Genomic DNA, 72,089 nt, shown 5'->3' with positions numbered 1-72,089 from the left:
TGGTAAAGGTAACTGTACATTTCTATTAAATTTTATATTCCACACTTAACTTACTAGTAGGCTCTTTTTTATTATTATTATGGAGTTTCACTATTGTTGCCCATGCTGGAGTGCAAATGGCGCGATCTCACCTCACTGCAACCTCCGCCTCCCAGGTTTAAGTGATTCTACTGCCTCAACCTACCGAGTAGCTGGAATTACAGGCATGCACCACCATGCCCCGCTAATTTTTGTATTTTTAGTAGAGACGGGGTTTCACCATGTTGGCCAGGCTGGTCTTGAACACCTGAACTCAGGTGATCTGCCTGCCCTGGTCTCCCAAAGTGCTGGGATTACAGGCATGAGATACCATGCCCAGCCGGCTCTCTCTCTCACACACATACACACACACACGCATGCACACACACACAGACACACACACAGACACACAGGACAATATGATCCAGAGTGAGAGAAGTTCGTAGAGAGATTCCCAACAGGTGGAATCAATATCAGTGGTGCTTTGTCACTTAACATTTCTTAATCAGTTTTCAAGGTGAAGAGAGGTAATAAAAAGTGATATTTTGTATGTGTATGCATGCTCGCATCTGTGCATGTATGTGCATATTTCACTGAGGAATGTACTGGCAATAAGTAGTAATAATATATAGATAATAATCTTTGTTGTCCAAAATATCACCTAGAATTTGTCAGGAATCCTGTGGATAAGGGAAGACTGAATGATTTGTAATCAGTTCTCTTCTCCACTATGATGATGCAATTTTTATTTTATAGCTTAGAGGAATGGAAAAGCTTTTCCTTGCCAAGACTCATGTCATCCAATTCAAAGCATTTACATTTCATGTTCAAGCATTAAACTTGCATACTCTTACTATAACATAGTGTTTGTAGAACATTTCAGCATTATGTTCTTAATAGAGTGAGTTTGGACAGGGGTGCTTATCTCCATTCTTCAGATGAGAAATCTGAGATGTAGGCATTGTAACTTGCCAGTATCATCCAACTAATAAAAGAGAACTCAGCTGTGATCTTACTGCTTGTGCTCTTTTCACCATACTATGCTGCCTTCTGTGAAACTGAATGATGCTGCTAGTTTGCTTAATATTTAAAAATCCCTCTATGATTATTAAAACTGCCCAAGGCCAGGTGCGGTGGCTCACACCTGTAATCCCAGCACTTTGGGAGGCCGAGAAAGGTGGATCACCTGAGGTCGGGAGTTCGAGATCAGCTTGACCAACATGAAGAAACCCCATCTCTACTAAAAATACAAAAATTAGCCAGGCGTGGTGGCGCATGCTTGTAGTCCCAGCTACTTGGGAGGCTGAGCCAGGAAAATCACTTGAAACCAGGAGGCAGAGGTTGCAGTGAGCCGAGATTGTGCCATAGCACTCCTGCCTGGGCAACAAGAGTGAAACTCCATCTCAAAAAAGGAAAAAAAAACTGCCCAAAACTAGCACAGGAATGGATATTAACTTATACTCCTTTGTCAGGTTTATTATCTCATAGACTTAGAACTTTTAACAGCCTAGCTGAAGCTTTTTAATAAAACAACCCAATACAGCTTTAAAATATGAAAACCTTACAGGAATTAATTAAATCTCATTTTATCTAAGATATTCTCTAACTTAGACTTTGCTAAAGTGGCCTATTTTTTCTCACATAATCATATATTTAATTTAAGTTATTTGCCTTTATAAAACATCAATTTTTTTCTGGATGATTGTCTCTCTGTGAAACTTGTATATTATGTGACCTGGAACAAACTAATAAATCCCATTTTTCAGCAGTTTCCTCATCTGTACAAGGGAGATAATTAGTAGTGCCTACATATATAACATATATATGTATACATATGTGTGTGTATATATATATATACTATATGATTCTTTTGATGATTTGTTGTAATAATGACTGTCAAGCACTTAGCACAATGCCTGGTACTTAGTAATCCCTAAAACACTATGTGATTGTGACTGTAATTACCGTAATCACTTCTTAGGATTGTTATGAGAATAAAATTGTAATATGATGTGATACACAGTAGGAACTTAACAAATTATAGCTACTCTTTTATAGGTTTATACCGCTGAAGTGATCACAAGCAGAAAGGAATGTGAGATGATTGTCACTTTATGTTTTTTAATTTTTTATTTGGAATAATTATAGACTCAGCAGGAGATGAAAAAATAGAACATAGAATCCCATTAGCTTTGTAGGTTTATGCTTTCTGACAAATTTTGAAAATGTTCAGCCTTTTTTTCATTGAATTATATTTGCTATTCAACTTTCTTTTTGTAACTCTGATGACATAAATGTTAGATCTTTTGTTATTGTCACAGCTCTTATGATTCTTTTCATTTTTTTCAGTCTGTTTTCCTTTGTTGTTCAATTAGGACAATCTATTTATCTGTTTTCAAGTTCACTGATTCTGTCCTGCCATCTACATTTTCCTGTGGAACCAATCCAGTGAGATTTTTGTGTTAGTTATTTTATTTTTTTCAATTTTGTAATTTTCATTTTGTTTATTTTTACAACTTCTATTTCTTTGCAGAGATGTTATATTATTCATATGTTTCAAGAGTGTTCATAATCACTTGTTGAAGCATCTAATGATGTCTGCTTTAACATCCTTGTCAGATAATTTCAACAGCTGAGTCATCTTGGTGTTGGCATCTGTTGGTTGTCTTTGCTCATTCAAGATGTGGTTTTCTGATATTTCATATGATGAGTTATATTCATTATATCCTGGACATTTTGAGTATTGTTATGAGACACTGGATCCCATTTAAATTTTATATTTTAGCAAGAAGTCACTCAGTTTAGGTTTAGTGTCTCTGTATTGGTTTACTTGTTTTTGATGACCTTGTGATTTTAAAGAGAAGTAGTTAGGCCCTTTGCAGAATGTCCCTCAATTCAGATTTGTCTAATGTTTGTCTCATAGAGCAGGTTTATGTGTTTTAGGAAGATTACAGAGATGACATGTCTTCTGCATCATGTCATATTGAGGGAAAATCTTATCAATATGACATAACTGATTATGTTAACTCTAATCACCTAATTGAGGTCGTGTTTGCCAGTTCTCTCCACTGTAAAGTTACATTCATCCCCACCTCCACTTTCCATAATGTTACTCTTTAGGAGCCTGTTACCAAATGTAATCTACACTTAAGGGGTAAGGATTTGTGCCACATCTCCTAGAAGGGTGTCCACATAAATTAGTTGGAATTATTATTTACAGAAAATTGTCCCTTTTTCACTATTTAAGCATTTTTTTAAATATCAGGATGGACACATGGATATGTATTTTATGATTTATTTCTTTTTTACACGAAGTATTTCAGCTTTGGCCATTGGTGGGAGCTCGTGTTCTTAGGTATATCCTTATTTGTGTGTGTGTGTGTCTGTGTCTGTGTGTGTGTATGTGTTACCCACATTTTTACTTTCTGGCATTACAAGATGCTTCAGGCTTATCTTCTATATTTTCTATCCCAGTCCTAGAATCAGCCATTTCCTCAAGGAGCCCTTGATCCTTTTATTGGAGAATGGAATCAGAAACCAACTACTATTTATTATTCTTAGACAATAATTAAAAAATATGTAATAATATTTAATTATTTAAGGATGAGTAATAGTTAATTATACAAACCATAACTTGCTTATCTATTAATCAATGAATGGACATTTGGGTTTTCTCCCCACCTTTTACCTATTGTGAATAATGCTGCTACAATCATGGGTGTACAACTATATGTTTGAGCTCTGCTTTGAAATTTTGGGGCATATATCCAGCAGTGGAATTGCTGAATCATATAATAATTATTTTTAACTTTTTGAGGAACTGCTGTACTGTTTTCTACTGAGGCTGCACCATTTCACATTTCCATCAGTAAATTACAAGGCTTCCAATTTCTTTATATCCTTGCCAACACATGTCATTTTCTGCTTTTAATGGCCATTGTAATGGTTATAAAGTTGTTTTTCATTGTAGTTTTTGTTCAATTTTTCAGACTTGTTAGTGATGCTGAGAATGTTTTCATGTGCTTCTTGCTAATTTGTGTATCATCTTTGGAGAAGTGTCTTTTCAAGTCCTTTGCCTCTTTCTATTTTAGAATTTTTTTCCTTGTTGATGATGACTTGTAGGAATTCTTGGTTATGTTCTGAATACTAATTCCTTATCACATATATGGTCTCAAATACACTCATACCTGGAAGATATTGTGGGTTCAGTTTCAGACCACTGCAGTAAAGCAAGTAACACAATTTATTTTTGGTTTCCCAGTGAATATGAATTATGCTTATAATATAATATAATCTATTAAATGTGCAATAGCATATGTATAAAAAACAATGTACATACCTGAATTAAAAATACTTTACTGCTAAAAAACGCTAACAATCATCTGAGCCTTCAACGAGTTATAATCTTTTGGTGGTGAAAGGTGTTACCTTGATGTTGATGGCTGCTGACTGATCAAGGTGGTGATTTCCAAAGGTTGGGGTGCCTGTGGCAATATCTTAAAATAAGACAATGGTGAAGTTTGCTCCATCAAATGACATTTCCTTTCATAAAAGATTTCTCCATAGTATGTCATGATATTTGATAGCATTTTACCCTCAGAACTTCTTTCAAAATTGGAGTCAATTCTCTTCAACCCTGCTGCTGCTTTATCAACTAAATTTGTGTAACATTCTAAATCCTTTGTTGTCATTTCCACGATTTTCACAGTGTCTTCAGCAGGAGTAGATTCTATCTCAGAAACCACATTTTTTGTTCACCCATCAGAAGCCACTCCTCATTCATTCAAGTTTTTATCATGCAATTTCAGCAATTCAGACACATCTTCAGGCTCCACTTCTAATTCTAGTTCTCTTTTGACTTTCCTCACATCTGCAGTGACTTTCTCCATTAAAATCTTGAACCCCTCAAAGTCATTCATGAGGACTGGAATCACTTTTTTCCAAACTCCTGTTAATGTTGATATTTTGACCTCCTCCCATGAATCACACATTTTCTTAATGGTAAATCCTTTCCAAATGGCATCTAGAGTGATGAATCCTTTCCAGAAGGCTTTCAGTGTACTTCTCCCAGATACATTAGCAGAATCACTATCTGATATGGTTTGGCTGTGTCCCCACCCAAATCTCATTTTGAATTATAGCTCCCATAATTCCCACGTGTTGTGGGAGGGGGCCAGTGGGATCTAATTGAATCATGGGGGCAGTTTCCCACATGCTGTTCTCATGGTAATAAATAAGTCTCACAAGACCTGATGGTTTTATAAGGGGTTTCCCTTTTCACTTGGTTCTCATTCTCTCTCTTGTCTGCCACCATGTAAGAAGTGCCTCTCACTTTCTGCCATGATTGTGCAGCCTCCCCAGCCACATGGAACTGCAATTCCATTAAACCTCTTTTTCTTTATACCAGTATCAGGTATGTCTTTATCAGCAGTGTGAAAACGGACTAATACAGTAAATTAGTACTGGTAGAGTGGGGTGCTGCTGGAAAGATACCCTAGAATGTGGAAGTGACTTTGGAACTGAGTAATAGGCAGAGGTTGGAACAGTTTAGAGAGCTCAGAAGAAGACAGAAAGATGTGGGAAAGTCTAGAACTTCCTAGACACTTGTTGAATGGCTTTAACAAAAATGCTGATAATGATATGAACAGTGAAATCCAGGCTGAGGTGGTCTCAGATGGAGATGAGGAACTTGTTGGGAACTGGAGTAAAGGTGACTCTTGCTCTGTTTTAGCAAAGAGACTGCCAGCATTTTGCTCCTGCTCTAGAGATTTGTGGAACTTTGAACTTGAGGGAGATGATTTAGGGTATCTGGCAGAAAAAAATTTCTAAGCAGCAAAGCATTCAAGATGTAACTTGGGTGCTGTTAAAAGCATTCAGTTTTAAAAGGGAAATGGAACATAAAAGTTCAGAAAATTTGCAGCCTGACAATGTGATAGAAAAGAAAATCCCATTTTCTGAGGAGAAATTCATGCTGGCTGCAAAAATTTGCATAAATAACAAGGAGCCAAAGGTTAATCACCTAAACAATAGGGGAAATGTCTCCAGAGCATGTCAGAGACCTTCGTGGCAGCAACTTCCATCACAGGCCTGGATGCCTAGGAGGAAAAAATGGTTTCTTGGGATGGGCCCAGGGACCCCTGCTCTGTACAGCCTAGGGACTTGGTGCCCTGTGTCCCAGCTGTTCTAGCCATGGCTAAAAGGGGCCAAGGTACAGCTCAGGCCATGGCTTCACAGGGTGCAAGCCCCAAGTCTTAGCAACTTCCATGTGGTGTTGAGCCTGCGGGTGCATACAAGTCAAGAATTGAGGTCTAGGAACCTCTCCCTTGATTTCACAGGATGTATGGAAATGCCTGGATGTCCCAGCAGAGGTGCTTTAGGGGCAGAGCCCTCATAGAGAACCTCTGCTAGGGCAATGCAGAAGGGAAATGGGTGCAAGCCCCCACACAGAGTCCCCACTGGGGCACTGCCTAGTGGAGCTGTGAGAAGAAAGCCCCCATCCTCCAGACCCCAGAATGGTAGATCTACCAACAGTTTTCACCGTGTGCTTGGAAAAGCCACAGACACTTAATGCCAGCCCATGAAAGCAGCTTGGAGGGGAGCTGTACCCTGCAAAGCCACAGAGGTGGAGCTGCTCAAGACCATGGGAACCCAACTCTTGCATCAGCATGACCTGGATGTGAAACATGAAGTCAAAGGAGACCATTTTGGAACTTTAATGTTGAATGGCTGCCCTATTGGATATCGGACTTACATGATGTCTGTAGCCCTTTTGTTTTGGACAATTTCTCCTATTTGGAACAGGTGTATCTATACAATGCTTGTATCCCCATTGTATCTAGGAAGTAACTAACTTGCTTTGGTTTTACAGGCTCATAGGTGGAAGGGACATCTCTTGTCTCAGATGAGACTTTGGACTGTGGACTTTTGAGTTAATCTTGAAATGAGTTAAGACTTTAGGAGACTGTTGGGAAGACATAATTGGTTTTAAAATGTGAGGACATGAGATTTGGACAGGGCCAGGGGTGGAATGATATGGTTTGGCTCTGTCCCCATCCAAATCCCATCTTTCTCCCATAATTCTCCCATGTTGTGGGAGGGACACTGTGGGAGATAATTGAATTATGGTGACATTTTCCCCCATACTGTTCTCAAGGTAATGAATAAGTCTCATGAGATCTGATGGTTTCATAAGGGGTTTTCTTTTTCACTTGGTTCACATTCTCTCTTTTGACTGCCACCATGTAAAGCATGCCTTTCACCTTCAACCATGATTGTGAGAACACATGGAACTGTGAGTCCATTAAACCTCTTTTACTTTATAAATTACCCATTCTTGGGTATGTCCTTATCAACAGTGTGAAAATGGACTAATACACTATGGTAGTTTTGTTTTATATAATGTATTTCTTAAATAATAAGACTTGAAAGTCAAAATTACTTCTTGATCCATGGGCTGTAGAATGGTGTTGTGTTAGCAGGCTTGAAAACATTACTCTCCTGGCATATGTCAATCAGAGTTCTTGAGTCACCAGGTACATTGTCAATGAGTAATAATATTTTCAAAGTAATCTTTTTCTCTGAGAAGTAAGGCTCTACAATGGGCTTAAAATATTCAGTATACCATGCTGTAAACAAATGTGCTGTCATCCAGGCTTTGTTGTTGCATTTAGTCCGCACAGACAGACTAGATTTACTATAATTCTTAAAGGCCCTAGGATTTTCAGGATGGTAAATGAGCATTGGTTTCAACCTAAAGCCACCAGCTGCATTAGCTCTTAACAAGAGGGTGAACCTGTTTTTTTTTTTGAAGCTTTGAAGCCAGGCATTGACTTCTTCCTATCTATGAAAGTTCTAGATGGCATCTTCTTCCAATATAAGGCTGTTTTATCTACACAGAAAATCTGTAGCTTAGTTAGCTACCTTCATCAGTATCTTAGCTAGATCTTCTGGGTAACATGCTGCAGCTTCTACATCAGCACTTGCTGCTTCACTTTGCACTTCATGTTGTTTCTTTCCTTAAACCTCATGAACCAAGCTCTGCTCATTTCTAGCTTTTCTTCTGTGGCTTTCTTACCTCTGTCAGCTTCATAGAATTAAAGAGAGTTAGGGCCTTGCTCTGGATGAGCCTTTGGGTTAAGGGAATATTATGACTCATTTTATCTTCCATCCAGATTACTAAGCTTTCTCCATATTAATAATAATAATGTTTATTATTATTATGATTCATGTTAGCTTGTGTGAAGTTCACTGAAGTAGCACATTTAATTTCCTTCAAGAACTCTGTCTTTGCATTCACAACTTGACTGTTTGGCACACGATGCTGAGCTTTGTCCTCTCTTAGCTTTAGAAATGCCCTTCTCACCAAGCTTAATCATTTCTCGCTATTGATTTAAGTGAAAGATGTACCACTTTCTTTCACCTGTACAGCTAGAGGCCATTGTAGGGTTATTAACTGACATAATTTCAATATTATCATGTCACCTGAAATAGGCAGGCCTTAAGAAAGGGAGAAAAATGAAGGAATAGCCAGTTGGTGGAGCAGTCAGAGCACCCTCAATATTTATTGATTAAGTTTGTGGTGCTCAAAACAATTACAACAGTAACATCAAAGAGCACTGATTGCAGCTTATCATAACAGATATAATGGTAATTATATTACTATTATATTAATTGTATTACTGAAAATGTTTGAAATGTTATGAGAATTACTGAAATGTGCCACAAAGACACAAAATGAGCACATTCTACTGGAAATATAGAACCAATTGACTTTCTTGCTACAGGGTTGCTACAAACTTTTAATCTGTAAAAATCTCAATATCTGCAGAGCTCAATAAAGCAAAGTGAAATAAAACAAGATTTTTTTCCTCCCATTCTGTAGATATCCTTCTATGTGTTGAGCTACTATAATCTTGAGATACATAAACATAAGCAGGTTGTTAAAACCATTTAAACTAAGGAATTTATAGACTTTGTTGTGCTGTCCTAAGGTGGCTAATTTAAGAAAATGTATATATTTATCTGCATAAACCTCATAGCTGGGAACACTATACTCAGAAGGCTTTATCACTAGGTATTTGGATATCTTCTTGGTCGATTTATTTTAATTCTATGGGAAGCAGAAAATTTTTATAGTTGAGATGAATGGAAAGGGGTCAGGGGCAAAGTCTGTTGAATGGATGGTAAAGACCCAGGGGGTAAAGCTCCTTATTTTTCCAGCTTTTTAGGAATTTGTTTGCCCATCCTTGATTTGGAGGATCTGAATTAATTCTATCTCTCAAAATCAGCCATTATAATCTGACACACCCACCTCTTCTGTGATAGTCCCTGGACCTAGAGAGAAAGGTGCTGATATAATTTAGGCACCAGGGGTTTAGCAATGAAAATACCTTGGGTTTAGTGGGATTTGAAGTAATTTTAAAATTTTGAACCTATCAGATACAGATGCAGTTATTTCCACTCTTTCCTCCACTTTCCAAAGGCAGAGATGCCTCTCCCCATGGCCACCACCACCACAGTTCCTGGGGTGTACTGACAGACTACCACCAATGTTTCCTTAAGGCCAAAAGCCTCTTCAGTTAGTTTGCCTGAATGCTACCTGGTGCTCTTCAGGGCAGCAGGTTCCCCTCTGGCACAAGGCAGATCCAGAAATCCCATCCAAGAGCCAATTCCAGGAATTAGAGACTCCAAGAGCCTGCTTGGTCCTCTACCGCCCTGTAGTCAAAACTTGAGTTCCTGCAAGCTTTGCCATTATGGGCTACATGCTCTGGGGCCTCTACGGTGCTCTTGTACCTTGCGTGGTGCCAAAAGTGCAAGACAAATTTCCCTTTCCCTTTCCTTCTGCTTTTCTCATGTGGAAGGAGTCTTGTTCCATAGCCACCACAGCTGGAAATGTGCTGATTCTCACCAGAAACCAGCAAATCCCAAGGCTCAACCAAGGCTCTCACTGTAATACCTGGGTATTGCTTCTGATTATTCAGGGCTCAAGAGCTCTTCAGTTAGCAAGTGGTGAATCCTGCCGAGACTGGGTCTTTCCCTTCAAAGCAGCATGTGTCCTTCTTACCCGGGGTGTGTCTAGAAATATTGTCCAGGATCTAGTGCTTGGAAAGGTGGCCCTATGACTCTGACTGTTACCCTTTTCTACTGTGGCTGAGCAGGTATCCAAGATGCGAAACCAAGTTCTTCCCACTCTTCTGTCTCCTCAAGCAGAGGGAAGGGGTCTCTTTTGTAGCCATGAGTTCTATGGCCTGGGGTTAGGGAGGGGTGATGTCAGCACTCCCTTATTGCCCCAGCTGGTGTTATATTTGGTCATGTGTATCCCAAGTCTACTGGCTCTGGGCCCAATTCGGCACTAGGACTCATCTAGTGGTCACAGCCCTTGTGGCCTAAACTGCCTTTTAAGTTTATTTGGGGCCCCAGAGAACTGTACCCCATAATGGCAAAGCTTGCAAGAACTCAAATTCTGACCACTGGGATGAGCAATTCACCTCTGCCTAGGGCTGGTTTAAGTGCTCCCTCCATGGCTGGGTGTCAGCTGAGTTTGGTCCAGTTTTGTTTTCTGTTATAACAGAGAATCACTGAGTTCAATGCCTCACAAATTCTGGATTATCTCCCCAGCCTATAGAAATGCTTACATACCATGCCACTGCTGCCACGTATGGAGGAGGCATGGCATCTGTGACTCAAGATTCTTTTTCCTACTTCCTCAGTGCCTCTTTCAGTGATATGATGTTAAAACCAGGTACTATACATACTCAACTGATTTTTGGTTCTTATGAAGGAGATAGTGTGTGTGTGTGTGTATGTGTGTGTGTGTGTGTGTGTGTATTTGTTAAATTGGTGTCCTTGTGGGTCAGAAAATTGGTGGAGCCTTCTATTCAGACTCCATGCTCTTCCCTGTCCCAGGGTTCCTCTATCATATTTTAGCTGGGACAAATAGATAATATTTTAAAGGTAATACAGATACTAAACCAGAGAGGATTTGATTTAGAAGCCATACACAGGCTGTCATTGTAAAAAGGGTAAAGTCTTAGCTAGTGAACTACAGCAGGAGACAGTTGCCATTGCTCTTTCTAGAAGAAAAACTAGAGGCAGTTTAGTCTTGGCTAGCAAAATATGGCTTGTTATATAGATAAAACCCCTGAAGTAGTCAAAAATAATTAACTTTTTTTTTGCTGGCCTTTTTTAATTTTTATTTTTCATTTTGCAGCTGCTGAAGTTTTAACCAATTCACAGGTCTTGTTTTTCATAATTTGGAATTCTCCTTTGGATTTAACCAAATAGGATACAGTTGGTCAAACCCAATGTGAAAAAGAAAACAACAACAACAAGAAAATACAAATAATGAAATCAGAAACAAATGAACAAACACAAAACAGTTAAGCAAAACAAACAAATGATTATACAATTTATACTAGAACTTAGCACTCTAATGATAAGGAGAAATCAAGACCAGCTTATTGTAAATCATAACTTTTAGTTACTAAGGAGAATTTTTAATACAAAACTCCAGCTCAGGTACTTACCTAGGAATGGGGCCCAGGATGAAAACTGCTCTCTACCATCTTAAAAGCTGGAAAAACAAATCTTCCTTTTTGGAAGTGAGTAAAACTCCAGAAAAAGAATTGTACAGCAAAATAAACATTAGTTATTTCCCAAATTTTGGGAGATTGGTGATCCTCTGGGAGGGGAAAGCTTCCACATGTCAGCAAATTTTCCTATTGGTTTGAATAATCAAAATAGCCAAAGCCTAAGCAATGTTTGATTCGTATGTATATATAAGCATGTATGTATATATAATTATATATATATATATATATTCATATGTATATATAAGCATCATGGAGTCCTGTCTGTTGGTCACTAATTTGTAAGCCAAAAAGTATCTGAGACAGGTCTCAACAAATTTAGAGTATATTTTTCATTCTTATGAAGGAGCTTTTCTGTTGGCTCTTGACACAGCCTCAGGAGTTTCTGAAAACTTGTGCTTGATTTTACTGCTGGATTTTATACATTTTAGGGAGACAGAAATTATAGGCAATATATGTAAGTTTTACATTGATTGGCCCAGAAAGCAGGACACCTCAAAATGGGGGTTCCCAGATGATATGTGTATTCAGAGATTTTCTGATTGGCAATTGGTTGTAAGAATTAAGCTTTGTCTGAAGAGTTGAAGTCAAATTGGGTTAAGGTAAGGGGGTGTTGTGGAAGCCAAGGTTCTTATCATGTAAATGAACCCTACAGATATCAAGCTTCAGAGTGAATAGTTGTGAATGTCTCTTATGAGACCTTAAAGGGTGTCAGACTCTCATGAAAAGACCTAGTAAGGGATGGAGATTCTCTACAGAATATAAATTTCCCACATAAGCGGTAACTTTTCAGGACCATTTCAAAATACGTCAAGGCAATACATTTTAGGGTAACATACTTTGATTTCCCTCAGGGCCTGCTATTTGTCATGTGATGTTATAGCAGAGTTAGGTTGGAATTTGGTGTTTTATTGCAACAAAGCATCTATTTTGTCAGTCTTAAGATCTCTGCTTTAATGTTAATTCTTGTCAGTTGTGTCTAAACTCTAAAGGGAGGAGGGTATAATAAAACATGTCTGATCCTCCCTTCCCATCATGGCCTGAACTAGCTTTTCAGGCTTTTTGGAGATCATCTTGGCTAAGAAGAGGGTCTATTCTGTTGGTTGGTAGGCTTAGAATTTCATTTTTTGGTTTACGCTATCCATTATTAAAAATAAAGTTTTAAAATTTCAGTATTATTGTAAAGTTGTCTGGTTCTCCCTTCAATTCCATCAATGTTTGCTTCATATGTATATATAGGCTGTGATACTTGGTGCATATATTTTTATAATTTTTTTTTCTTTTTGTTGAATTATTTTATCAATATATAAAATCCTTCTTTTCTTGTGAAACAATTTTTGACTTAAAATTTATTGTATCTGATATTACTATAACAACCCTGATCTCCATTGTTTACTATTTGCATGTAATATCTTTTTACATTATTTTTAAATTTCAACCTAAGCTTGTCTTTATATTTGGAAAATCTTTTGTAGTCTGCATATAGTAGGGTAACTTTTTCAATTGATTCTGCCAATCTGTGCTTTATTATTAGGGAGTTTCCCCTATTTACATGAAACAATTACTTGCTGCAAAGAACTATTTCTAATTTTCTGTATCTTATAGTGCTTTCATCCCTCATTTTTTTCCCTACAGTCTTCCTCTGCACTTAGTTGATTTTTTTGTGAAGATATATTAAAAAAAAATTTTGTGTGTGTATTCTATACATATATTTTGTGGTTACCCAAGGGAGTCACATATAACAAAATAAACTAATAACAGTCAATTTTGAACTGATATAAACTTAACTTTAATCACATGCAAAGACAACTCCTTTACAGCTCTATCCCCTATCACCACCCACCATGCCTTATTATACTGATGTCACAAATTACATCTTTATATATTGTGTAGCTATTAACATAGATTTATAATTATTTTTATACATTTGTTTTTTAAATCAAGTAGAATAATTAAAATTATAGTTACTAGCCAAAATTACAATACTGTTTTTTTGTGTTTTTTTTCCACTTGACCCAGCAATCCCATCATTGGGTATATACCCAAATGAACATAAATCATTCTATTATAAAGACATACACACATGCATGTTAATTGTAGCACTATTCACAATAGCAAAGACATGGAATTAACCTAAATGTCCATCAACAGTAGACTGGCTAAAGAAAATATGGTACACCATGGAATAGTACACAGCCATAAAAAAGAGTGTGATAATGTCCTATGCATCAACATAGATGCAACTGGAGGCCATCTATTTTAAACAAAGCAGGAACAGAAATCCAAATACAGCATGTTCTCACTTATAAGTGGGAGCTACATATTAAGTACACATGAACACAAAGAAGGGAGCAATTGGCACAAGGGCCTATTTGAGGATAGAGAGTGGAAAGAGGGTGAGGATTAAAAAACTACCTATTGGTTACTATGCTTATTACCTGGGTGACAATCTGTATAGCAAACCCTCGTGAAACATAATTTACCTATACAAAAAAATTTGCACATGTACCCCTGAACCTAAAATAGAAATTTTAATAACTCAGTAATACTGTTTTCATATATTTGCTCCTGTATTTACCTTTATCAGATATTTTTATATCTTCATATGGCTTCAAGTTACTGTTTAGTATCCTTTTATTTCATCTTAAATAACTGGCATGCTTTTCCATTTCTTGTAGGCCAGGTTGAGTCATAAAATGTATAAAATGTATCTTCATAAAATGTATAAAATCAAGCTGTAACCAAAACACCTTGTGTACATGTTCTTACGATCTCTTGAGGCTGTGTCATGGGTCATTGTCCTAACTTTTGGCTCAGAGGAAACCTCCTCAAATATTTTACAGAATTTGGCTTTTATTTTTGTCAACACATCCCACTGCCCAATAGCTTCCATGATTTCTACTGATAAATCTTTTGAAAGTCTTATTGAGATTCCCTTGTATGTGACAAGTAGCTTTTATCTTGCTGCTTTAAAGATACTCTCTTTGTCTTTGAATTTTGACAGTTTGATTATAATGTGTTTCTGTCTGGGTCTCTTTGGGTTTATACTACTTGAAATTTGTTGACTTCCTTTTATTTGTATTTATATCTTTTCTCAAATATGAGAAATATTTAGCCAATTATTTATTCAAATAAGCCCTCTGCCCCATTCTCTCACTCATCTCTCTGGAAATTCTATAATATATATATTTGTCCTTTTGATAGTGTCTCGTGTTCCTTAGGTTTTGCCCACTTTTCTTCATTTTTTTCTCCTCATAATAATTTTAATTGTTCTATTTTTGAATTCAATGATTCTTTTTTCTGTGTGCTTGAGTCATTTGTTGAAGTTCTCTAATGAATTTTTAAATCCAATTATTGAATTTTTAAGCTCCCAAATTTGTTTGGTCTCATTTTATAATTTCTGTTTGTAAACAATCTAGTTTTTATTTTGAGACAGTTTCTCACTCTGTTGCCCAGGCTGGAGTGCAGTGGCATGATCTCAGCTCACTGCAACCTCCACCTGCCAGGTTCAAGAAATTCTTGTGCCTCAGCCTCTCCAGCAGCTGGGACTACAGGTGCATGCCACCACACCCAGCTAATTTTTTGTATTTTGGTAGAGACGGGGTTTCACTGTGTTGCCCAGGCTAGTCTCAAACTCCTGAGCTCAGGCAATCCATCCACCTCAGCCTCCCAAAGTGCTGGGATTACAGGCATGAGCCACTGTGCCCTGCCTAATATTCTAATTTTTATATATAATTTCTCTGATATCCTTTAGTTTTTTGTCTGTATATTTTGACAATTTGAGCATATTTAAGTCTGTTGTTTTAATTACTTTGTCTAGTTATTCTCATGCCTGTGTTTCTTTTCTTTTCTTTTTGAGACAGAGTCTAACTCTGTTGCCCAGGCTGCAGTGCAGTGGCATGATCTCAGCTCATTGCAGCCTCCACCTCCCAGGTTCAAGTGATTCTCCTGCTTCAGGCTTCCCAAGTAGCTGGGACTACAAGTGCTTGTCAACACACCCAGCTAATTTTTGTAATTTTGGTAGAGATGGGGTTTCACTATGTTGGGCAGGTTGGTGCTGAACTCCTGATCTCAAGAGATCCACCCACCTCAGCCTCCCAAATGCTGGGATTACAAGCATGAGCTACCACACCCAGCCTGTCTGTGTTTCCTGAGTGTTGATTTTCACCACTTTAATTTATTTATTTCAATATGCCATGTTTTCCTGTTTCTATGAATGCCGTGTGAGTTTTTGTTGTTGTTTTTGCAGTTGCTATTGAAAATTTAACATTTGGAAAAAAGCCACCTCTTCCAATCTTTGCAGACTGCTTGTGCCTGGGAAATCTATCACTAATTAGCAGGGCAGGTTCTGACCCTAGGGATCAGCCTGAGTAGAAAGATTAATATCTCTTCACTTCTTTTCTGAGCATACATATTGCCTGGGCTTATATGTTGCTTTTTCAATTCTCTCACATGCATGGCTGTTCCAGGAAGTCAGGGACCCCGAATGGAGGGACCAGTTGGAGCCGTGGCAGAGGGACATAAATTGTGAAGATTTCATGGACATTTATCACTTCCCTAATAATACTCATAATTTCTTGCACCTGTCTTTACTTCAGTCTCTGAACATAAATTGTGAAGATTTCATGGACATTTATCAGTTCCCAAAATTAATACTTTTATAATTTCTTAGGCCTGTTTTACTTTAATCTCTTAATCCTATTGTCTTCATAAGCTGAGGATGTACGTCACCTCAGGACCACTATAATTGTATCTAATTGTAAAAATTGATTGTAAAACGTGTGTTTGAAAAATATGAAAGCAGTGCACCTTGAAAAAGAACAGAATAACAGTTATTTTAGGGAACAAGGGAAGACAACCACAAGGTCTGACTGCCTGTGGGCTCGGGCAGAATAGAGTCATATTTTTCTTCTTGCAGAGAGCCTATAAATGGATGTGCATGTAGGAGAGATATTGCTAAATTCTTCTCCTAGCAAGGAATATTAAATATTAAGACCCTAGGAAAAGAATTGCTTTCCTGGGTGGAGGTCTATAAACGGCCACCCTGGGAGTGTCTGTCTTATGTGGTTGAGATAAGGACTGAAATACGCCCTGGTCTCCTGCATTAGCCTGAGGCTTATTAGGGTGGGGAAAAAATCCCACCTTGGTGAATTTGAGGTCAGACTGGTTCTCTGCTCTTGAACCCTGTTTTCTGTTGTTTAAGATGTTTATCAAGACAATAAGTGCACAGCCGACCATAGACCATCATCGGTAATTCTAATTTTGCCTTTGCCTTGTGATCTTGCCTTGCCCTTTGCCTTATGATCTTTATTGGCCTCAGAAGCATGTGATCTTTGTGACCTACTCCCTGTTCATACACCCCCTCCCCTTTTGAAATCCATAAAGAAAACTTGCTGGTTTTGAGGCTCAGGAGAAATCACAGACCTACTGGTTTGTGATGTTACCCCTGGAGGCCCAGCTGTAAAATTCCTCTATTTGTACTCTTTCTCTCTATTTGTCAGACCAGCCTACACTTAGGGAAAGTAGAAAAACCCATGTTGAAACATTGGGGGCTGGTTCCCCCGATACATGGCTGCTTTAAATATTGTAATTTTCCAAACACTCTCACCTCAGCTTTTCCTCATGGCCTTCAATGGTTGAGTGTACATCTCCACTTGTAACATCTTGGCCCAGACATTTGTGGATGCTTTGATTAGTCAGGGTTCTCTAGAGGGACAGAACTAATAGGATATATGAATATACAACAAGGAGTTTAATAAGAATAATTGACTCACACAATTGCAAGTTGAGGTTCCACGATAGGCCACCTGCAAGTTGAGAAGCAAGAAAACCAGTGGTGGCTCAGTCCAAGTCCCAAAACCTCAAAAGTAAGTAAGCCAATAGTGCAGCATTTGGTCTGTGGCCAAAGGCCTGAGAGCACCTGGCAAGACACTGATGTAAGTCCACGAGCCCGAAAAGCTGAAGAACTTGTAGTCTGATGTTCAAGTGCAGGAAGCATCCAGCATGGGAGAAAGATGAAGGCCAGAAGACTCAGCAAGTCAGCTTCATCCATATTCTTCTGCCTGCTTTTTCTAGCTATGCTGGCAGCCAATTGGATGGTGCCCTTTGAGTTTTCCTGAGGATGGGTCTTCCTCTCCCAATCCACTGACTCAAATGTTAATCTCTTCTGGTAACACCCAGAAACACCCAGACACACCCAGAAACAATACTTTACATCCTTTAATACAATCAAGTTGACACTGAATATTAACCATCACAATCCTCGTCCTTCTACAGATTTTATAAGCCCTGTTTGCTGCTTTCTGCTGCTTTTTCTGACATGAGCTGTAAGATAGATACAACAGAGGCTTGTTCTTCAGGCAGCTCTCAGACAGTTTAGGACATGCAAATATTGTCCTCTTTTCTTCCTCCAGTTGGAAGGTGGAAATTAAGAACTGGGCTACTGCCTCCTCCAGAGCAAGACTATGTCACTCTGGGGAAGGTAGATGGAGTGAGAAAAACACCAAAAAATGTTTTACTATTTGGTGTGTGTTTTTTTCTTTATTGTCCTTTCACTTAGTTGTTGACTCTTTTTCAGGGTTCCCAGAAGATTGCTTTAGCCAAATTTTGGTTGCTTTTCAATATTTCCTTGGGGGAACAATGTATTGGAGCTTCCTAGTCCACAATTCTACCAACATCACTCCTACACAGCTGCATTCACATGTCTTAATTTTCAAAACAGTCTCACTCCAGCTCCTCCTCAGAGTATTAGATGCCCTATTGTGTATCTCACCTATAATCATTCTTTTATTATTCTACTTTAAGTTCTGGGATACATAGTTATAAATGTGCCATGGTGGTTTGCTGCACCCATCAACCAGTCATCTACATTAGGCATTTCTCCTAATGATATCCCTCCCCTATCCCCCACCTCCCAACAGGCCCCAGTGTGTGATGTTCCCCTTCCTGTATCCATCTGTTCTCATTGTTCAACTCCCACTTATGAGTGAGAACATGCGATGTTGGTTTTCTGTTCCTGTGTTAGTTTGCTGAGAATAATGGTTTCCAGCTTCATCTATGTCCCTGCAAAGGACATCAACTCATCCTTTTTTATCACTGTCTTGTAATCAGTGGTGCGTATGTGCCACATTTGCTTTATCCAATCTATCATTGATGGACATTTGGGTTGATTCCAAGCCTTTGCTATTGTAAATAGTGCTGCAATAAACACGTGTGAATGTGTCTTTATAGTATAATAATTTATAATCCTTTGGGTATATACCCAGTAATGGGATTGCTGGCTCAAATGGTATTTCTGGTTCTAGATCCTTGAGGAATCACCATACTGTCTTCCACAATGGTTGAACTAGTTTACACTGCCACCAACAGTGTAAAAGCTTTCCTATTTCTCAACATCCACTCCAGAATCTGTTGTTTCCTGACTTTTTGAGGATCACCATTCTAACTGACATGAGATGGTATCTCATTGTGGTTTTGACTTGCATTTCTCTGATGACCAGTGATAATGAGCTTTTTTCATATGTTTGTTGGCTGTACAAATGTCTTCTCTTGAGAAGTGTCTGTTCATATCCTTTGTCTACCGATTGATAGGGTTGTTTGTTTTCTTCTTGTAAATTTGTTTAAGTTCCTTGTAGATTCTGGATATAAGCCCTTTGTCAGATGGATAGATTGCAAAAATTTGCTCCCATTCTGTAGGTTGCATGTTCACTCTGATGATAGTTCCTTTTGCTGTGCAGAAGTTCTTTAGTTTAATTAGATCCTATTTCTCAATTTTGGCTTTTGTTGCCATTGCTTTTTGTGTTTTAGTCATGAAGTCTTTTCCCATGCCTATGTCCTGAATGGTATCACCTAGGTTTTCTTCTAGGGTTTTTATGGTTTTAGATCTTCAGTTTAAGTCTTTAGTCCACCTTGAGTTAATTTTTGCATAACGTGTAAGGAAGGGGTCCAGCTTCAGTTTTCTGCATATGCCTAGCCAGTTTTTCCAACACCATTTATTAAATAGAGAATCTTTCCCCATTGCTTGTTTTTGTCAGGTTTGTCAAAGATCAGATGGTTGTAGATGGGTGACATTATTTCTGAGGCCTCGGTTCTGTTCAATTGGTCTATATGTCTGTTTTGGTACAAGTACCATGCTGTTTTGGTTACTGTAGTCTTGTAGTATAGTTTCAAGTCAGGTAGCATGATGCCTACAGCTTTGTTCTTTTTGCTTAGGATTGTCTTGGCTATACAGGATCTTTTTTGGTTCCATATAAAGTTTAAAGTAATTTTTTCTAATACTGTGAAGAAGCTCAGTGGTAGCTTGATGGGAACAGCATTGAATTTATAAATTATTTTAGACAGTATGGCCATTTTCATGATATTGATTCTTCCTATCCATGAGCATGGAATGTTCTTCCATTTGCTTGTGTCCTCCCTTATTTATTTGAGGAGTGGATTGTAGTTCTCCTTGAAGAGGTCCTTCACATCCCCTCTGAGTTGTATTTTTAAGCATTTTATTCTCTTTGTAGCAGTTGTGAATTGGAGTTCACTCATGATTTGGCTCTCTGCTAGTCTATTATCAGTGTATAAGAATGCTTGTGATTTTTGCATATTGATTTTATATCCTTCCAGTTTTTGCCCATTCAGTATGATATTGGCTGTGGGTTTGTCATAAATCACTCTTATTATTTTAAGATACGTCCCATCAATACCTAATTTATTGAGAGTTTTTAGCACGAAGCATTGTTGAATTTTATCAAAGACCTTTTCTGTATCTATTGAGAAAATCATGTGGTTTTTGTCTTTGGTTCTGTTCATATGTTGGATTATGTTTATTGATTTGAGTATGTTGAACCATCCTTGCATCCCAGGGATGAAGCCCACTTGATCATGGTGGATAAGCTGTTTCACGTGCTGCTGGATTTGGTTAGCCAGTAATTTATTGAGGATTTTTGCATTGATGTTCATCAGGGATATTGGTCTAAAATTCTCTTTTTTTGTTGTGTCTCTGCCAGGCTTTGGTATCAGGATGATGCTGGCCTCATAAAATGAGTTAGGGAGGATTCCCTCTTTTTCTATTGACTGGAATAGTTTTTGAAGGAATGGTACCAGCTCCTCCTTGTACCTCTGGTAGAATTCAGCTGTGAATCCATCTGGTCCTGGACTTTTTTGGTTGGTAAGCTATTAATTATTGCCTCAATTTCAGAGCCTGTTATTGGTCTATTCAGAGATTCAACTTCTTCCTGGTTTAGTCTTGGGAGGGTGTATGTGTTCAGGAATTTATCCATTTCTTCCAGATTTTCTAGTTTGTTTGCGTAGAGGTGTTTATAGTATTCTCTGATGTTCGTTTGTATTTCTGTGGGATTGGTGGTGATATCCCCTTTATCATTTTTTATTGCATCTATTTGATTCTTCTCTCTTTTCTTCTTTATTAGTCTTGCTAGCAGTCTATCAATTTTGCCAGTCTTTTCAAAAAACCAGCTCCTGGATTCATTGATTTTTTGAAGGGTTTTTTATGTCTCTATTTCCTTCAGTTCTGCTCTGATCTTAGTTATTTCTTGCCTTCTGCTAGCTTTTGAATGTGTTTGCTCTTGCTTCTCTGGTTCTTTTAATTGCGATGTTAGGGTGTCAATTTTAGATCTTCCCTGCTTTCTCTTGTAGGCATTTAGTGCTGTAAATTTCCCTCTACACACTACTTTAAATGTGTCCCAGAGATTCTGGTACATTGTGTCTTTGTTCTCATTGGTTTCAAAGAACATCTTTATTCTTTATATCTGCCTTCATTTCGTTATGTACCCAGTAGTCATTCAGGAGCAGGTTGTTCAGTTTCCATGTTGTTGAGCAGTTTTAAGTGAGTTTCTTAATCCTGAGTTCTAGTTTGATTGCACTGTGGTCTGAGAGACAGTTTTTTATAATTTCTGTTCTTTTACGTTTGCTGAGGAGTACTTTACTTCCAACTATGTAGTCAATTTTGGAATAAGTGTGATGTGGTGCTGAGAAGAATGTATATTCTGTTGATGTGGGGTGGAGAGTTCTGTAGATGTCTATTAGGTCCGCTTGGTGCAAAGCTGAGTTCAATTCCTGGATATCCTTGTTAACTTTCTGTCTCATTGATCTGTTTAATGTTGACAGTGGGGTGTTAAAGTCTCCCATTATTATTTTGTGGGAGTCTAAGTCTCTTTCTAGGTCTCTAAGGACTTGCTTTATGAATCTGGGTGCTCCTGTATTGGATGCATATATATTTAGGATAGTTAGCTCTTCCTGTTGAATTGATCCCTTTACCATTATGTAATGGCCTTCTTTGTCTCTTTTGATCTTTGTTGGACTAAAGTCTGTTTTATCAGAGACTAGGATTGCAACCCCTGCCTTTTTTTGTTTTCCATTTGCTTGGTAGATCTTCCTCCATCCCTTTATTTTGAGCCTATGTGTGTCTCTGCATGTGAAATGGGTCTCCTGAATACAGCACACTGATGAATCTTGACTCTTTATCCAATTTGCCAGTCTGTGTCTTTTAATTGGAGCATTTAGCCCATTTACATTTAAGGTTAATATTGTTATGTGTGAATTTGATCATCTCATTATGGTGTTAGCTGGTTATTTTGTTCTTTAATTGATGCAGTTTCTTCCTAGCCTCGATGGTCTTTACAATTTGGCATGCTTTTGCAGTGGCTGGTACCAGTTATTCCTTTCCATGTTTAGTGTTTCCTTCAGGAACTCTTTTAGGGCAGGCCTGGTGGTGACAAACTCTCAGCATTTGCTTGTCTGTAAAGGATTTTATTTCTCCTTCACTTTTGAAGCTTAGTTTGGCTGGATACGAAATTATGGGTTGAAAATTCTTTTCTTTAAGAATGTTGTATATTGGCCCCCACTCTCTTCCGGCTTGTAGAGTTTCTGCCGAGAGATCAGCTGTTAGTCTGATGGGCTTCCCTTTGTGGGTAACCCGACCTTTCTCTCTGGCTGCCCTTTACATTTTTTCCTTCATTTCAACTTTAGTGAATGTGAATAATTATGTGTCTTGGAGTTTCTCTTCTCGAGGAGTATCTTTGTGGCATTCTCTGTATTTCCTGAATTTGAATGTTGGCCTGCCTTGCTAGGTTGGGGAAATTCTCCTGGAGAGTGCTTTCCAGCTTGGTTCCATTCTCCCCGTCACTTTCAGGTACACCAATGAGACATAGATTTGGTCTTTTCACATAGTCCCATGTTTCTTGGAGGCTTTGTTCATTTCTTTTTACCTTTTTTCTCTGAACTTCTCTTCTCACTTCATTTCATTCATTTGATCTTCCATCACTGATACCCTTTCTTCCAGTTGATCAAATCAGCTACTGAAGCTTGTGCATTCATCACGTAGTTCTAGTGCCATGGTTTTCAGCTCCATCAGGTCATTTAAGGACTTCTCTACACTGGTTATTCTAGTTAGCCATTCATTTAATCTTTTTTCAAGGTTTTTACCTTCTTTGCAATGGGTTCAAACTTCCTCCTTTAGCTCAGAGAAGTTCAATAATCTGAAGCCTTCTTCTCTCAACTTGTCAAAGTCATTCTCCATCCAGCTTTGTTCCATTGATGGTGAGGAGCTGCATTCCTTTGAAGGGGGAGAGGTGCTCTGACTTTTAGAATTTTCAGCTTTTCTTCTCTGTTTTTTCCCTACCTTTGTGGTTTTATCTACCTTTGGTCTTTGAAGATGGTGATGTACAGATGGGGTTTTGGCGTGGATGTCCTTTCTGTTTGTTAGTTTTCCTTCTAACAGTCAGGACACTCAGCTGCAGGTCTGTTGAAGTTTGCTGAAGGTCCACTCCAGACCCTGTTTTCCTGGGTATCAGCAGTGGAGGCTGCAGAACAGCGAATATTGCTGAACAGCAAATGTTGCTGCCTCATCATTTCTCTGGAAGTTTCATCTCAGAGAGGTACCCAGCTTTGTAAGGTGTCAGTCTGCCCCTACTGGGAGACACCTCCCAGTTAAGCTACTCAGGGGTCAGGGACCCACTTGAGGAGGCAGTCTGTCCGTTCTCAGATCTCAAACTCCATGCTGGGAGAACCACTACTCCCTTCAAAGCTGTCAGACAGGGACATTTAAGTCTGAAGAAGTTTCTGCTGCCTTTTGTTTGGCTATGCTCTGCCCCCAGAGGTGGAGTCTACAGAGGCAGGCAGGCCTCCTTGAACTGCAGTGGGCTCCACCAAGTTCGAGATTCCCGGCCACTTTGTTTACCTACTCAAGCCTCAGCAAATGTGGGTGCCCCTCCCCCAGCCTCACTGCTGCCTTGCAGTTGATCTCAGACTGCTGTGCTAGCAATGAGAGAGGCTCCATGGGCATGGGACCCTCTGAGCCAGGTGTGGCATATAATCTCCTGGTGTGCCGTTTGCTAAGGCCATTGGAAAAGTGCAGTATTAGGTGGGAGTGACCCGATTTTCCAGGTGCCGTCTGTCACAGCTTCACTTGGCTAGGAAAGGGAATTCCCTGACCCCTTGCACTTTTCAGGTGAGGTGATGCCTCACCCTTCTTCAGCTCATGCTCAGTGCACTGCATCCACTGTCCTGCACCCACTGTCTGACAAGCCCCAGGAGATGAACCTGGTACCTCAGTTGGAAATGCAGAAATCACCTGCCTTCTGCATCACTCGTGCTCCATTCTGTGTCTTTTAATTGGGGCATTTAGCCCATTTACATTTCAGGTTAATATTATTGTGTGTGAATTTGATCCTGTCATTATGATGCTAGCTGGTTATTTTGCCCATTAGTGGATGTAGTTTCTTCATCCTATAGATGGTCTTTACAATTTGGTATGTTTTTGCAGTGGCTTGCACTAGTTTTTATTTTTTATATTTAGTGATTTTTTTTCAGGAACTCTTGTAAGGCATGCCTGGTGGTCACAAAATCTCTCAGCATTTGCCTGTCTGTAAGGGATTTTATTTCTCCTTTGCTTATGAAGCTTAGTTTGGCTGGATATGAAATTCTGGGTTGAAAATTATTTTCTTTAAGAATGTTAAATATGGGCTGGGTGCAGTGGCACATGCCTGTAATCCCAGCACTTTCAAAAGTTGAGAAGGGTGGATCACCTGAGGTCAGGAGTTCCACACCAGCCTCACCAACATGGTGAAACTCTGTCTCTACTAAATACAAAAAATTAGCCAGTTGTGGTGGTGCATGCCTATAATCCCAGCTACTATGGAGGCTGAAGCAGAAGAATCACTTGAACCCAGGAGGCATAGTTTGCAGTGAGCTGAGATCGTGCTATTGCACTCCAGCCTGGGCAACAAGAGTGAAACTCCATCTAAGAAAAGAGAATGTTGGATATTGGCCCCTACTCTCTTCTGGCTTGTAGCGTTTCTGCAAAGAGACCTGCTTTTAGTCTGATGGGCTTCCCTTTGTGAGGAACCTGACCTTTCTCTCTGGCTGCCCTTAACATTTTTTCCTTCATTTCAATCTTGGTGAATCTGACAATTATGTGTCTTGTGGTTGCTCTTCTTTAGGAGTATCTTTGTGGTGTTCTCTGTATTTCCTGAATTTGTATGTTGGTCTGTCTTGCTAGGTTGGGGAAGTTCTCCTGGATGATCCTGGATGATATCTTGAAGAGTGTTTTCCAACTTGGTTCCATTCTCCCTGTCACTTTCAGGTACACCAATCAAATGTAGGTTTGATCTTTTCATATAGTCTCATATTTCTTGGAGACTTTATTCATTCCTTTTCATTCTTTTTTCTCTAATCTTGTCTTCATGCTTTATTTCATTAAGTTGATCTTCAATGTATGATATCTTTTCTTCTACTTGATTGATTTGGCTATTGATACTTGTGTATGCATCAAGAAGCTCTCGTGTTGTGTTTTTCAGCTCCATCAGATCATTTATGTTCTTCTCTATACTGGTTATTCTAGTTAGCAATTAGTCTAACCTTTTTTCTTTTTTTATTATTATTATTTTACTTTAAGTTTTAGGGTACATGTTCACAATGTGCAGGTTAGTTACATATGTATACATTTACCATGCTGGTGTGCTGCACCCATTAACTCACCATTTAGCATTAGGTATATATCCTAATGCTATCCCTCCCCCCTCCCCCCAACCCACAACAGTCCCCAGAGTGTGAAGTTCCCCTTCCTGTGTCCATGTGTTCTCATTGTTCAATTCCCATCTATGTAGTCTAACCTTTTTTCAAGGTTCTTAGCTTCCTTGCATTGGGTTAGAACATGCTCCTTTAGCTTGGAGGAGTTTGTTATTACCCACTTTCTGAAGCGTACTTCTGTCAATTTGTCAAATTCATTCTCCATCCAGTTTTGTTCCATTGCTGGTGAGGAGTTGTGATTCTTTGGATGACAGGCATTCTGGTTTTAAAAATTTTCCACTTTTTGCACTGGTTTTTCCTCATGTTTGTGAATTTATCTACCTTTGGATCTTTGATGTTGGTTACTTTCGGATGGGGTTTTTTGTGTGAACATGCTTTTTGTTGATGTTGAGGCTATTCCTTTCTGTTTGTTAGTTTTCTTTCTAACAGTCAGGCCCCTCAGCTGCAGGTATGCTGGAGTTTGCTGGAGGTCCACTCCTGACCCTGTTCACCTGGATATCACCAGTGGAGGCTGCAGAACAGCAAATGATTGCTTCCTCTGGAAGCTTCATCTGAGAGAGGCACCCGTCAGATGCCAGCCAGAGCTCTCCTGTATGTGGTGTCCATCATCCCCTGCTGGGAAGTGTCTCCCAGTCAGGTGGCATGGGGGTCAGGGACTCACTTGAGGAGGCAGTCTGTCCCTTAGCAGAGCTCAAGCACTGTGCTGGGAAATCCACTGCTCTCTTCAGAGCTGGCAGGTAGGAACGTTTAAGTCTGCTGAAGCTGCGCCCACAGCTGCCAGTTTTCCCACGTGCTCTGTCCCAGGGAGATGGGAGTTTTATCTATAAGCCCCTGAGTGGAGTTGCTGCTTTTCTTTCAGAGATGCCCTGCCAAGAGAGGAGGAATCTAGAAAGGCAGTCTGGCTACAGCGGGTTTGCCAAGCTGCAGAGGGCTTTGCCCAGTTTGAAATTCCCATTGGCTTTGTTTACACTGTGAGTGGAAAACTGCCTACTCAAGCTTCAGTAATGGTGGACTCCCCTTCCCCCACCAAGCTCAGGCATCCCAGGTCAACTTCAGAGTGCTGTGCTGTCAGTGAGCATTTCAAGCCAGTGAATCATAGCTAGCTGGGCTCCATGGGGGTGGGATCCACTGAGCTAGACCATTTGGCTCCCTGGCTTCAGCCCCCTTTCCAGGGAAGTGAATGGTTCTGTCTCACTGGCATTCCAGGCACCACTGGGGTATGAAAAGAAACCCCTGCAGCTAGCTCGGTGTCTGCCCAAATGGCCACCCAGTTTTGTGCTTGAAACCCAGGGCCCTGGTGGTGTTGGCACTTGTGGGAATCTCCTGGATTGTGGATTGTGAAGACCATGGGAAAAGTGTAGTATGTGGGCCAGAATGCACCATTCCTCATGGCACAGTCCCTCACGGCTTCCCTTGGTTAGAGGAAGAAGTTCCCCAACCCCTTGTGCTTCCTGGGTGAGGCAACACCCTACCCTGCTTTGGCTCACCCTCCATGGGCTGCACCCACTGTCTAACCAGTGTCAATGAGATGAGCTGGGTGCTTCAGTTGAAAATGCAGAAATCACCTGCCTTCTGCATTGATCTCGCTGGGAGCTGCAGACCAGAGCTCTTCCTATTCATCCATCTTGCCAGCCATTCTCACCTATAATCTGCACCAGGTGTGTGCAGCTCAATAGACACCCAGCAGCTTTTAAAAGCAGTGCCACTGTTTTCTGCTGAACTTATTCTGAGTTACGATGCTTTTCCTTGACTGATATCAGAGTTAAGCAGAGCAGAAACTAGTCCTTTGTGTTGGATTAGATGAATTAGAACATTACAAGTACAATCTGTTTTGCTCCCTTGAATTTGAGGGAGTGAATTTGGAACTGGGTTGCCACCTCTTCCAGGCTCAAACTAAATACTGTGCCAGGGAAAGAGTTGGGTCAGGGCTTGTAAAAATGCAATCAAATGTCCTGTCAGTTTGAATATGGCTTTATGTTGATGGGATATTTGCTTGGTTGCTGTAGACTTTTGAATGTTTTCCAAAGCTTAATTTAGCCATTTTTGGTGGTTATTGGTGTGTGTGTGTGTGTGTGTGTGCACGCACGTGTGTGTTTGTGTGTCACCTGGGAAAAGGTTTTGGAGCTTATTGTTTTTCTGTCCTCTATTATTAACATCTTACATTGGCATGGTGCATCTGTTACAATTTATGAACAATGTTAATATATCATGATCAACTAAAGTCTATAGTTTACTCAGAGTTCCTTCATTTTTACCTAATGTCCTTTTTCTGTTCCAGAATCTCATCCAATGTACTATATTACATTTAGTTGTTATGTCTACTTAGGACGTTTCAGCTATGAACGTTTTTCTCGATTTTGATGTCCTTGAAAGTTCTGAGGAGTACTCATTAGTTATGCCCTGCCACTATAATTTAATGTTTTTTTTTCTAATTATACTGGGATTTTGGGTTTTTGGAAGCAAGATCACAGAGGTAAAATCACATTGATATAATGTCATACAGAGGTAAAATTTATCACATTACATCAAGGACACACTGTGTCCACATGATTTATATCTATTGATGTCAATCTTGATCAGCTAGTAGAAGTAGTGTGTCAGGCTTCTTCATTGTAAAATTTTACGTTTCTTCCCTAAGTTCATACTATATCCTTTCAAAGCAAGTTAGTATGTGCAGTATGCATTTAAAGAGTGGGTATGTCTGCTCCCCCTCCTTTAGGGTATAGTATCTACATAATTTATTTGGAATTCTTCTGCACAAGAGATTTTTCTCCTCTGTTTTTAATTTATTCAATCATTTATTTATATCACTATGGATTCATGAATATCTATTTTACTTTTTGGGTTATAATTCAATACTATTTTATTTATTCATCTTGTTGCTCAAACTTTTTCAGCTTATGCTATGGCTCTATCTTTCAGATAGCTTCTATCCTTTTGACATACCCACTCAATGTGACGTTTTGTTTAAATATTTCCTTACTTTTGGCAATATAACCTCTTGGATCATTTTCTATGTTTCCTGCCTCAGTCCTAGAGGAAGCTGTTTCTCCACAGAGCTCTAGTTCCTTATTGGAGAATAATATTGGAGATTAAGATCTGAGGGTTAAGTGTGCTTGTTGCTACTGGAATGTAATTTCTTTCAGGCACTCCTAGTTGGTGGAGCAAAGCAATACTTGTATGCACACTAGCCTGTGTATATGCATATATATATACACATCTGCATTTTTATTGATTTAACATGAGATCTTACTGAAGTCTTCAACTCTAATCCATTCCTATATGGATTATTCCAGCCTTCTCCTTTGCTAAGTTGTAAATGTCCATTCCAATTGTTAAAAAAAAAAAAACTGGCTCTCTCAATTTGCTGTCCATTTACTTAATTATTAATTTCAGTATACTTTCATAGCAGTATCAGAATTATTCCCCATACCCTCATGGGACAAATTTATTTAGTAGAGTATATTACTTGTGTACAGTTTATTCTGTCTTTAAACTGACATATTTTATACATTCATAGTTACTTAGGTGAGAAATTTTTCCCCACTCCTTTTAGTGAGTTATTTCATACATTTGTAATACAGTTTGATTCTTTTGTTGCAGTATAAATTTATTCCTAATATAATGCAATCAACTAAATGATTTATTAAAATCTGCATATATTAAGTTTCACATGTATCATAAAGTTCTGGATGCCTTGACAGATGCATAAGTTCATATATCCACCCATGCAGTATGATACAAAATAGTCTTGCCAGTCTGAAAATTTCCTGCACTTCACCATTCATCCTAATCCTTTCCCCACTCCTTCTATACACGCTTACCCTCTGGCACCCACCGAAATTTTTACAGTTGCTGTAGTTTGGTCTTTTCCCAAATGTATATAACATGAATCACAAAATGTTTAGCCTTATCAGACTGACTCCTTTACTGCACCATATACACTTAAGACTCCTGTATATCTTTTCATGACTTCATGGCTAATTATTCATTTATTTATTTTCTCATTCATTTATTTTGGTGAATAAAATGTCATCATATTGATGTCCTACCGTTTGTGTGTCCATTTATGAAAACTCTTGATTCCTTCCAGTTTGGGGACATAATGAATAAAGTGGCTATAAACATTCATGCACAATTTTTGTGTCAATATAAATTTTCAACTCAATCTGAGAGAGCATGATTGTTGGATTGTATAGTAAGACTATGTTTAGTTTGCAAAGAATTTGCCAAACTTTCGTTATGTACCCAGTAGTCATTCAGGAGCAGGTTGTTCAGTTTCCACGTAGTTGAGCGGTTTTGAGTGAGATTCTTAATCCTATAACGAAATGAAGGCAGAAATAAAGATGTTCTTTGAAACCAACGAGAACCAAGACACAACATACCAGAATCTCTGGGATGCATTCAAAGCAGTGTGTAGAGGGAAATTTATAGCACTAAATGCCCACAAGAGAAAGCAGGAAAGATCCAAAATTGACACCCTAACATCACAATTAAAAGAACTAGAAAAGCAAGAGCAAACACATTCAAAAGCTAGCAGAAGGCAAGAAATAACTAAAATCAGAGCAGAACTGAAGGAAACAGAGACACAAAAAACCCTTCAAAAAATAAATGAATCCAGGAGCTGGTTTTTTGAAAGGATCAACAAAATTGATAGACCGCTAGCAAGATTAATAAAGAAAAAAAGAGAGAAGAATCAAATAGATGCAATAAAAAATGATAAAGGGGATATCACCACCGATCCCACAGAAATACAAACTACCATCAGAGAATATTACAAACACCTCTATGCAAATAAACTAGAAAATCTAGAAGAAATGGATAAATTCCTCAACACATACACCCTCCCAAGACTAAACCAAGAAGAAGTTCAATCTCTGAATAGACCAATAACAGGAGCTGAAATTATGGCAATAATCAATAGCTTACCAACCAAAAAAAGTCCAGGACCAGATGGGTTCACAGCCGAATTCTACCAGAGGTACAAGGAGGAGCTGGTACCATTCCTTCTGAAACTATTCCAATCAATAGAAAAAGAGGGAATCCTCCCTAACTCATTTTATGAGGCCAGCATCATCCTGATACCAAAGCCTGGCAGAGACACAACAAAAAAAGAGAATTTTAGACCAATATCCTTGATGAACATTGATGCAAAAATCCTCAATAAAATACTGGCAAACAGAATCCAGCAGCACATCAAAAAGCTTGTCCACCATGATCAAGTGGGCTTCATCCCTGGGATGCAAGGCTGGTTCAATATACGCAAATCAATAAATGTAATCCAGCATATAAACAGAACCAAAGACAAAAACCACATGATTATCTCAATAGATGCAGAAAAGGCCTTTGACAAAATTCAACAACCCTTCATGCTAAAAACTCTCAATAAATTAGGAATTGATGGGACGTATCTCAAAATAATAAGAGCTATTTATGACAAACCCACAGCCAATATCATAGTGAATGGGCAAAAACTGAAAGCATTCCCTTTGAAAACTGGCACAAGACAGGGATGCCCTCTCTCGCCACTTCTATTCAACATAGTGTTGGAAGTTCTGGCCAGGGCAATTAGGCAGGAGAAGGAAATCAAGGGTATTCAATTAGGAAAAGAGGAAGTCAAATTGTCCCTGTTTGCAGATGACATGATAGTATATCTAGAAAACCCCATTGTCTCAGCCCAAAATCTCCTTAATCTGATAAGCAACTTCAGCAAAGTCTCAGGATACAAAATCAATGTGCAAAAATCACAAGCATTCTTATACATCAATAACAGACAAACAGAGAGCCAAATCATGAGTGAACTCCCATTCACAATTGCTTCAAAGAGAATAAAATACCTAGGAATCCAACTTACAAGGGATGTCAAAGACCTCTTCAAGGAGAACTACAAACCACTGCTCAAGGAAATAAAAGAGGATACAAACAAATGGAAGAACATTCCATGCTCATGGGTAGGAAGAATCAATATCATGAAAATGGCCATCCTTCCCAAGGTAATTTACAGATTCAATGCCATCCCCATCAAGCTACCAATGACTTTCTTCACAGAATTGGAAAAAACTACTTTAAAGTTCATATGGAACCAAAAAAGAGCCCGCATCGCCAAGTCAATCCTAAGCCAAAAGAACAAAGCTGGAGGCATCACGCTACCTGACTTCAAACTATACTACAAGGCTACAGTAACCAAAACAGCATGGTACTGGTACCAAAACAGAGATATAGATCAATGGAACAGAACAGAGCCGTCAGAAATAATGCCACATATCTACAAGTATCTGATCTTTGACAAACCTGACAAAAACAAGAAATGGGGAAAGGATTCCCTATTTAATAAATGGTACTGGGAAAACTGGCTAGCCATATGTAGAAAGCTGAAACTGGATCCCTTCCTTACACCTTATACAAAAATCAATTCAAGATGGATTAAAGACTTAAATGTTAGACCTAAAACCATAAAAACCCTAGAAGAAAACCTAGGCAATACCATTCAGGACATAGGCATGGGCAAGGACTTCATGTCTAAAACACCAAAAGCAATGGCAACAAAAGCCAAAATTGACAAATGGGATCTAATTAAACTAAAGAGCTTCTGCACAGCAAAGGAAACTACCATCAGAGTGAACAGGCAACCTACAAAATGGGAGAAAATTTTCGCAACCTACTCATCTGACAAAGGGCTAATATCCAGAATCTACAATGAACTCCAACAAATTTACAAGAAAAAAACAAACAACCCCATCAAAAAGTGGGCGAAGGACATGAACAGACACTTCTCAAAAGAAGACATTTATGCAGCCAAAAGACACATGAAAAAATGCTCACCATCACTGGCCATCAGAGAAATGCAAATCAAAACCACAATGAGATACCATCTCACACCAGTTAGAATGGCGATCATTAAAAAGTCAGGAAACAGCAGGTGCTGGAGAGGATGTGGAGAAATAGGAACACTTTTACACTGTTGGTGGGACTGTAAACTAGTTCAACCCTTGTGGAAGTCAGTGTGGCGATTCCTCAGGGATCTAGAACTAGAAATTCCATTTGACCCAGCCATCCCATTACTGGGTATATACCCAAAGGACTATAAATCATGCTGCTATAAAGACACATGCACACGTATGTTTATTGCGGCATTATTCACAATAGCAAAGACTTGGAACCAACCCAAATGTCCAACAATGATAGACTGGATTAAGAAAATGTGGCACATCTACACCATGGAATACTATGCAGCCATAAGAAATGATGAGTTCATGTCCTTTGTAGGGACATGGATGAAATTGGAAATCATCATTCTCAGTAAACTATCGCAAGAACAAAAAACCAAACACCGCATATTCTCACTCATAGGTGAGAATTGAACAATGAGAACACATGGACACAGGAAGGGGAACATCACACTTCAGGGACTGTTGTGGGTTGGGGGGAGGGGGGAGGGATAACATTGGGAGATATACCTAATGCTAGATGACGAGTTGGTGGGTGCAGTGCACCAGCATGGCACATGTATACATATGTAACTTACTGCACATTGGGCACATGTACCATAAAACCTAAAGTATAATAATAATAATAATAATAATAATTACAATAAAAGAAAAAAAAAGAAAATAATAATGAAAAATTTGAAGAACTATGGTAAAAAAAAAAAAAAAAAAAACAACCTACAGCTAATATATCATCAAATCAATTTTTAAAAGACAAGAGCACAATTAAATGTCAAGATAGATGGACTCCAAAGAACAGAGCAATCATTTAAGAAGATAACAGTTATGCTGAAACTTTTCAATAAAACAAATACCTTTGTATATAACTTTGAAATAACTAGAGATTGTGAAGGGAATTAGATAGAGCTGCTGAATTCCTCCACAATAAAGAGGCCCACTTTCATACGATAAAAAAAAAAAAAAAAAAAAGAATTTGCCAAACTTTCTTCCAGAGTGGCTGTAACATTTTGCAGTCTCATCAGGAAAAAATGAGAGTTCCTGTTAATCCTTGCCTATGTCTGATATTGTCAAGATTTTTTCTTATTTTAGTCATTTTAATAGGTGTGTAGTGGTATCTCATTTCTACTTTAATTTGCAATTCTATCAGAATATATAATGATAAGCGTTTTTTCACATGCTCACTTGCACTATATATGTCCTTTTGGTAGATTCTACGTTGAGATTTTTTGGTCCACTTTTTTATTGAGTTGTTTATTTTCTTGTGGTTAAGTTTTAAGTGTCCTTTTTATGTTTAGGATACAATTTATCAAATATGTGTTTTATAAATATTTTCTCCAAGTTTGTGGCTTGCCTTTTTTTCTCTTAATGTGTCTTGCAGAGCGGAAGTTTTATGTGATAATAAAATCTAACTTGTGTTTTTCATGGATTGTGCTTAGAGCATGTAAAATGTTGTATCTGAATTCTCATGATCAAATTCAAGGTAACCTAGATTCTATCTAATTATCTTCTAGAGGTTTCACAGTTTTCTGTCTTACATTTAGGTCTACAATTCATTTGGAGTTAATTTTTGTGAAAGATGTAAGGTCTGTGTCTATATTGCTTTTACACATGAACATCCAATTGTACTAGCACCATTTATTACAACAGTAATGGTTCTTCAACTTTGTCTTTCTTTAATATTTTGGTGGCTATTTTTCCATTCCATATCAACATTAGAATAATTTTGTCAATATCTACAAATAGTTTGCTGGGATTCTGATTCAGATTACATTTACCATATAGAGCAACATAGAATTGGCATCTTAAAAATATTGAGTGTTCTAATTCATGAACTAGATTATTTCACTGTTTATTTAGATCATTAATAATTTTACTATAATTTTATAATTTTGCATATATAGATTCTGTACATGTTTTGTTACACTTATACCTAATTACTTTATTTTCTTGATGTTAAATGGTGTTATGAATTTGAAATTAATTTCAAATTTTCATTTTCACTCACTGTTATAAAGGAAAAAATGGATTTTGTACTTTAGTCTTGTTTCCTGTGACCTTACAATAGTACCACATTACATCCAGGAGTTTTTGTTGTTGTTGATTCTTTGTCATTTTCTACATAGATACTTATGTTATCTGTGCTCAATGATAGCTTTATTTTTTCCTTTCCAATCTGCATATATTGTATTTCCCTTTCTTGTCTTACTGCATTAGCTAGAACTTCCAGTATGTTATTGAACAGAAATGGTGAGAGGGAACATCCTTACCTTGCTGTCATCTTAGGGGAAAAAACATACAGTATCTCATCATTAAGTGACATTAGCTATAGATTTTTTTTTAATTTTTTGTTGAGTTGAGGTATTTGCTCTCTATTTCTAGTTCACTGAGAGTTTTTATCATTAATGGGTATTAGATTTGGTCAAACAATTTTTCTGCATTAATGATTATAAGCATGTGATTTTTTTTTCTTTCACATGTTGATGTGGTGGATTAAATTACTTGAATTTCAAAAATTGAACCAATATATGTGGAATAAACCCCACTTAGTAGTATTGCAGAAGAGGGGGAAATGGTGGATAGGAGGCAGGACTAACTTGCAACTCCCAGTAAGTCAGACAGAGCAGCGTATAGAGACCCACATCATGAACTTTTGCTCCAAAAACTACCACAAGAACATACCAGGAAAACCAAGAGAATCCACAGACCCTTTGAAGGAGGTGGACTGCCACTGCAGTCTTCATGGAACAGCCAAGGAATGGAGAGTTTGCTTGTTTTCTTTCTTCTTTTTTATTTTTATTGTACCTTAAGCTCCAGGGTACATGTGCAAAACGTGCAGATTTGTTACATCTGTATACATGTGCCATGTTGGTGTGCTGCACCCATTAACTCCTCATTTAACCTTAGGTATATCTCCTAATGCTATCCCTCCCCACTCCCCCCACCCCACAACAGGCCCCGGTGTGTGATGTTCCCCTTCCTGTGTCCACATGTTCTTATTGTTCAATTCCCACCTATGAGTGAGAACATGTGGTGTTTGGTTTTTTGTCCCTGAGATAGTTTGCTGAGAATGATGGTTTCCAGCTTCATCCATGTCCCTACAAAGGATATGAACTCATCATTTTTTATGGCTGCATAGTATTCCATGGTGTATATGTGCCACATTTTCTTAATCCAGTTTATCATTGTTGGACATTTGGGTTGGTTCCAAGTCTTTGCTATTGTGAATAGTGCCACATGTGTCTTTATAGCAGCATGATTTATAATCCTTTGGGTATATACCCAGTAATGGGATGGCTGGGTCAAATGGTATTTCCAGTTCTAGATCCTTGAGGAATTGCCACACTGTCTTCCACAATGGTTGAACTAGTTTACAGTCCCACCAACAGTGTAAAAGTGTTCCTATTTCTCCACATCCTCTACAGTACCTATTGTTTCCTGACTTTTTGATGATTGTCATTCTAACTGGTGTGAGATGGTATCTCTTTGTGGTTTCGATTTGCATTTCTCTGACGGCCAGTGATGATGAGCATTTTTTCATTTGTCTGTTAGCTGCATAAATGTCTTCTTTTGAGAAGTATCTGTTCACATCCTTCGCCCACTTTTTGATGGGGTTGTTTGATTTTTTCTTGTAAATTTGTTTGAGTTCTTTGTAGATTCTGGATATTAGCCCTTTGTCAGAGAAGAAAATTGCAAAAATTTTCTCTCATTCTGTAGGTTGCCTGTTCACTATGATGGTAGTTTCTTTTGCTGTGCAGAAGCTCTTGAGTTTAATTAGATCCCATTTGTCAATTTTGGCTTTTGCTGCCATTGCTTTTGGTGTTTTAGACATGAAGTCCTTGCCCATGCCTATGTACTGAATGGTATTGCCTAAGTTTTCTTCTAGGATTTTTATGGTTTTAGGTTTAACGTGTAAGTCTTTAATCCATCTTGAATTAATTTTTGTATAAGGTATAAGGAAGGGATCCAGTTTCAGCTTTCTACATCTGGCTAGCCAGTTTTCCCAGCAGCTTTATTAAATAGGGAATCCTTTCCCCATTTCTTGTTTTTGTCAGGTTTGTCAAAGATCAGATGGTTGTAGATGTGTGGTATTATTTCTGAGGGCTCTGTTCAATTCCATTGGTCTATATCTCTGTTTTGGTACCAGTACCATGCTGTTCTGGTTATTGTAGCCTTATCGTATAGTTTGAAGTCAGGTAGCGTGATGCGTCCATCTTTGTTCATTTGGCTTAAGATTGTCTTGGCAATGTGGGCTCTTTTTTGCTTCCATATGAAGTTTAAAGTGGTTTTTTCCAATTCTGTGAAGAAAGTCATTGATATCTTGATGGGGATGACATTAAATCTACAAATTGTTTTCTTAGCTGGGCAGCTTGTAACCTGGGGCAAGTTCTCAGCCCTACTGACTGGCTGCATGAAAATAAAGAGTGCTGTTGTGAAGGGCATGGTGAGAGTGAGACTGGGCCTTCAGGCTGTGGGCTGCATGGGAGCTGGGTGAGGCAGGTGGCTGCTGGATTCCCCCATTTCCCTGGCAACCTGTGTGACACAGCAGAAGCAACCACAATCCCCCTGGGAACATAACTCCATTTGGCTGGGAACCACAATCTCATCCCCCACAGCAGCCACAGCAAGCCCTGCCCAAGGAGAGTCTCAGCTCAGACAGGTCTAACCCCACCCCCACTTGATGGTCTTTCTCTACCTGCCTTGGTAGCCAAAGACAAAGGACATAATCTCTTGGGAGATCTATGGCCCTGCCCACTGCCTAATCCTTCCTATGCTACCACAGCTGATGCACTCTTGAAAACGCCGCTTCCTGGCTGGAGGCCAACCATCACAAAACCATAGCACTTAACAAAAACACAACCAAGGACCCTCACAGAGTCCACTTTGCTCCCCTACTACCTCCTCCAGAGCAGGTGCTGGTATGCATGGCCGAGACCTGAAGATGAATCACATCACAGGACTCTGAAGACACCCCCCAGTACCAGCCCAGAACTTGGTAGTTCTGGCTAAATCCAGAAGAGAAGAAAATCACTGCAGTTCAGCCCTCAGGAAGCCCTAACCCTAGGGGAAGGGGAAAGCACCACATCAAGGGATTGCCTCATGGGACAAAAGAACCAGAACAGAAGCCCTTGAGTCCCAGATCTTCCCTCTGACATAATTTACCCAAATGGCAAGGAATCAGATAAACAGTTCTGGTAATATGACAAAACAACATTCTTTAACACTCCCAAAATATCACACTAGCTCATCAGGAATAGATCCAAACCAAAAAGAAATACCTGAATTGCAAGAAACGGGACTCACTTATCAGGGATGCACCACAGAAAGGTGAAGTCCCAACCTAAATAAATTTTAAAAAATACAAGATATAAATGGAAAAATGTCCAGTGAAATAGCATAAATAAAAAACAATTACAACTTCTGGAAAAGAAGGACACACTTAGAGAATTGCAAATGCACTGGAAAATCTCAGCAACAGAATCAAACAAGTAGAAGAAAGAATGACAGAGCTCAAAGACAAGGCTTTTGAGTTAACCCAATCCAACAAAGAGAAAAAACAGAATAAAAAAAATGAGCAAAGCTTCCAAGAAGTTTGGGATTATGTTAAACAACAAAACCTAAAAATAATTGGCATTGCTGAGGAAGAAGAGGAATCTAAAAGTTTGGAAATTATATTTGAGGGAATAATCAAGAAAAACTTCCATGGAATGCTAGAGATCTAGACATCCAAATACAAGAAGCTCAAAGAACACCTGGGAAATTCATTGCAAAATATCGTCACCTAGGTGCATAGTCATCAGGTTATCTAAAGTCAAGATGAAGGAAATAATCTTAAGGGTTGTAAGGCAAAATCATCAGGTAACCTATAAAGGAAAACCTATCAGATTAAACAGCAGATTCCTCAGCAGAAACTCTACTGGCTAGAAGGGTTTGGGATCCTATTTTTAGCCTCCTTAAAAAAAACAATTATTAGCAAATAATTTTGTATGCAGCAAAACTAAGCTCCATAAATGAAGGAAAGTTAGCCTTTTTCAGTCAAATGCTGAGAGAATTTGCCACTACCAAGCCAGCACTACAAGAACTGTTAGAAGCAGCTCTAAATTTTGAAACAAATTTGTGAAATACACTAAAATATAAGTTCTTTAAAGCATAAATCTCACAGGGCCTGTAAAACAATAACTCAATGAAAAAAGCCAAGATATTCAGACAATAAATAGCATAATTAACGGAATCATAGCTAACATCTCGATACTAACATTGAATGTAAATGGCCTAAATTCTCCACTTAAAAGCTACAAAATGGCAGAATGAATAAGCAGTCACCAGCCAAGGATCTGCTGTCTTCCAGAGATGCACCAGACACATAAGGACTTATATACACTTAAGGTAAAGGGGTGGAAAAATATATGCCATGCAAATAAACACTAAAAAAGAGCAGGAGTGGCTATTCTTATATCAGACAAAGAGAGACATAATATAATGATAAAAGGAGTAGTCTAACAGGAAATATTGCAATTCTAAATATATATCCACCTAACATTGGAGAACTCAAATTAATAAAACAATTACTACTAGACCTAAGAAATGTGGTAGACAGCAACACAGTAATAGTGGGGGACTTTAATACTCCACTGACAGCACTAGACAGGTCATCAAGACAGGAAGTCAATAAAGAAACAATACACTTTAACTGTACCCTAGAATAAATGAACTTAACAGACATTTGCAGGACATTATATCCAACAACTGCAGAATATGCATTCTATTCATTAGCACATGGAACATTCTCCAAGACAGATCATACGATAGACCATGAAACAAGTCTCAACAAACTTAGGAAAATTGAAATTATAGCAAGTACTCTCTCAGACCACCTTAGTATAAAACTGGAAATCAACTCCAAAAGGAACCCTCAAAACCATGCAAATACATGGAAATTAAATAACATACTCCTAAATGATCATTGAGTCAACAAGAAAATCAAGACAGAAATTAAAAATTCTTTGAACTGAACAATAATAGTGACACAGCCTATCAAAACCTCTGGAACACAACAAAGGCAGAGCTAAAAGGAAAGTTTATAACTTTAAATGCCTACAACAAAAAGTCTGAAAGAGCACAAATAGACAATCTAAGGTCACACCTCAAGGAGCTAGAGAAACAAGAACAAACCAAACCCAAATTCAGCAGAAGAAAAGAGATAACCAAAATCAGAGCAGAACTAAATAAAATTTAAACAAACGAACAGAAAATACAAAAGATAAATGAAAGAGAAGCTGGTTCTTTGAAAAGATAAAATTGATAGACCATTAGCTATATTAACCAAGAAAAGAAGAGAGAATCCAAATAAGTTTAATTAGAAACAAAATGGGTGATATTAAAACTGATACCACAGAAATAGAAAAGCTCATTCAAGGCTGCTATGACCACTTTTATGTGCATAAACTAGAAAATCTAGAGGAGATGAATAAGTTCGGGAAATACACAACCCTCCTAGTTTAAATCAGAAAGAAATAGAAACTCTGAACAGACCAATAAGAAGCAGTGAGATTGAAATGGTAATTAAAAAGTTACCAATACAAAAAAGCCCAGGAGCAGATGGTTTCACAGCTGAATTCTACCAGAATTCAAAGAAGAATTGGTACCAATCCTATTGACACTATTCCAAAAGATAAAGAGGGAATCCTCCATAAATCATTCTATGTAGCCAGTATCATCCTACTACCAAAACCAGGAAAGGACATAACAAAAAAAGAGAACTACAGATCAATATCCTTGATGAATATAGATGCAAAAAAACTCAACAAAATACTGCCTAACAGAAGCCAACAGCACATCGAAAAGATAATCCTCCATGATCAAGTGTGTTTCATACCAGGGATGCAGAAATGGTTTAACAAATGCAAGTCAAAATTGTGATATACCACATAAACAGAATTAAACATAAAAATCACATGATCAATAGATGCAGAAAAAGCACTTGACAAAAATCCAGCATTCTATTATGATTAAAACCCTCAGCAAAATTGACATAGAAGGGACACACCTTAATGTAATAAAAGCCATCTATTACAAACCCACAGCCAACATTATAATGAACAGGGGAAAGTTGAAAGCATTCCTCCTGTGAACTGGAAAGAGACAAGGGTGCTGCTATGGTTAATACTGAGTGTCAACTTGATTGGATTGAATCATACAAAGTATTGATCCTGGGTGTATCTGTGAGAGTGCTGCTAAAGGAGATTAACATTTGAGTAAGTGGGTTGGGAAAGGCAGACCCACCTTTAATCTGAGTGGGCACAATCTAATCAGCTGCCAGCATGGCTAGAATATAAGCAGGCAGAAAAATGTGAAAAAGAGAGACTGCTCTTACCTTCCACCCTACATCTTTCTCCCATGCTGAATGCTTCCTGCCCTCGAACATCGAACTCCAAGTTCTTCAGTTTGGAATCTGGACTGGCTCTCCTTGCTTCTCAGCCTTCAGACAGCCTATTGTGGGACCTTGTGCTTGTGTGAGTTAATACTTAATAAATTCCCCTTTATATATGTATATCTATTCCATTAGTTCTGTCTGTCTAGAGAACCTCGACTAATATAGATTTTGGTACCAGGAGTGGTTCTAGAGGAACAGAATATTAAGGATAGAGTTCTTTCATTGGTTTTGGGGTTTCTGGAGTTGACTGCTTAATACGATTACACCTAAAAATGCTAAGGACTCTACTTCTAATAGTATGGAGAACACTGATAGTCCTTGGATTGAACTGTTCAGAGATTTACAAAAAAGAAATGCATTTGACACTCCTGATTTATCGCTCACGAGAGGCAAAGAGTTTAGTGACTCCATAAATAATACCTTTGACAATATGTGGAGAACCAAGGAATATAATGAAGCTGGTTGGTTGGTCCTAAGTTCAGTGGACAAAGTGGTGAAAGAAAATGGTGAACTCAGGGTTTCTATCTCCTGGCTTCAGAAGCAGATACTGAGCCACAAATCTGCTAAGACTGCCCTGAATGAGAGTCTTATCTCCTATAGAGAAAGAGCTGAAATTGTGGAAAAGCAGACACAAGCTCTTATCATGTAAGTGGCTGACCTGCAATGAAAGGTGCATGCCAGGTGTCTACTGCTAAACTGAGGGCATTGATTGGAAAAGAATGGGACCTTGCTACTTAGAATGGGGACATATGAAAGGACCCCAGTGAAGCTAGGGACACTGAGTTTGTAAATGCTAATGAACCTTTTTTTGCCCAGAGGAAACAGCTTCCCCATCTCCAGTAGTGACTACACCCCGTCTCTGACCCATGCTGCCATCAGCCTTTCCACCTTTGCCTGGGGAGATAAACCCTGTGTTCCCTGAAGCAATAGTAATGACCTCCCATGAGGCAGTTGCCAGGCAAAATAATGTTGATTCTCCTCAGGTGTTACCCTCAACTCCCCTGTTTGCTTCTAGACCTATAAATAGACTGAAGTCCTGGCAGGCCCCTTGAGGTGAGGTTGACAGTGTGACCCATGAGGAGGTGCACTACACTCGAAAAGGGAGGCCACAGCAGGCGGATCATGAGGTCAAGAGATTGAGACCATCCTGGTCAACGTGGTGAAACCCCATCCCTACTAAAAATTCAAAAATTTGCTGAGCATGCTGGCGCACGCCTGTAGCCCCAGCTACTTGGGAGATTGAGGCAGGGAAATGGCTTGAACCCGGGATTGGGTGTTACACTGAGCCAAGGTCATGCCGCTGCACTCCAGCCTGGTGACAGAGTGAGACTCTGTCAAAAAAAAAAAAAAACCAGCCTGAATTTTCTAATTTATATAAACAGAAATCTGGAGAACAGGCATGGAAATGGATATTAAGGGTGTGGGATAATGGTGGAAGAAACAGAGTTGGATCAGGCTGAATTTATTGATTTGGGCCCACTAAGTAGGAACTCTGCATTTAATGTTGCAGTTCAGGGAGTTAAAAAGGGTTCTAACGTTTATTTGCTTGGTTAACTGAAATATGGATTAAAAGATGGCCCACTGTAAGGAGATGATCTTCCTTGTTTTAATGTAGAGAAAGAGATCCAAAGACTTAGGGAGATTGGGATTGTGGAATGGATTAGTCACTTTAGACCTACTCATCCCAGCTGGGAGGGTCCAGAAGATATACCCTTGACTAATGTCTTGCAAAATAGATTTGTGAGGGCAGCATCTGCATCTTTGAAGAGCCCTGTAATTGCTCTTCTCTGTATGTCAGATCTAACAGTAGGAACCAGAGTCACTCAACTACAAAATTTAAATACAATAAAAGTAATTAGATCCTGAGGTGGCAGGGGCCAAGGGGTGGCCCCCAACCTTCAAAGGTAAGATGTGCATAGCTACTGTAATGGACAGAAGACACAAAGCAGTAATCAGAACAGTCTGACTCTTGTAGACCCCTGGCACTGGCTAATTAATCACTGTGTTCCTGGAAGTGAAATTGATAGGAAGTCTACTGCATTCCTACTTAATTTATACAAGCAGAGAACTTCCAGGTCAAATGGACAAAAGACTAATTTGAATTACAAAAACAGAGAATCATGGCCCCTCAATCAATTTCCAGACTTGAGCCAGTTTACAGACCCAGAACCCCTTGAATGAAAGGGAGGCCGAGTCCCCGGACTCATCCTGTGGTCATTTCCCCAGTGCCAGAATGCACAATTGGCATAGACATACTTAGTAGCTGGCAGAAACCCCACATTGGCTTCTGGATTGGCAAGGTGAGGGTTATTGTGGTGGAAAAAGCCAAATGTAATCCATTAGAGCTGCCTCTACCTAGAAAAATGTAAGTCAAAAACAATATTGCATCCCTGGAGAGATTGTGGTGATTAGTGCCACCACCAAGGACTTGAAAGATACAGGGATGATGATTCCCACCACGTCCCCACTCAACTCTCCCATTTGGCCTGTGCAAAAGACAGATGAATCTTGGAAAATGAAAGTGGATTATTCTAAGCTTAGCCAAGTAGTGACACCAATTGCAGCTGCTGTACCAGATATAGTTTCATTGCTTGTGCAAATTAACACACCTCCTGGTGCCTGCTATGCAGCCATTGACTTGGCAAATGCCTTTTTCTCCATTCCTGTACATAAGGCCTACCAGAAGCAATTTGCCTGTAGTTGGCAAGGCTAGCGATATACCTTTACTGTCCTACCTCAGGGGTATATCAACTGCCAGCTTTGTGTTATAATCTTATTCAAAGAGACCTTGATTGCTTTTTGCTTCTGCAAGATACCACACTGGTCCATTACATTGAAGACGTTATGCTGATTGGATCCAGTGAGCAAGAATTAGCAAACACACAGGACTTATTTGTGAGACAATTGCATGCCAGAAGATGAGAAATAAACCCAACTAAAATTCAGGGACCTTCTACCTCAGTAAAATTCCCAGGGGTCCAGTGGTCTGGAGTCTGTCAAGATATTCCTTCTAAAGTGAAGGATAAGTTGCTGCATTTGGCCCCTCCTACAACCAGGAAAGAGGCACAATGCCTAGTGGGCCTATTTCAATATTGGAGGCAATACACTCCTCATTTGGGTGTGTTACTCCAGCCCATTTATTGAGTGACCTGAAAGGCTGCCAGTTTTGAATGGGGTCCAGAACAGGAGAAGGCTCTGCAATAGGTCCAGGCTGCTGTGCAAGCTGCTCTGCCACTTGGGCCATATGACCCAGCAGATCCAATGGTGCTTGAGTTGTCATTGGCAGATAAGGATGCTGTTTGGAGTCTTTGGAAGGCCCCCATAGGTGAATCAGAGTGGAGGCATCTAGGATTTCAGACCAAGGCCCTGCCATCTTCTGCAGGTAACTATTCTTCTTTTGAGAGACAGCTCTTGGCCTGTTACTGAGCATTGGTAGAAACTGAATGTTTGACTATAAGTCATGAAGTCACCATGTGACCTGAACTCCCTATCATGAACTGGGTGCTTTCTGACCAATCTAGCCATAAAGTGGGTAGTGCACAGCAGCATTCCATCATCAAATGGAAGTGGCATATACATGATCGGGCTCCAGCAGGTCCTGAAGTCACAAGTAAGTTACATGAGGAAGTGGCTCAAATGCCCATCGTCTCCACTCCTGCCATCCTGCCTTCTCTCCCCCAACCTGCACTGATGGCCTAATGTGGAGTTCCCTATGATCAGTTGACAGAGGAAGGAAAGACTAGGGCCTAGTTCATAGAGGGTTCTGCACCATACGCAGGCACTGTCCAAAAGTTGACAGCTGCAGCACTACAGCCCCTTTCTAGGATATTCCTGAGGGACAGTGGTGAAGGGAAATCTTCCCAGTGGGCAGAACTTTGAACAGTGCACCTGGTTGTGCACTTTGCATGGAAGGAGATATTTCCAGATGTCTTATTATACACTGATTCATGGACTATAGCAAATGGTTGCACTGGATGTTTAGGGACTTCGAAGAAGCATGATTGGAAAATTGGAGACAAAGAAATTTGGGAAAGAGGAATATGGATGGACCTTCTCTTTGTCAAAAACTGTAAAGATATTTGTATCTCATGTGAGTGCCCACCAATGGGTGACCTCAACGGAGGAAGATTTTAAGGATTTTAATAATCAAGTGGGTAGGATGACCCATTCTGTGGACCCCACTCAGCCTCCTTTCCCAGACACCCCTACCATCACCCAATGGTCCAATGAACAAAGTGGACAAGGTGGCAGGGATGGAGGTTACACATAGGCTCAGCAACATGGAAATCCACTCACCAAGGCTGACCTGGCTACTGCCACTGCTGAGTGTCCAATTTGCCAGCAGCAGAGAACAACACTGAACCTTCAATATGGCACCAGTCCTTGGGGTGATCTGCCAGCTGCCTGGTGGCAGGTTGATTATATTGAACCTCTTCCATTATGGAAAGGGCAGAGGCTTGTTCTCACTGGATTTGACACTTACTTTGGATATAGACTTGCCTATCCTACCCGCAATGCTTCTGCCAATACTACCATCCATGGACTCACAGAATGCCTTATCCACCGTCGTGGTAAACAACACAGCATTGCCTCTGACCAAGGCACTCACTTTATGGCTAAATAAGTGTGACAGTGGGCTCATGCTCATGGAATTCACTGGTCTTACCATGTTTCCCATCATCCTGAAGCAGCTGAATTGATAGAATGGTGGAATGGCCTTTTGAAGTCACAATTGTAACACCAACTAGGTGACAATACTTTGCGGGCCTGGGGCAAAGTTTTCCAGAATGTCATGTATGTTCTAAATCAGCGTCCAATATGTAATACTGTTTCTCCCATACCCAGGATTCACAGGTCCAGGAATCAAAAGGTGGAAGTGGAAGTGACAGCACTCGCCAGCCCTCTAGTGATCCATTAGCAAAATTTTTGCTTCCTGTTCCTGCTACATTTCACTGTGCTGGCCTAGAGGTCTTAGTTCCAGAGGGAAGAATGACACCACCAGGAGACACAACAATGATTCCATTGAGCTGGAAGTGAAGATTGCCACCTGGACACTTTGGGCTCCTCCTGCCTTTGAGTCAACAGGCTAAAAAGGGAGTTACAGTGTTGGCTAGGGTGATTGACCAGGACTATCAAAATGAAATTAGTCTACTACTCCACAATGGAGGTAAGGAAGAGTATGCATGGAATACAGGAGATCCATGAGGGCATCTCTTAGCATTACCATGCCCTGTGGTTAAGTTCAATGGGAAGCTACAAGAGCCCAATCCAGGCAGGCCTACAAATGACCCAGACTCTTCAGGAATGAAGATTTCGATCACTCCACCAGGAAAAAAAACCACAACCTGCCAAGATGCTTGCTGAAGGTGAAGGGAATACAGAATAAGTAGTAGAAGATGGTAGTCATCAATACCAGCTATGATCATGTGACCACCTGCAGAAATAAGGACAGAAATTGTCATGAGTATTTCCTCCTTCTTTTGTAAAAAACATGTTTGTGCATGTACACACTTGTACTAAGAAAATATCTTCATTTCATTTCCTTTCTCCTTTATCATGTGACATAAGATTTATTGATCTCACATCAGCGTTTAAGCATTATTAACTTTATGTAATAGTATTTGGGTTGGAGGTTGGTGTCTTTCTGGTTCTGCAAAGGATAGTTGTATTATGTTAGGTGTAATTATTATCTTATTATTGTCTTTATTTGAAGATTATGTCTCTACTAAAAAAAATACAAAATACAAAAAATTAGCCGGGTGTGGTGACGGGCACCTGTAGTCCCAGCTACTTGGGAGACTGAGGCAGGAGAATGGTGTGAACCCGGGAGGCGGAGCTTGCAGTGAGCTGGGATTGCGCCACTGCACTCCAGCCTGGGCAACAGAGTGAGACTCCATCTCAAAAAAAAAAAAGAAGAAGATTATGTATGATCTCAGGAGGTATTTACGGGTTCAAATTGACAAGGGGGAACTTGCAATGGTTAACACTGAGTGTCAACTTGATAGGATTGAAGGATACAAAGTATTGATCCTGAATGTGTCTGTGAGGGTGTTGCTAAAGGAGATTAACATCTGTGTCAGTGGGCTGTGAAAGGCAAACCCACCCTTAACCTGGGTGGGCACGATCGAATCAGCTGCCAGTTTGGCTAGAATATAAGCAGGCAGAAAAATGTGAAAAAAAAGAGACAGACCTACCTCCCAGCCTATATCTTTCTTCCATACTGGATTCTTCCTGCCCTTGAACATCAAACTCCAAGTTCTTCAGTTTTGGAACTCAGACTGGCTCTCCTTGCTCCTCAGCCTACAGAGGGCCTATTGTGAGACCTTGTGATAGTGTGAGATAACACTTAATAAACTCATATATATATGTATAATAGACCTGGAAATCCTAGCCAGAGCAATCAGATAAGAGAAAGAAATAAAGGGCATCCAAACAGGTAATGAGGAATTCAAAATGTTGCTGTTTTCTGATGGCATGATCATATACCTAGAAAACCCTATAGACTCCTCCAAAAAGCTCCTAGAACTGGTAAATGGATTCAGCAAAATATCAGGATACAAAATTAATGTAAACAAATCAGTGCCAAAAACCTAAAATATGTAGGAAGACAATCAAAAAAGTGAGAAATCTCTACAAGAAAAACTACAAAATACTGCTGAAAGAAATCATAGATGACATAAATGAATAGAAACACATTCCATTTTCATGGATTGGTTGAAACAATATTGTAAATATGACCACACTGACAAAAGCAATCTACAAATTCAATGCAATTTCCATCAAAATACTACCATAATTTTTCACAGAACTAGAAAAAACAATGCTAAGGTTTACATGGAACTAAAAAAGAGCTCACATAGCCAAAGCAAGATTAAGCAAAGGGAACAAATCTGGTGGCATTACATTACCCAACTTCAAACTATACTATAAAGCCATAGTCACCAGAACAGCATGGTACTGGTATAAAAACAGGCATATAGACCAATGGAACAGAATAGAGAACGCAGAAATAAAGCCATATACTTACAGTCAACTGATCTTCAACAAAGCAAACAAAAACATAAAGTGAGGAAAGGACACCCTATTCATCAAATGGTGCTGGGGTAATTGGCAAGCTACATACAGATGAATAAAACTGGAACCTTGTCTCTCACCTTATACAAAAATCAACTCAAGATGGATCACAAACTTAAGTCTAAGACACAAAACCATAAAAAATCTAGAATATAACATTGGAAAAATACTTCTAGACATTGGCTTATGCAAAGACTTTATGACCCGGAACACAAAAGCAAATGCAACAAAAACAAAGATAAATAGGTAAGCCCTAATTAAACTAAAAGGCTTCTGTCCAGTGAGAGAAATAATCAGCAGACTAAACAGACAACCCACAGAGGGGAAGACAATCTTTGCAATCTATATGTCAAACAAAGGACTAATACCCAGCATCTACAAGGAACTCAAATCAGCAAGCAAGAAAGAAAAAAATCCCATCAAAAAGTGGGCTAAGGACATGAATATACAATTCTCAAAGAAGATACACAAATGGCAAAAAAAACCACGATGCAATACAACCTCACTCCTGCAAGAATGACCATAATCAAAAAATAATAGATGTTGGTGTAGATGCAGTGAAAAGAAAACGCTTTTACACTGTTGGTGGGAATGTAAACTAGTACAACCACTATGAAAAACAGTGTGGAGATTCCTTAAAAAACTAAAAGTAGATCTATCATTTGATCCAGCAATCCCACTGCTGGGTATCTATCCAGAGGAAAATAAGTCATTATAACAAAAAGATATCTGCACACACATTTTTATAACAGGAGAATTCAAAATTTAAAAAACTGAGAACTAACCCAAAATGCTCATCAATCAATGAGTGGATAAAGAAAACGATGTGATTTATATATATATATATATATATATATATATATATATATATATATATATATACACACCTTGGAATACTACTCATCCATGAAAAAGAATAAAATAATGGCAACCTGGATGGAATTGGAGATCATTGTTCTTATTGAAGTAACTCAGGGCTGGAAAAGCAAACATTGTGGTTCTCACTCATAAGTGGGAGCTAAGCCATGAGGATACAAAAGCATAAGAATAATGCAATGGACTTTGGGGATTCAGGGGAAAGAGTGAGAGGGGGTAAGGAATAAAAGACTACACATTGAGTACATTGTACAGTGCTCAGGAGAGGAGTGCACCAAACTCTTAGAAATTAACACTAAAGAACTTATTCATGTAAGCAAACACCACCTGTTCCCCAAAAACCTATTGAAATTTTTTAAAAAGAAGCAGGAAAATAAATAAATAAATACATACATACATACATATATACATACATACATACATAAATGAAACCCCATTAGTCAGTGTATACGTCTTTTCTACATTGTTGGACTTATTTACTAATACTCTTTTGAGCATTATTGCATCCATGCTCATGAGAAATCTTGATCTGCAGTATTGTTTTTCTTGTAATGTTTTTGGTTTTGGTATTAGGTATTACAGTAATGCTGATCTCATAGAATGAGGTAGAAAGTGGTTTATCCTGCTTTCTGGACTTGATTGTAGAGAATTGGTATAATTTCTTACCTAAATGCTTTGCAGAATTTTCTAGTGAACCCATCTTGGAAGAGTTGCTTTCTTTTTTGGATTATTAAATCAATATTTTTAGTAGTCATTGACAAGGTTAGAAAATCAATTTTTTGCATAAGCTTTGTTTTTGTGCCTTTCTTATTTTTTCATTTTATTCACTTTTTCATATTTATGGGTACTTAGTTTTTCAGTTGTCCTTTATTACTCTTTTTATGTCCTTAGAATCAGTAATGCTGATCTCTTATTTCTTAAATTTGTAGAGTTTCTTGCATGTGTAAATTAATGTATTTTATAAAATGAGGAAATATTAAAGAATTCAGAACATTTGGGGCTATAATTTCTTCAAAATTCTTTCTCTTCATTTATTTATTCTCTTTCTGCAACTCCCATAATGCATGTGCTCTTATGTTTGATGGTTGTATTAGTTTCCTAAAGCTGCCATAATTAGGTAGCAGAAACAGAGTGGCTTAAAACAACAGAAATTTATTCTCTCACAGTTATAGAGGCTGGAATCAGAAATCAAGGTATCAACACAGTTGATTTTTATTAGAGACCCTGGGGGAGAATCTGTTTTTATGATTCTCTCCTAGCCTCTGGTGGTTGTCAGCAACCCTTTATGTCTCTTGGCTTATAGACATATTACCCCAACCACCACCTCTATCTTTCCATGGCATTCTTCCTCATGTCTGTCTTTTCTGTTTTATCTTCCTATAACAATACCAGTAATTGGATTGGGGCCCATCCTAATTTCATGTTGATGTTATCTTAACTAATTATATCTACATAGACTCTATTTCCAAAAAAGGTCATATTCTAAGATTCTAGGTTAACACAAAGTTTTTCTGGGGGGTAGGCACTATTTAACCAGGAACAATGATGTTCCACAAGTCTTTAGGCACTGTTCATTTTCCTCTTTACCTCTCCTCAGACTAGATAATTTCAATTCATCTAGCTTCGATTTTGCTGATTATTTCTTCTCTCATCTTAAATCCTCTGTTTATCTCCTCTAGTATAATTTTCATTTAAGCCATTGTACTTTCAGGTCTAGAATTTATGTTTGGTTCCTATTAATAATTTATGTATTTTAATTGACATTTTCTGTTTGTTGATGCATTATTCTTATTTCCTTTATTTCTTTGTTCATGAATGCCTTTAAATCTTTGAGCATATGTAACACAGTTGAGTTAAAGCATTTTTCTGGGAAGGTGGAGTAAGATAGCAAAATAGAAGCCTATACTATTTGTCTTCTTGCTGGAACAGCAAATTTTGACAACTATCTGCACACCAATGCACCATTACAAGAATAAAAAATTAGCTAGTAGCTCAGCCACAGTGGGGCAGAGCAATAAACAGGTTCTTGGGGACCCTGAGTCCAGGCCTAGGCTTTTGGACAGCACTTCTAGACCCACCCTGGGCAAGTGGGGAGCCCACTATGCTGAAGAGTGAGTCCAAGACCTGGCAACATTCACCATGAGCTGACTGATGACACCTTGGGCTTTAAGTCAACATTGGAAGTGGATGGGCAGAACCCCTTGTGGACCAGTGGTTGTGGTGGTGACATGGAGAGACTCCTCTGCCTATGGAAAGGAAAAAGAAGAGTGGGAAGAACTTTGTATTGTTTGAGTGCTTAGTGGTTGTGGTGGCAACATGGAGAAGCTCCTCTGCCTATGGAAAGGAAAAAGAAGAGTGGGAAGATCTTTGTATCATTTGAGAGCTTAGCTGCAATGGACTATAATATTAGGTAAACTGCTAAGGTGTTTTGTTCCAATTTCTGGCTTCCAACAGCATCTCTATGCCCATCCATGGCATGGGGAAACTTGCTGCCCTGAAGGGAAGGGCCTTCAGCAAGACCCAGTGCTACTCTGGCTTCAGGTCTGACCCAGTGCAGTACCAGTGGTGGTGGCTACAGGGGTGCTTGCATAACCACACCTCTATTCCCAGGTGGCTCAGCAAAGACAGAGACACCCATTCATTTAGGAGAAAGTAAAAGAAAAGAACAAGAGTTTCTACCTGGTAATCCACAGAATTCTTCCAGATTTTATCCAAGACAATCAAGACAGTACCTCTACAAGTCTGCAAAAAACACAGCATTATTGGACATGGGGCTCAAGTCCCTTTGAATACCTAAAAAGCCTTCCCAAGAAGGACAGGCACAAACAAGCCCAGACTGTGAAGACTACAATGAATACCTAACTCTTCAATGTCCAGACACTGACAAATATCTGCAAGCATCAGCCCCTTCCAGTGAAACATGACCTTACCAAAAAAACTAAACAAGTTACCAGAGACCAATCCTGGAGAAACAAAGTTATATAACCTTTCAGACAAAGAATTCAAAATAGTTGTTTTGAGGAAACCCAAGAAATTCAAGAAAACACAGACAAGGTATTCAGAATGCCATCAGAAAAATACAACAAAGATTGAAATAATTAAAAGAATCAAGTAGAAATTATAGAGGTGAAAAATGAAACTAATATGCTGAATAATGTATCAGAGTCTCTTAATGGCAGAATTAAATAAGCAGGAGGAAGAATTAGTAAGCCTAAAAACAGGTTGAATGAAATCAGTCAGAGGAGACAAATTAAAAAAAACAATAATAAAACATGCCTCCAAGAACTAGAAAATAGCCTCAGAATGGCAAATATAAGAGTTATTGGCTTTAAAGAGGAGGCAGGGAAAGAGATAGAGGTAGGAAGTTTATTCAAAGGGATAAAACCACAGGACTTCCCAAACCTACAGAAAGATATTAACATTCAAGTAAAAGAAGGTTATAGAAAACCAAGGAGATTTATATCAAGAAAGACTGCTTCAAGACATTTAATAATAAAACTTCCAAAGGTCAAGGTTAAAGAAAGGATTATAAAAGTAGCAAAAGAGGGGAGGAGCCAAGATGGCCGAATAGGAACAGCTCCGGTCTACAGCTCCCAGCGCGAGCGACGCAGAAGACGGGTGATTTCTGCATTTCCATCTGAGGTACCGTGTTCATCTCACTAGGGAGTGCCAGACAGTGGGCGCAGGTCAGTCGGTGAGCGCACCGTGTGCCAGCCGAAGCAGGGGCGAGGCATTGCCTCACTCGGGAAGCGCAAGGGGTCAGGGAGTTCCCCTTCCAGGGGTGACAGACGGCACCTGGAAAATCGGGCCACTCCCACCCGAATACTGTGCTTTTCCGACGGGCTTAGGAAACGGTGCCCCAGGAGAGTATAGCCCGCACCTGGCTCAGAGGGTCCTACGCCCACGGAGTCTCGCTGATTGCTAGCACAGCAGTCTGAGATCAAACAGCAAGTCGGCAGCGAGGCTGGGGGAGGGGCGCCCGCCATTGCCCAGGCTCGCTTAGGTAAACAAAGCAGCCGGGAAGCTTGAACTGGGTGGAGCCCACCACAGCTCAAGGAGGCCTGCCTGCCTCTGTAGGCTCCACCTCTGGGGGCAGGGCACAGACAAACAAAAAGACAGCAGTAACCTCTGCAGACTTAAATGTCCCTGTCTGACAGCTGTGAGGAGAGCAGTGGTTCTCCCAGCATGCAGCTGGAGATCTGAGAACGGGCTGACTGCCTCCTCAAGTGGGTCCCTGACCCCTGACCCCCGAGCAGCCTAACTGGGAGGCACCCCCCAGCAGGGGCAGACTGACACCTCACACGGCCGGCCAGGTACTCCAACAGACCTGCAGCTGAGGGTTCTGTCTGTTAGAAGGAAAACTAACAGAAAGGACATCCACACCAAAAACCCATCTGTGCATCACCATCATCAAAGACCAAAAGTAGATAAAACCACAAAGATGGGGAAAAAACAGAGCAGAAAAACTGGAAACTCTAAAAAGCAGAGTACTTCTCCTCCTCCAAAGGAACGCAGTTCCTCACCAGCAACGGAACAAAGCTGGACGGAGAATGACTTTGACGAGCTGAGAGAAGAAGGCTTCAGACGATCAAATTACTCCGAGCTACGGGAGGATATTCAAACCAAAGGCAAAGAAGTTGAAAACTTTGAAAAAAATTTAGAAGAATGTATAACTAGAATAACCAATACAGAGAAGTGCTTAAAGGAGTTGATGGAGCTGAAAACCAAGGCTCGAGAACTACGTGAAGAATGCAGAAGCCTCAGGAGCCGATGCGATCAAATGGAAGAAAGGGTATCAGCCCTGGAAGATGAAATGAATGAAATGAAGCGAGAAGGGAAGTTTAGAGAAAAAAGAATAAAAAGAAACGAGCAAAGCCGCCAAGAAATGTGGGACTATGTGAAAAGACCAAATCTACGTCTGATTGGTGTACCTGAAAGTGACGGGGAGAATGGAAACAAGTTGGAAAACACTCTGCAGGATATTATCCAGGAGAACTTCCCCAATCTAGCAAGGCAGGCCAACATTCAGATTCAGGAAATACAGAGAACGCCACAAAGATACTCCTCGAGAAGAGCAACTCCAAGACACATAATTGTCAGATTCACCAAAGTTGAAATGAAGGAAAAAATGTTAAGGGCAGCCAGAGAGAAAGGTCGGGTTACCATCACAGGGAAGCCCATCAGACTAACAGCGGATCTCTCGGCAGAAACCCTACAAGCCAGAAGAGAGTGGGGGCCAATATTCAACATTCTTAAAGAAAAGAATTTTCAACCCAGAATTTCATATCCTGCCAAACTAAGCTTCATAAGTGAAGGAGAAATAAAATACTTTACAGACAAGCAAATGCTGAGAGATTTTGTCACCACCAGGCCTGCCCTAAAAGAGCTCCTGAAGGAAGCGCTAAACATGGAAAGGCGCAACCGGTACCAGCCACTGCAAAATCATACCGAAATGTAAAGAACATCGAGACTAGGAAGAGACTGCATCAACTAACGAGCAAAATATCCAGCTAACATCATAATGACAGGATCAAATTCACACATAACAATATTAACTTTAAATGTAAATGGACTAAATGCTCCAATTAAAAGACACAGACTGGCAAACTGGATAAAGACTCAAGACCCATCAGTGTGCTGTATTCAGGAAACCCATCTCACGTGCAGAGACACACATAGGCTCAAAATAAAAGGATGGAGGAAGATCTACCAAGCAAATGGAAAACAAAAAAAGGCAGGGGTTGCAATCCTAGTCTCTGATAAAACAGACTTTAAACCAACAAAGATCAAAAGAGACAAAGAAGGCCATTACATAATGGTAAAGGGATTAATTCAACAAGAAGAGCTAACTATCCTAAATATATATGCACCCAATACAGGAGCACCCAGATTCATAAAGCAAGTCCTGAGTGACCTACAAAGAGACTTAGACTCCCACACATTAATAATGGGAGACTTTAACACCCCACTATCAACATTAGACAGATCAACGAGACAGAAAGTCAACAAGGATACCCAGGAATTGAACTCAGCTCTGCACCAAGCGGACCTAATAGACCTCTACAGAACTCTCCACCCCAAATCAACAGAATATACATTTTTTTCAGCACCACACCACACCTATTCCAAAATTGACCATATACTTGGAAGTAAAGCTCTCCTCAATAAATGTAAAAGAACAGAAATTGTAACAAACTGTCTCTCAGATCACAGTGCAATCAAGCTAGAACTCAGGATTAAGAATCTCACTCAAAACCGCTCAACTACATGGAAACTGAACAACCTGCTCCTGAATGACTACTGGGTACATAACGAAATGAAGGCAGAAATAAAGATGTTCTTTGAAACCAACGAGAACCAAGACACAACATACCAGAATCTCTGGGATGCATTCAAAGCAGTGTGTAGAGGGAAATTTATAGCACTAAATGCCCACAAGAGAAAGCAGGAAAGATCCAAAATTGACACCCTAACATCACAATTAAAAGAACTAGAAAAGCAAGAGCAAACACATTCAAAAGCTAGCAGAAGGCAAGAAATAACTAAAATCAGAGCAGAACTGAAGGAAATAGAGACACAAAAAACCCTTCAAAAAATAAATGAATCCAGGGGCTGGTTTTTTGAAAGGATCAACAAAATTGATAGACCGCTAGCAAGATTGATAAAGAAAAAAAGAGAGAAGAATCAAATAGATGCAATAAAAAATGATAAAGGGGATATCACCACCGATCCCACAGAAATACAAACTACCATCAGAGAATATTACAAACACCTCTATGCAAATAAACTAGAAAATCTAGAAGAAATGGATAAATTCCTCGACACATACATCCTCCCAAGACTAAACCAGGAAGAAGTTGAATCTCTGAATAGACCAATAACAGGAGCTGAAATTGTGGCAATAATCAATAGCTTACCAACCAAAAAAAGTCCAGGTCCAGATGGATTCACAGCCGAATTCTACCAGAGGTACAAGGAGGAGCTGGTACCATTCCTTCTGAAACTATTCCAATCAATAGAAAAAGAGGGAATCCTCCCTAACTCATTTTATGAGGCCAGCATCATCCTGATACCAAAGCCTGGCAGAGACACAACAAAAAAAGAGAATTTTAGACCAATATCCTTGATGAACATTGATGCAAAAATCCTCAATAAAATACTGGCAAACAGAATCCAGCAGCACATCAAAAAGCTTATCCACCATGATCAAGTGGGCTTCATCCCTGGGATGCAAGGCTGGTTCAATATACGCAAATCAATAAATGTAATCCAGCATATAAACAGAACCAAAGACAAAAACCACATGATTATCTCAATAGATGCAGAAAAGGCCTTTGACAAAATTCAACAACCCTTCATGCTAAAAACTCTCAATAAATTAGGAATTGATGGGACGTATCTCAAAATAATAAGAGCTATTTATGACAAACCCACAGCCAATATCATACTGAATGGGCAAAAACTGGAAGCATTCCCTTTGAAAACTGGCACAAGACAGGGATGCCCTCTCTCACCACTTCTATTCAACATAGTGTTGGAAGTTCTGGCCAGGGCAATTAGGCAGGAGAAGGAAATCAAGGGTATTCAATTAGGAAAAGAGGAAGTCAAATTGTCCCTGTTTGCAGATGACATGATAGTATATCTAGAAAACCCATTGTCTCAGCCCAAAATCTCCTTAAGCTGATAAGCAACTTCAGCAAAGTCTCAGGATACAAAATCAATGTGCAAAAATCACAAGCATTCTTATACATCAATAACAGACAAACAGAGAGCCAAATCATGAGTGAACTCCCATTCACAATTGCTTCAAAGAGAATAAAATACCTAGGAATCCAACTTACAAGGGATGTGAAAGACCTCTTCAAGGAGAACTACAAACCACTGCTCAAGGAAATAAAAGAGGATACAAAGAAATGGAAGAACATTCCATGCTCATGGGTAGGAAGAATCAATATCATGAAAATGGCCATCCTTCCCAAGGTAATTTACAGATTCAATGCCATCCCCATCAAGCTACCAATGACTTTCTTCACAGAATTGGAAAAAACTACTTTAAAGTTCATATGGAACCAAAAAAGAGCCCGCATCGCCAAGTCAATCCTAAGCCAAAAGAACAAAGCTGGAGGCATCACACTACCTGACTTCAAACTATACTACAAGGCTACAGTAACCAAAACAGCATGGTACTGGTACCAAAACAGAGATATAGATCAATGGAACAGAACAGAGCCGTCAGAAATAATGCCACATATCTACAAGTATCTGATCTTTGACAAACCTGACAAAAACAAGAAATGGGGAAAGGATTCCCTATTTAATAAATGGTGCTGGGAAAACTGGCTAGCCATATGTAGAAAGCTGAAACTGGATCCCTTCCTTACACCTTATACAAAAATCAATTCAAGATGGATTAAAGACTTAAATGTTAGACCTAAAACCATAAAAACCCTAGAAGAAAACCTAGGCATTACCATTCAGGACATAGGCATGGGCAAGGACTTCATGTCTAAAACACCAAAAGCAATGGCAACAAAAGCCAAAATTGACAAATGGGATCTAATTAAACTCAAGAGCTTCTGCACAGCAAAAGAAACTACCATCAGAGTGAACAGGCAACCTACAAAATGGGAGAAAATTTTCGCAACCTACTCATCTGACAAAGGGCTAATATCCAGAATCTACAATGAACTCAAACAAATTTACAAGAAAAAAACAAACAACCCCATCAAAAAGTGGGCGAAGGACATGAACAGACACTTCTCAAAAGAAGACATTTATGCAGCCAAAAAACACATGAAAAAATGCTCACCGTCACTGGCCATCAGAGAAATGCAAATCAAAACCACAATGAGATACCATCTCACACCAGTTAGAATGGCAATCATTAAAAAGTCAGGAAACAACAGGTGCTGGAGAGGATGTGGAGAAATAGGAACACTTTTACACTGTTGGTGGGACTGTAAACTAGTTCAACCCTTGTGGAAGTCAGTGTGGCGATTCCTCAGGGATCTAGAACTAGAAATTCCATTCGACCCAGCCATCCCATTACTGGGTATATACCCAAAGGACTATAAATCATGCTGCTATAAAGACACATGCACACGTATGTTTATTGCTGCATTATTCACAATAGCAAAGACTTGGAACCAACCCAAATGTCCAACAATGATAGACTGGATTAAGAAAATGTGGCACATATACACCATGGAATACTATGCAGCCATAAAAAATGATGAGTTCACGTCCTTTGTAGGGACATGGATGAAATTGGAAATCATCATTCTCAGTAAACTATCGCAAGAACAAAAAACCAAACACCGCATATTCTCACTCATAGGTGGGAATTGAACAATGAGAACACATGGACACAGGAAGGGGAACATCACACTCTGAGGACTGTTGTGGGGTGGGGGGAGGGGGGAGGGATAGCATTGGGAGATATACCTAATGCTAGATGACGAGTTGGTGGGTGCAGCGCACCAGCATGGCACATGTATACATATGTAACTTACCTGCACATTGCGCACATGTACCATAAAACCTAAAGTATAATAATAATAATAATAATAATAAAAGAAAAAAAATAATAATAATAAAAAAAAAAAAAGTAGCAAAAGAAAAGAAACAGCTAGCATACAATGGATCTCCAATATATCTGGTAGGAGACCTTTCAGTGGAAACCTTACAGGCCAGGAGAAAGTGGCATGATATATTTAAAGTGCTTAAAGAAAAATACTTTTATCCTAAAAGAGTATATCCAGTAAAAATATCCTTCAAACATAAAGGAGAAATAAAGACTTTCCCATGTAAATAAAAGCTGAGGTATTTCAATGTCAGACCCGTCCTACCAGAAATACTAAAGAGAGTACTTCAATCAGAAAGAAAAGGATGTTAATGAGCAATAAGAAATCATCTGAAAGTACAAAATGTACAGGTAAGAATAAGCTCACAGAAGAAAAAAAAAACAGAATAGCATGACAATATAATGGGGGTGTATAAACTACTCTTATCTTAAGTAGAAAGACTAAATAATGAACCAACTAATAATAATCACAACTTTTTACAACATAATACAATAAAACATAAAGAGAAACAAGAAAACATTAAAAAGTGAGGGGATAATGTATAGTGTTTATTAGTTTTCTTTTTGCATGTTTGTTTGTTTATACAATCAGTGTTAAGTTGTCATCAGCTTAAAATAATGGGTTATAAAGTAGTATTTGCAAGCCTCATAGTAACCACAAATTGAAAAACATACAATGTGTTTTAAGCCATTTTTACATTGAGGCAGGAAAATGTGGTCTAGAGGCAAGGAACATAAGGCCAACTCACACTTCAGCTATAAGAGGAAATATCCTCTCCATAGGGCATATGCCATAAATGACTTTGTAACTTTACTTCGTCCTCTTCATTTACACAGGGCGTACCCAAAGTAAACAACGGAATCCTCTAGGGGGTATTTAAACTCCCAAAAATTCTGTAATGGGGCTTTTGAGCCCCTAGGCTCAGGCCTGCTCCCAAACTGTGGAGTGTACTTTCGTTTTGAATAAATCCCTTCATCCCTTCCTTGCTTTGTTTGTGTGTTTTGTCCAATTCTTTGTTCAAGATGCCAAGAACCTGGACACCCTTCACCTTTAACATATTTTGGCAAGCCAGCCTGGAGGAAGAGGTAAGCCCAGAGTTTGGGATTTATTCTTCTCCTTTCTTCTTTCCCTTTCTGCTCCAATACAAGGGAATCTCTTTCCCTCTCTTTTCTTTTCCAACCTGGGACCCTTGGTGAGCAGCGCCTAAACATAGAAACAACTGCAGGTTTCTGGCCATGGCCACTGAAACTAAGGGGTTTCCACGTGGAGAAGCGTGACCACCACCGCCCGGTTAGCTTAAGGAACCTGAGTCTTTTTCATGGTTTTTTTCCTCTCTTTCTTTTCAGTCTTTCAGTGGCTGTTTCCTAGTAGCTCTTTGGAAATTGAGGGCAATTGGCTAGGGTCACTCCCCAGTACTGCCTGAAGACCTAGGAATGAATGGTAATAATTGCCCTGTCCCAAAGGGGGAAGAATTTCTTTTATATCTTTTCTGAGCACGGTCCCTGACCCCTACATGCAGGCGCAGCTCAGAGCAAACTCGCACATGTTTCAGGCAACTTAAACCTTCTTTTCATATGCTAAATTCTTCCCTTATTGTACTCAACTGGCTAAGGAACAAAAAGGCCCACCCAGCATCCAGTTCACATTACAGTTAATGGCTATTCTCATAAAGCCCATAGTATGCTGTGGAGAGGAAGACCTGCATGTGGTGCCCACCTAAGGCCAGAGACATTTGGAACTCACTCCGTGGGTTCTGCAGACCCCAACCACTCCAAAGAGAACATTCTTGGCAGAGGTTCTGAGATCTAGTGTTAAGCACTCCTTAGAATTTTCTTTCACAGTTGCAATGCTGCTTGGGCCCAACATTGCTTTAAATCTGGAGTTTAATGTTGAATGAGAAAGTGGAATGGCTTTGCATGTATCCAGGCTTTTGTGCTGTGGTTCTAAGCAGGGAGCCTGGTTAACGTGTGATGCCCTCCTTTGGTACTGTTTGGCTCCAGGGCTCTTTGGGGTCTGGGGAGGTTTGGCCTTTAAAAATCAAACTGCCTTGAAAACTGCTTTACACAAAATTTTGGTTCTCAGTCTCCGCTGGATTATTTATTGGGGAAAAATAAAACCAGAAAGCTTATATTGCTATCTCATGGCTAAGGTTCCAAGCTATTGGATCTTCATTTATGTGTGTGTATACAGGTCTAGATGTGTTTATTTACATGCACACTTATTGTTATATGTTGTGTCTACCAAATTGGCTTATAAGTAAAAGAGCTCTCATAAATTAAGTAAATAAGTCTAAGCAATTTTCTTTTTTTATTATTATTTTTATTTTATTTTTTATTATTATTATACTTTAAGTTTTACGGTACATGTGCACAATGTGCAGGTTGGTTACATATGTATACATGTGTCATGCTGGTGTGCTGCACCCATAAACTCATCATTTAGCATTAGGTATATCTCCTAAAGCTATCCCTCCCCCCTCCCCCCACCCCACAACAGTCCTCAGAGTGTGATGTTCCCCTTCCTGTGTCCATGTGTTCTCATTGTTCAATTCCACCTATAAGTGAGAATATGCGGTGTTTGGTTTTTTGGTCTTGCGATAGTTTACTGAGAATGATGATTTCCAATTTCATCCATGTTCCTACGAAGGACATGAACTCATCATTTTTATGGCCGCGTAGTATTCCATGGTGTATATGTGCCACATTTTCTTAATCCAGTCTATCATTGTTGGACATCTGGGTTTGTTCCAAGTCTTTGCTATTGTGAATAGTGCCACAATAAACATACGTGTGCATGTGTCTTTATGACAGCATGATTTATAGTCCTTTGGGTATATACCCAGTAATGGGATGGCTGGGTCAAATGGTATTTCTAGTTCTAGATCCCTGAGGAATCACCACACTGACTTCCACAATGTTTGAACTAGTTGACAGTCCCACCAACAGTGTAAAAGTGTTCTACTTCTCCACATCCTCTCCAGCACCTGTTGTTTCCTGACTTTTTAATGATTGTTATTCTAACTGGTGTGAGATGGTATCTCATTGTGGTTTTGATTTGCATTTCTCTGATGGCCAGTGATGGTGAGCATTTTTTCATGTGTTTTTTGGCTGCATAAATGTCTTCTTTTGAGAAGTGTCTGTTCATGTCCTTTGCCCACTTTTTGATGGGGTTGTTTGTTTGTTTCTTGTAAATTTGTTTGAGTTCACTGTAGATTCTGGATATTAGCCCTTTCTCAGATGAGTAGGTTGTGAAAATTTTCTCCCATTTTGTAGGTTGTCTGTTCACTCTGATGGTAGTTTCTTTCGCTGTGCAGACGCTCTTTAGTTTAATTAAGTCCCATTTGTCAATTATGGCTTTTGTTGCCATTGCTTTTGGTGTTTTAGACATGAAGTCCTTGCCCATGCCTATGTCCTGAATGGTAATGCCTAGGTTTTCTTCTAGGGTTTTTATGGTTTTAGGTCTAACGTTTAAGTCTTTAATTCATTTTGAATTAATTTTTGTGTAAGGTGTAAGGAAGGGATCCAGTTTCAGCTTTCTACATATGGCTAGCCAGTTTTCCCAGCACCATTTATTAAATAGGGAATCCTTTCCTCATTGCTTGTTTTTCTCAGGTTTCTCAAAGATCAGATAGTTGTAGATATGCGGCATTATTTCTGAGGGCTCTGTTCTGGTCCATTGGTCTATATCTCTGTTTTGGTACCAGTACCATGCTGTTTTGCTTACTGTAGCCTTGTACTATAGTTTGAAGTCAGGTAGTGTGATGCCTCCACCTTTGTTCTTTTGGCTTAGGATTGACTTGGCGATGCGGGCTCTTTTTTGGTTCCATAGGAACTTTGAAGTAGTTTTTTCCAATTATGTGAAGAAAGTCATTGGTAGCTTGATGGGGATGGCATTGAATCTTTAAATTACCTTGGGCAGTATGGCCACTTTCACGATATTGATTCTTCCTACCAATGAGCATGGAATGTTCTCCCATTTCTTTGTATCCTCTTTTATTTCCTTGAGCAGTGGTTTGTAGTTCTCCTTGAAGAGGTCCTTCACGTCCCTTGTAAGTTGGATTCCTAGATATTTTATTCTCTTTGAAGCAATTGTGAATGGGAGTTCACTCATGATTTGGCTCTCTGTTTGTCTGTTATTGGTGTATAAGAATGCTTGTGATTTTTGTACATTGATTTTGTATCCTGAGACTTTGCTGAAGTTGCTTATCAGCTTAAGGAGATTTTGGGCTGAGACGATCGGGTTTTCTAGATATACAATCATGTCATCTGCAAACAGGGACAATTTGACTTCCTCTTTTCCTGACTGAATGCCCTTTATTTCCTTCTCCTTCCTGATTACCCTGGCCAGAACTTCCAACACTATGTTGAATAGGAGTGGTGAGAGAGGGCATCCCTGTCTTGTGCCAGTTTTCAAAGGGAATGCTTCCAGTTTTTGCCCATTCAGTATGATATTGGCTGTGAGTTTGTCATAGATAGCTCTTATTATTTTGAGATAAGTCCCATTAATATCTAATTTATTGAGAGTTTTTAGCATGAAGGGTTTTTGAATTTTGTCAAAGGCCTTTTCTATATCTATTGAGATAATCATGTGGTTTTTGTCTTTGGTTCTGTTTATATGTTGGATTACATTTATTTATTTGCATATATTGAACCAGCCTTGCATCCCAGGGATGAAGCCCACTTGATCATGGTGGATAAGCTTTTTGATGTGCTGCTGGATTCAGTTTGCCAGTATTTTATTGAGGATTTTTGCATCAATGTTCATCAAGGATATTGGTCTAAAATTCTCTTTTTTGGTTTTGTCTCTGCCCAGCTTTGGTATCAGGATGATGCTGGCCTCATAAAATGAGTTAGGGAGGATTCCCTCTTTTTCTATTGATTGGAATAGTTTCAGAAAGAATGGTACCAGTTCCTCCTTTTACCCCTGGTAAAATTTGGCTATGAATCCATCTTGTCCTGGACTCTTTTTGGTTGGTAAGCTATTGATAATTGCCACAATTTCAGAGCCTGTTATTGGTCTATTCAGAGATGCATCTTCTTCCTGGTTTAGTCTTGGGAGGGTGTACATGTCGAGGAATTTATCCATTTCTTCTAGATTTTCTAGTTTATTTGTGTAGGGGTGTTTGTAGTATTCTCTGATGGTAGTTTGTATTTCTGTGGGATTGGTGGTGATATCCCCTTTATCATTTTTTATTGCATCTATTTGATTCTTCTCTCTTTTCTTCTTTATTAGTCTTGCTAGCAGTCTATCAATTTTGTTGATCCTTTCAAAAAACCAGCTCCTGGATTCATTAATTTTTTGAAGGGTTTTTTGTGTCTCTATTTCCTTCAGTTCTGCTCTGATTTTAGTTATTTCTTGCCTTCTGCTAGCTTTTAAATGTGTTTGCTCTTGCTTTTCTAGTTCTTTTAATTGTGATGTTAGGGTGTCAATTTTGGATCTTTCCTGCTTTCTCTTGTGGGCATTTAGTGCTATAAATTTCCCTCTACATACTGCTTTGAATGCATCCCAGAGATTCTGGTATGTTGTGTCTTTGTTCTCGTTGGTTTCAAAGAACATCTTCATTTCTGCCTTCATTGCATTATGTACCCAGTAGTCATTCAGGAGCAGATTGTTCAGTTTCCATGTAGTTGAGTGGTTTTGAGTGAGTTTTTTCATCCTGAGTTCTAGTTTGATTTCACTGTGGTCTGAGAGACAGTTTGTTATAATTTCTGTTCTTTTACATTTGCTGAAGAGAGCTTTACTTCCAAATATGTGGTCAATTTTGGAATAGGTGTGGCATGGTGCTGAAAAAAATGTATATTCTGTGGATTTTGGGTGGAGAGTTCTGTAGATGTCTATTAGGTCCGCTTGGTGCAGAGCTGAGTTCAATTCCTGGGTATCCTTGATAACGTTCTGTCTTGTTGATCTGTCTAATGTTGACAGTGGGGTGTTGAAGTCTCCCATTATTATTGTGTGGGGCTCTAAGTCTCTTTGTAGGTCACTCAGGACTTGCTTTATGAATCTGGGTGCTCCTGTATTGGATGCACATATATTTAGGATAGTTAGCTCTTCTTGCTGAATTGATCCCTTTACCATTATGTAATGGCCTTCTTTGTCTCTTTTGATCTTTGTTGGTTTAAAGTCTGTTTTATCCGAGACTATGATTGCAACCCCTCCCTTTTTTTGTTTTCCATTTGCTTGGTAGATCTTCCTCCATCCTTTTATTTTGAGCCTATGTGTGTCTCTGCATGTGAGATGGGTTTCCTGAATACAGCACACTGATGGGTCTTGACATTTTATCCACTTTGCCAGTCTGTGTCTTTTAATTGGAGCATTTAGTCCATTTACATTTAAAGTTAATATTGTTATGTGTGAGTTTGATCCTGTCATTATGATGTTAACTGGTTATTTTGCTTGTTAGTTGATGCAGTTTCTTCCTAGCCTTGGTGGTCTTTACAATTTGGCATGTTTTTGCAGTGGCTGGTCCCAGTTGTTCCTTTCCATGTTTAGTGCTTCCTTAAGGAGCTCTTTTAGGGCAGGCCTGGTGGTGACAAAATCTGTCAGCATTTGCTTGTCTGTAAAGTATTTTATTTCTCCTTCACTTACGAAGCTTAATTTGGCTGGATATGAAATTCTGGGTTGAAAATTCTTTTCTTGAAGAATGTTGAATATTGGCCCCCACTCTCTTCTGGCTTGTAGAGTTTCTGTTGAGAGATCAGCTGTTAGTCTGATGGGCTTCCCTTTGTGGGTAACCCTACCTTTTTCTCTGGCTGCCCTTAACATTATTTCCTTCATTTCAACTTTGGTGAATCTGACAATTATGTGTCTTGGAGTTGCTCTTCTCGAGGAGTATCTTTGTGGTGTTCTCTGTATTTCCTGAATCTGAATGTTGGCCTGCCTTGCTAGGTTGGGGAAGTTCTCCTGGATAATATCCTGCAGAGTATTTTCCAACTTGGTTCCATTCTCCCTGTCACTTTCAGGTACACCATCAGACGTAGATTTGGTCTTTTCACATAGTCCCATATTTCTTGGAGGCTTTGTTCATTTCTTTTTATTCTTTTTTCTCTAAACTTCCTGTCTCACTTCATTTCATTCATTTCATCTTCCATCACTGATACCCTTTCTTCCAGTTGATCACATTGGCTCCTGAGGCTTCTTCATTCTCTAAGCAATTTTCAAGTTCATGTGACTTAAGGTATCACTTTACTGAACAAGCTAGCTTTAAAATTATCGGGGGAATAAAAATAGAAATGCCTTCAGAAGGTAATTGGAAACAAAAGAATGCAACCATTTGTCTCTCACCTGTGATCTGAAAGTTCCCAAGCCTCCTCACCTTGAGTTGTCCCACCTTTCCAGACCAAACCAATGTTTGTTTTACATAAGTTGATTGATGTCTCATGCCTCCTTTGTTAAAAGTAAAAAGTTAAGTACAGTGAATAGGATGAGTGTCTTAGGTAAACTGTTTGTGTAAATTAAAATCTTAGAGTTATTTTTAAAGCTCATTTGATATCTGTGTCATTCTCCATTATATGGAGAAATGTGTTTCTAAAATTGTGGAATTGATCTTGTCTATAAATACCCCTATCAAATAGTTCAACATTTCTTGCTTTTTGGGGTTTCACTAAAGTTTTAGGTTACTAATGATAAAATTCTAGTTAACATGTAATTCTGTATACAAAATGTTCCAGAAAGGGTTATGTTATTCATGGAAAAAAGAATAATTTTTTGTAATTCAGAAGTTATCTAAAAGTTCAAATTATAGATTTGAAAAAGTTATTTATAAAACAATGTAGTAAGGAATCATTAAGTAGGGGAGAAAAATGTCAGAAAAGTTTAAATTATAAAATATTCTTTAAAACCTGATTTAAAAAAATTGGAAATGTATGGCTAATTAACATTTTCATAGTTAAAGCTCATAGTCTTGATAAAAGTAAGAAGTATTGTAAAAATGCATCAGCAATTTGGCAAGTCATTTTTTAACATAGTTAAGCATGAACCTGGATTTGGTGTGAAGCCAAATTTCACATACATGCTTGCATTGCTTCACACTATGTTTACCGTTTTGCATTTACCATTTTGCTGGAGTGCTTATTGGTCATGTGCCCAAAGTGAATTTCTTAATTGCATAAGATGTATGATAATATCAGTGAGCTTAAGGATACTGAATTGTGTATCAGGAATAAAATATTCATTATGTAGGTTTTCTGTGTCCCTAGGAAATATTGTAGCCTCCAGGTTAAATTGAGTGGAAAATTTAGGTTGGTTTCCTATTTATTTGTTTTTGCTTATAGTTTTTATTCATTTGCTGTTTATTCTCCTCTGGCTTTTCTTGGGTATCCGTATATATAAAACCATGATACTTTTTTAGTTTCTAGTGGAAGGCTTTTATTTGGTTCTGTAAATAGTTATTTTGTTTCCTATGTATTTCTACCAAGTCATCATTCATTTCATTTATCTGGAATTCCTAAGCTACCTTTGTTGGGCTGCAGGAATTAATGGAGCACACCAGCTTTTTATCCTTATAAATTACCTTTTTAGATTTTAGGTTTCCTGATAATTTAAGTGTGTTAAGTATACTTTCATAGATAGAATTTGAGTCGTATTTCCCTCTCTAATTTCTCCGAAATTTATAAAGTATTTGTGACTATTCTTAATTCACAGCAATGTGTTTGTTTGCATACAGTCAAGCAGGGTCACTAGGGCTGCTCAAGGAGAGAGAGCCCAGAAACCTGGCATACCATCAAAAGGGTAAGAATTTCTTACCAGTCAGTCTCTGGCCTCTTTCTCTCTTTGCAAACTGGTTAAATACAAAATAAAAGTCAGTGTTTATCTACTCTGTAAAGTTTTAATTAATTGGTTCAGTAATAATAAGAGCTTAAATCAAACATTTTGTCAGAAAACTGGAAAGTTTAATGCTTTTTAATTCATGTGACTTTAGCAATCTTTTGGAAATAAAAAGGATTTTAAAGATTATTGGTAAAATACAATTGTCTTCAAAATGTAAGCATGTGTTCTAAATTATGTTTAAATATTAGGTTTCCTAAATACTTTAAGGTCATAGACTGCTTATTTGGCTTTTGAAAAGTGTTTAACTTGCTTGCTTTCCAGCTAGGTAAGGCCTGGGGACATCTGGAATTGGCCATGCTCTAGCTATGTTGGAAATAGTCAAACTTTATCAGAACATAACCTACCAGGTTTTACCTTAAAGTTAAAATTGCTAAGAGTCCCAATTGTAACATGCAATTAAGACTACTAGAAAGAGTTTTACATGCAAGGTGTGTATAAACAGTAGAATGTGGGGTATTTTTGGTAAAAGGTTTTTACTTCTTTAAGATTTCTTCATCATCATTTTGGCAACATAAATATTTTATGGTAACCTGGAATTCCAAAATCAAACTTGAGTTTCAAAATTGTCTTTTCTAATGCCTGGCTTTCTGAGTGGATCACAGGGCCCCTAAAAACTTCCAGAAAAAAGTTAAATGAATTATTTGACATGCTTAGGTACATGGGTTTGCCAAAATGATGTTCAATCTTCTTTAGGTTATATTTTTGTGAATAATACTAATATATATTTCAAAACTGTATGGGATTTCTAGAATTTGAATATCTAAGTAAATGCTACCAATCACAATTATAGCTATTATGTTGTTATTGTAAACCACAGAAATAACCAAGTTTTCTTGTATAAAGTTACTAACTCAAGTAAAACAAAAAAATAATTAGGTATCAAGAAAATACTTTTATATTAAACCAGCTAATACTGAAATTGTTTAAAATAGTTTATAATCAATGTTTGATTCCATATTCCTGGGTAAACAATTTAAGCTCAGGTACATTTGGTCACCTGGTCACCTATTTAAACATTTTATAAAGGGATTTCATTTCATTGTTATTTTCAATGCATGTTTTCTGGTTATGTAAAAGTTTTCCTATGCAAGAGGGCTGGTGTTGTAACAGTAGATTATTATGCTACAGTGTATTTTCACCAAGTAAAGAAAGAAAGCTTTTTATGGCCTGAATCTTCTGGAAACACCAGAGAAAGACTGTCCTTGCCATCCACACTGCTACAAAACTTCAGGACCTTGAACTTTGGGTTCATAATCTCACAACTGAGAAGGGTCCCTCCACGCTCTTGAAGCTGTGGGCCCATTGGAACCCTTAAGGTAAAACTAACCAGGGAAATTTCTCCCAAGAAGAGGATGGCATCATTGATATGAACAGCTTTTCCCAAGTTCACAGATTAAGACTTCTACTATCATTAAACTCTTATTCTTGAATATTTTGTCTTACTTATGACTCTATGAACAATAGAAGTGGAAAAGGGGTCTGTTATGTGCACTTATGGGGTATACTTTTATTTGTGAAGGAGTTCACAGCCAGCCTTATACATGGATAAACTTACACTTTGATAGATAAAATATGAAGGCCCAATATAGGTAAGAAGCTTTAATGGTACATGCATTGCCTGATAATCAGTCAAAAACAAAAGATTGGTTCACTCCTTCTAATCCACATCATAGATTAAAAAGAACATTGCCAGAAGGCCTTCACTCTTCTAAAAGGGCATCATTTGTTAGATCCTTTTTTATGATTTAAATTAAAAGATACAATGATTAGAAATGTATCCCTTATGATAGGTTCTATAGCAAATTCTACTGTAAAGGCTACAGTTACACAATAGGCCCTAAATTCTCTTGTGAAAGTTATGATAGAATTGGTTAAACAGAGAAGTGTCTGTGCAGCTACTGGCACTTGTGGCCTATGGAGAAATACAACAAATGAAAATTATAGAAATTCAGTGGTAGGGGATTGATGAAGAAATTGCCTAGTCAAGTAAGTAAACTCTTTATTTGGTTCATTCTTTGATTTATTTTATTTTAGGACATTTGGTTCATGGGGATGTTAGATAAGGAGCATACTCCAAACTCTTGATATTATCCTCCCAATAGTCATATTTATAGTCTCCCTGGTACACTGTGTTTTCTCAAAGGTTTTAAATGCTTGCATGCAGCCATCTCTAGAATGTCATGTCATCTCTCTTCAACTGGAATAACAGGAGTTGAAAGAAATGTGCAACCATGAAGACACCATAATCCATAAACGATGTGCTGAAACTGGAAACCCAAAATGATGGTAACTGAGAGTGGTGCTAAGGCCTTAAGTTTTGGTTATGCTCTCATCTAAGTGAGAACCTGACCAAAAAGGGGATTTTTTTAAACAAAATTATGGGAGGCCATTGTTTTGGACTAAGCTAATACAATAGGTCCCAGCAAACCAAACCAAACAAAAATGGAGTCACTTGTGCTAAGACTTTAAGAAAACACATAGATTCTGGAACAAACCGAGCTTTGTTTTTTCTCCTGCAAATCTCTGTAACAAACATTTCTGACAGCATAGGTGTACAACCCTGAAGTCCTCATTAAATATTTTAACCAAATTTATTTTTTCTCACCTAGGGACCATCAAGCTTCAGATATTTATGCAACAAAGCTTCCATCCAGTTCCAGGTGAAGACACCACCTCTGGCCACCAAGAAGTTACCCTGCTCCCACTAGATAAAGCAGGGTGAGTTCCGTGATCCCAAATAGGTAAGGATTACACCCCAGGCCAGCATGAGACAGCTACAGAAAAAATACCATCGATCCCTCTGCCTCTCATAAATATTTATGGGGATCACATCTCTCAGCGGGGAGATGAGGGAGGAAAATAGAGTCTGGAGGCAGGAAACATAAGGCCAATTCACACTTCAGGTATAACAGGACATATACACTCCATAGGATGTACACCACAGATGACTTCATAACTTTGCTTCATCCTCTCCATTTACATAGGGTGTACCTGAAGTAACCAAATGGACATCTAAAGTGAGCAGAAGTAGCTATTCTTATATCAGACAAAACAAACTTCAAAGCCACGGCAGTTAAAAATGCCAAAGAGGAACATTACATAATGATAAAAGGCCTTGTCCAACAGGAAAGTATCACACTCCCAAATATATATGCATCTAACACTGGAGATCCCAAATTTATAAAACAATAACTACTAGACCTAAGAAATGATGTAACAACACAATAATAGAGGGGTACTTTAGTAGTCCACTGACAGCACTAGACAGATCATCAAGACAGAAAGTTGACAAAGAAACAATGGACTTAAACTATACCCTAGAACAAATGGACTTGACAGATATTTACAGAACATTCTACCCAACAACCTCAGAATATATATTCTATTCATCACTGCATAAAATATTCTCCAAAGTAGACCATATTATAGGCCACAAAAAGTCTCAATAAATTTAAGAAAATTGAAATTATATCAACTACTCTTTTAGACCACAGTGAAATAAAATTGGAAATCAACTCCAAAAGGAAACTTCAAAACCATCCAAATACGTGGAAATTAAATAGCCTGCCCCTGAATGATCATTGGGTCAACAACGAAATCAAGATGGGAATTAAAAAATTATTTGAACTGAACGACAATAGTGACACAACCTCTCAAAACCTCTGGGATACAGCAAAGGTAGTGCTAAGAGGAAAGTTCATAGCCTTAAATGCCTACATCAAAAGGTCTGAAAGAGTGCAAATAGACAATCTAAGGTCACACCTTAAAGAACAAGAGAAATAAGAATGAATCAAACCCAAACCCAGCAGAAGAAAACAAATAACCAACATTAGAGCAGAAATAAATAAAATTGAAATGAAAAAACACAGAGGACAAATGAAACAAAAGCTGGTTCTTTGAAAAGATAAATAAAATTGATAGACTGTTACTGAGATTAACCAAGAAAAGAAGAAGATCCAAATAAGCTCAATTAGAAATAAAATGAGGGATATTACAACCGACAAGACAGAAATACAAAATTTCATTCAAGGCTACTGTGAACAACATTATGTGCATAAACTAGAAAACCTAGGGAGATGGATAAATTCCTAGAAATTTACATCCCACCTAGCTTAAACCAAGCAGAATGAGAAACCATGAAGAGGTCAATAACAAGCAGTGAGATTGAAATGATAATGAAAAAGATTGCCAACAAAAAAGTCCAGGAAAAGATAAATTCACAGTTGAATTCTATCAGACAGTCAAAGAAAAATTAGTACCAATGTTATTGACACTATTCCACAAGAGAAAGAGGGAATCCTCCCTAAATCATTCTATGAAGCCAGCATTACCCTAGTACCAAAACCAGAAAAAACATAACAACAATAACAACAGCAACATCAAAAAACTACAGACCAATATCCCTGATGAACATAGATTGAGAAATTCTTAACAAGGTAATAGCTAACAGAATCCAACAGCATATCAGCAAGATAATCCACCATGATCAAGGGAGTTTTATACCAGGGATGCAGGGATGGTTTAACATATGCAAGTCAATAAATGTGATGCACCACATAAACAGAATTAAAAACAAAAATGACATGATCATCTCAAAAGATGCAGAAAAAGCATTTGACAAAAATCCAGAATCCCTCTATGATTAAAACCCTCAGTAAAATCAGCATAGAAGGGACATATCTTAATGCCATCTGTGACAAACCCACAGCCTACA

The 72,089-nt window shown here is 38.7% G+C and overlaps 1 pseudogene; it reads left to right on the top strand.

The window, feature by feature from the left end:
* The first annotated feature begins 43,192 nt into the window (after positions 1–43,192).
* On the top strand, positions 43,193–46,437 carry LOC129052822 (uncharacterized; annotated as a pseudogene).
* The last annotated feature ends 25,652 nt before the right edge of the window (positions 46,438–72,089 follow it).

Source organism: Pongo abelii, chromosome X (genome assembly GCF_028885655.2).
Source record: "Pongo abelii isolate AG06213 chromosome X, NHGRI_mPonAbe1-v2.0_pri, whole genome shotgun sequence".
In the NCBI taxonomy this organism is placed as follows: domain Eukaryota; kingdom Metazoa; phylum Chordata; class Mammalia; order Primates; family Hominidae; genus Pongo; species Pongo abelii.
This window is presented reverse-complemented; position numbering and strand designations above follow the sequence as displayed.